The following is a 72089-nucleotide window of genomic DNA, read 5'->3' as shown; positions in this document are numbered from 1 at the left end:
ATATCGTTGTAATCAAAACAACTTGGGGAACATGCATAATAATCATGTTTAACCTAGGGAAAAATGGAGCATTGATAGGCAGACAATGGGAGCCCCCTTTCCTCAAATTTCTGTCAAAATTTTTGTCAAATTTCTTTGATGCCACAGTCATTACTTTTGTTTGTATGTTGTTGATTGCATTTTTTGAGATGACTATAAAATTATTATTAATTGTTCACTAATCGTTTGGAAATCTTTCGGTGTACATATTGGAGGACATTTATTAAGTCCGGCGTTTTCTGCGCCAGACTTAAAAATGTTCCCGCAGCTCCGACACTACGGAGATTTATGTAGTGGCGGACTGCCTCTACATAAATCCTGTGCTTGCCGATGCGCACGGCAGACACCCTACACCAGCTGAGAGCTGGAGTAGGTTTTCTGCGTACCTTTAAGAGAAAACAATAATGAATTGCGCGGACTCTAAGTCCGAGACCCCCCATTTCGCCCCCCACGCCCCCTCCCTGCCCCCCCCCCCCCAGGCGTACCCGGTGGAAAGTGCCCATTTGCGAATATTTTATTCGCAAATCGGCCATTTGCGAATAAAATAATTCCCAAATCGGCACTTTCTACCGAAAGAACACATTTCGCCACTTGATACATGTCCCCCATTGTGCATTCTTAATCACGATCATTCATATGCTCGAGTATTTTAACTATTGTAATTATGATTGTAATTGTGATAGTAACCAAGGACTACGGTTCCGTGTATTATGGTGAACAATTTCAGGTCGTTCCCAAAATCATTTGTTTGCAACCATTTATCGTTAATAGGAGAAAATAAAATATTGCTTCGTCCAATAGGATCCTAAGGGTTTAAACGTCCAAACTCAAAGGTTTCTCTAATTTTGACTGTTACAATAAGATTAACCCAGCTGTCAATTACCATATGGTTTTAATACTTATCAAAGCCTTTACCTATTGCAATCCAGGACATGTAGGTTTATCACTGTCTCCACATTGAAGCCTCCGCTCATCACTATGTCTACAAAGAGCTGTCCTCTCTGTAAACCACTAATAATAACTGAATGCTAGGTGAGATTCTGTTAGAAAAAAATTGTTGTCTTCATGCCACCTTTGTGTGTAAGTACCACACTGATCATTGCACCACCCTACTAGCTAGCTAGCTGCTTAATGCCTTTTTTTTTTTTTTTTTTTTAACTTTCCTCTGACAACTTTCCTTGGAGTTTTCATCTGTAACACTTGCTACCTAGGCACCTACTATATTTATGATAAATGGTAATACACTCAAATTAACATAGAGCGGGACATTTATTAAGTCCGGCGTTTTCTGTGCCAGGCTTAAAAATGTCCCCGTAGTGCGACAGTACGCTAATATATGTAGAGGCGCACTGCCTTTACATAGGTCCCGTGTGCACCAGTGTGTGTGCTGAGCAAACCTACGCCAGCTCAGAGCTGGTGTAGGTTTCCTTATCATTTTTCAGTGAGAAAAAAGATAAATTAAGCGGACCCAGAGTCTGCACCCCCCCCCCCCCGTTCCACCCCTCTGTACCCCCTCCCCGCCCCCCACCGGCGAAGTGAAAAATACACCTTTTTGGGATGATAAATGTCCCCCATAGAGTATATAAACATCACTTTTTATGTACATTTTCACATGAGTACCAGAATACAGGTGTAAAATTTTTTTATGCCATGTAAGCATACAGTTGCTGTATTTAAGTTAATGTTTGGGCATTTTCCCACATGTGACCACCTGTTCATACAGGTAACTTCGGTTGTTATTAGAGATAAGCAAACCAAACTTTGCCAACCCAGATTCGTTTGGAACTTTGCAAAAAATTTGGTTTGCTACTGAAGCAAACTTTCTGCAAAGTTCAGAGGGGTTCGGCAAGATGGCGAACCTCATCTTTTCACCTGTCTGCAGTCTCCCTGGTGTCTCCTAGTGGCTCTCTGCTCCCATCCCGGCATCTTCTGTGGTGAAGGCCCGCTCAGCCAATCACAGGATGACTAGGATGGGGCAGCACCACGACCTGAAATTGGCTGAGCGGGCTCACTCTTGTCTCTAGAGTCACAGCCCACTCAGCCAATCATAGGCTATAGTGCTGTCCCACCGATGGGGGCCAGATAATACCTGTAAACGAGCAGCGATCTGCTAGATCGTTGCTCGTTTACTGGGCCTGTTACACGCCCCAATAATTGTTTAACAAGGGCTGCAAGGACATTGTTACCGATGTCCTTGCAGTCCTTGTTTAAACTACATACATAACCATCCACGCTCCAGGGCTGCTTCTGCGGTCAGCTTCTCCACAGGTCCCACACGCTCTAGCTTCAGAGTGGCCTGTCAGCTGTCATCTGACAGGCCGCTCTGAAGTTACAGCAAGCGGGACCCGGGGAGAAGACCGCAGGAGCAGCCTTGGAACGTGGATAGGTAATGTATATAGTCACTCGCCGGCCGCGCACCACTATTACACATAGCGGTGCGTGGTCGGTACCTGACGAAAATAGGTCAGAACCTATATCAACCAATGATCCTATAAACCTATGATTGTTGTCATCGGCTGATCGTTGTATTTATTACATGGAGCGATAATCAGCCAAATCAGGCCGATTCGGCTGATTATCGGTCCGTTTAATAGTACCATTAGTCAGTCTGTGATTGGCTGAGCGGGCCTTCACCATAGAAGACGCCAGGACAGGACCAGAGAAGAAGGACCCTGAGGGAGTGCAGAAATTAAATGATAAGGAGCGGCCTTTAGAAACCGCATTAAAACAACGGCCCCGTTCCCCCGTCCTGTGGCCGCTTCCTGGTTAGAGCTGCGGCTTGAGACATAACGTCTCAAGGCAGCTCTGCCATTCAGTGGTCATAGTGGAGTCCCGCCTCGGCCGCTGAATGGCAGAGCTGCCTTGAGACGTCACGTCACAAGCCGCAGCTCTAACCAGGAAGTGGCCACCGGACGGGGGTATGGGGCCGCGCGATCCAGGAGCTGCCGTTGGAACCGGGGAGATAAGTCACCGCCGGCTTCTATTTCAACCCCCTTCCCGACCGTACACAGATTATACTGCAGGTCCGGAGTACCCTTTTAAAGTTCGATGAACCTGCCAAACCAAACTTTTAAAAAGTTTGCTCATCTCTAGTTGCTATCACGAAGATTCCTCTGTTTCCCCTAATATACGCATAGGTACATCCATTTGAAAATGTACATTTAAGAAAAAAAAAGTAAAGAAAAATTCAATTCCGTTCTAAAATTAAGATCACATATAGCAAGATCAACAGTAAATATATATATATATATATATATATATATATATATATATATATACAGATGTACAGTTGCGAATACAAAAAAATAACCCCACTTGTTAAAGGTACTTCCCATAAATATTAAATGTTGAAATATAAAACTGGTAAGAGATCTTTCTGTTTCAAACTACATTTTTTTGCCTTCCTACAGTGGCCTTTAACCTGGCCCTTTCCTCCAATCTTTGCGAAGTTGGAGTTGATGGAACATATAATGACTCCTTTCCTGTGTAGTAAAGTCAGCAATAAAGCTTAGTAATTAAGGTGGCTGGGGAGGCCCATCCCAGCATGCCAGTGGTGTGGCAAACACTTTTCAAACTTCAAACAATATCAAAGTCACTAAGAAACGGGCCTAGTTTAGGGCTGGTTTGAATTAAACCTCTCTTCCACACGCACATTTCAAATCCAGGCTCAAACAAGAAAGCCCCAACCTTCTGGTTTTCATTAAAACCAATTATCTTATCTGTTTCATCTCAAGCCTGACCCTTAGGCTTGCAAACAGCCATTCGGTGCATTTTGTGTGCTTGTTTGAGAAAGCCTGCAGCCAGCCAATGGCCCGGGGACTGGCTAATTAAAACATAGTTGCCCCCTGCTTCAAATGATTAAATATTTTTAAATAATTTTTCCGTCCATTGCCCCGAGCTCCGAAGATCCCATAGATGTAGTCATCTATTTGGTTTGTCAGAAACCGGACTCGTAGAAAGAACTTGGGAAGAGGGATACTTTGTGCGGAATAGTTTATAAACAGGCATACCGTTTCTGATGCAATTAAGTACTAATGACCCCGTATTGTTTAATGGGATAAAACCTTCCCTGGGATCACATCATAGAGGCAATAATCATATTTCACTGCATGTCAATACTTCATCTCCATTACCCAAGGTCGGGGGATATAATGAGATCATAGAACTTGTTGATGTGCTAGTAAAGTTTAATAATCACATTTAGCCAAATCACCATTATAATCAAATTCCTCGAATCTTGTTTACATTTGAAGGGGAAACTGCTAAAATATCCGGGCAATTCTTTTTAAAGTTGCATGCCAAGGAACATTACCGAAGGATACTGTGAGTCATTTCTGTAAAGATCAAAACTCTTAGAAATGGAGAATGAAGGGCAATGGGGGAATGTTCGACTTATGTAATATGTATAGGAAATGCTTATATCATATGTTCATGTATTGGATATGATAGCCCACACAGAGACATCAGGAACTTTAGAACCATTATAGTATCTACAGAATAAAATAATAAAATTGTCTTCTTTGTTTGCCTGGTAAGTAAAATTTATATATATATATATATATATATATATATATATATATATATATATTTATATATATATATATATATATATACACTCACCTGTCCAACTGCACGTTACCACTTAATTTCTAATCAGCCAATCACATGGCGGCAGACATGGCGGCAGACAATCTCCTGCAGTTCAAACTGAGCATCAGTATGGGGAAGAAAGGTGATTTGAGTACCTTTGAACGTGGCATGGTTGTTGGTGCCAGAAGGGCTGGTCTGAGTATTTCAGAAACTGCTGATCTACTGGGATTTTCACGCACAACCATCTCTAGGGTTTACAGAGAATGGTCCGAAAAAGAAAAAACATCCAGTGAGCAGTTCTGTGGGCGAAAATGCCTTGTTGATGCCAGAGGTCAGAGGAGAATGGGAAGACTGGTTCGAGCTGATAGAAAGGCAACAGTGACTCAAATAGCCAACTGTTACAACCAAGGTAGGCAGAAGAGCATCTCTGAACGCACAGTACGTCGAACTTTGAGGCAGATGGGCTACAGCAGCAGAAGACCACACCGGGTGCCACTCCTTTCAGCTAAGAACAGGAAACTGAGGCTACAATTTGCACAAGCTCATCGAAATTGGACAGTAGAAGATTGGAAAAACATTGCCTGGTCTGATGAGTCTCGATTTCTGCTTGAACATGACAATGAATTCACTGTACTCAAATGGCCTCCACAGTCACCAGATCTCAATCCAATAGAGCATCTTTGGGATGTAGTGGAACGGGAGATTCGCATCATGGATGTGCAGCCGACAAATCTGCGGCAACTGTGTGATGCCATCATGTCAATATGGACCAAAATCTCTGAGGAATGCTTCCAGCACCTTGTTGTATCTATGCCACGAAGAATTGAGGCAGTTCTGAAGGCAAAAAGGGGTCCAACCCGTTACTAGCATGGTGTACCTAATAAAGTGGCCGGTGAGTGTATATATATATATATATATATATATATATATATATATATATATATATATATGTCCTCTTATCTGTGGGACTACAATTTGGCTCTGTTTATATACTGACTATATATACAAACTTTACACTTTTATATACACTTTACACTTCTGGGGGTACATTTATAGACATTACAGAGATAGGCAATGTTCCCACAACATTTTTTTTCCGTCCGTTTACAATGATGTCCATTATTTAGTGGTTTGGCCGCAATAACGGCTGTTGGTACATTATTCTAGGTCAGGTGGACTGATTGGCCTTTAGGTGTGTCTTTAATTGTGAAAGTCCATTGAGTTTAATAGTAAGTACGGTGAAAGGACAGTGAAAAAAGAAAAACTGTGGGGACAATTAAAAACGTCTGTGTTTTTTTTTTTTAAGTTGACGCCTTTTCTCCTTCTTTTTGTGTAGTGTGAACACATTTAACCATCAAGGAGTGACGGCTCTGCTCACAAGGGCTTACAGCCTATAAGAAAAGAGTGCTAAGGCAGAGGGGCTAAACGGGGTTATTTCTGCAATAGTTCGGCAGTCATTTATAAATTGGATTGGTGTAAGTGAAGGTGGGTAAACCAGTCATCGATTAATTTCTGTATGCATAGGTGTAAGTAAGTGGAGGATAGGGGAATGGTAATTGTAGAGGTAACCAAATTAGGGGACCTGATAAAAGCCTGCTTATAAAGATGTGCTTTCAAGGAACTTTTAAAGCTTTGTGCATTAGGAATAAATCTGAATTTTGAGGTGGAACGTTCCAGAGAACTAGTGCAGCTTGGGTAAAGTCCTGGAGATAATAGAGGTTGTTAGTCATTGGTAGAGTGTAGAGTCCGGATAGGGTGGTAGACAGAGGAGATGTAGGGCGGGGTGAAGCACTTAGGATAGCTTTGTGGAGGAGTGGGAGGAGTGTACATTATATTCTGTATTGAATGGACAACCAGTTTAGTGTAGAGTATAACCATATAAAAGTGGTGAAATAATTGGAACAAAGCAGGTCAAGAGTCCGATTCAGGGAAACCACGGAGAAGACATAAACACCGGGGTCAGTAATCATGGCAGAGAGAATCCTGCAGGATTCTCCATGGATGCCAAGTTCTACTCAGGTGGTACATGGAAGAACAATGGACACAAAGATTTAATAAAGAGATTATCCTAATATGTAAAGCTATCACCTATCCTGCGGCTCCTTTCATTTTTTATGGGCCTTCCAAACATACCATTTGGCAATTTTCAGAAGTGGTTGGAGTGGTGACCTGCACCCTGGTTTTGCTCTTACGCAAGTAATAAAGGGACATCTAGTGGCCTAAATATTACTCATCCTGTCCATAACTAATACATTTTTACCTTGGAATAACCCCTTTAAAAATATATACAGTTTATATAAAACAATAAAGTGCCAGTATTGCCATTTCAGTTATTACTGGAGCAGGTGTAAGGGCTTTTTCTACCTGCATAGTAATCCAAATGATTCTTTCTAGGACCTAAAGTTGAGGTTCTGTAGGTAACATAGAATTATTTCTGCAGTCATACAGCTCACCAGGGGTTAATATTTATCTCATATACTGGTGCTTGGTCATATGGGAGCGAGAGGAGGTTTCCGTGATCTCTAAACTGTGAAATATTTCCTTCCATAAGACTGCAAGTGCTTTGACTTTGGTGAGCAGCAGCATAAGATAAACTACACCACATGTAGATGAAAAGCAAGGGGATTTAACAGTAAGACTGTCTAAATTCATTCCAGACTGTCTCTGTGTTTACAGAGCTCCCTCAACAGCTCCTGCACATCTTGAAGACTGATTTTATATAAAGTTACACTAATCAAGTTAGTCATCATTGTCTCCAGCCTATACAGCAGTATATACTGTAAGGCTCTGCAAAATACACAGAAGATACTTTGATGTGTCACCTTTAAAAAATGTGCTTTTTACAAGATTAAGGTTAAGAATACCATAGGCTGAAATAGTTCCCTGTGTTGTTTTCAGTAGCATTACATTGTGGCATATGGGGGTACGTAACACAGCTGTAATGCAATATGGCCAGGAACATCAGATGTGGACACAACAAGCTGTATCTTCCCCAAAAGGGTTATTCATACAGCAAAACCTTGGGCATGAAGCTCGTGTGGCAGTTCACCAACCCCTGGGTTATCCAGCGCTACAAAAACATGGCCACTTTTGCACCACGCTTGTCTCCAGATTGGGTGGAGTTTGAAACTCAGTTCCATTGAAGTAAATGGAGCTTAATTGCAAACCACACCTGAACTAAAGACAACAGTAGGGGTAAAGTGGCCATGTTTTTGTAGCGCTGGATAACCCCTTTAATCTGAATATACCACCAGTACATCGCTTTTCTGATATTTACATGGATAGAACGGCGCCGATGCAGGGAGGTCGGTCCCTCTGTATTTTTTTGAAGCATGGCCTGGTTCCCACACACGGAGCTGTTCTGTTCCCGGGCACCAGCCAGGGTGGAGCACTGAAGGCGCCCCCCCCCCCCCCGTCCCTCTATTGCTTTAAATGGAGCCGCGTCATAAAGGGCAGGGAGTTCCTTCAACACTGGGGGCGGGCCGGCCGACCTCAAGTGCTTCACCTCCGGCCAGTGCCCGGGAATAGAATGGTGGCATACACGGGAACCAGGCTACGGTTCAAAGAAAGGACCGCGTCAATGGCATCCTGCCCTGGTCCTGCTCAAATCCATGTAAGGCTGGGTTCACACTACGTATATTTCAGTCAGTATTGTGGTCCTCATATTGCAACCAAAACCAGGAGTGGATTGAAAACACAGAAAGGCTATGATCACATAATGTTGAAATTGAGTGGATGGCTGTCATTTAATGGCAAATATTTGCTGTTATTTTAAAACAAAGGCTGTTGTATTGAAGTAATGGCAGTTTTGTACTGTTATATGACGGCCATCCACTTAATTTCAACATTGTGGGAAAAGAGCCTTTCTGTGTTTTCAATCCACTCCTGGTTTTGGTTGCAATGAGGACCTGACATAAGGACCAAATAGTGCCTGAAATATACTAGGTGTGAACTCAGCCTAAATATTAGAAAATGTAAGTACAGAGCAAAAGGTGAGAATACCACCATATGCTCCAAGAGTTTTTTTTCCCCCTAAATCATAAATATATATACAGTATAGTGCTATGTTCACACTGCTTATGATTCCGTCCGTAGTTCGTACGCCGCCGTACATGTGCGGCTGAAACTACGGGCGTGGGAAAAATCGACCTGCGGTCAGCTGGATGCATACGAACCGCGAATATACGCCCGTAGTACAGTTATGCTTCCCTAGCTTGATTCGAAGCGATCTGAAGCAGGTCATTTACTTGGAAATCTTCGCCCAGCCCAATAAAACTCACAGAACCTTTTGGATCGAAAAATCAAGTTAAATTTGGCTGAAATAAGTACTCCGTACAGGACCGCATGGAAATCCATGGCCGTGAGTTGGAACATTTCCGTCCTCAAACAATGGCGCTGTAAACGATCCGGCTGTAAGCTCATACGTAGTGTGCATTGTGCGGGCGTATATCGTACACTTTCTAGCGAACGCATGAACCTCAAAACTACATGCGTATATTCGCGGTTCGCACTACGTACAGAAACTTACGCAGTGTGAACATAGCCTAAAGTTCAAAAGAAGATACCTACTTTAAAGGATATTTTAAAAATAGATTGTTACCTGCCAGATGGATTTTTTCTTTTCCACCTTTCCCAGTACCTTCTATGCCACTTATAATTTTAATTTCTTCTTGGTTGTGGGGGTGGAATCCCAGTAAAAATTACCCTTATGTCGCTGCTATCACTTTCCCCAATACCATTGCTCTTTATGACCAGACAGTTCTATGGCTGTACCACTGGAGGGTTTAGGTTGGAGAAGACTTTGAAGATATTTATATACAAAGAGGAGAATGACATATAGATTTAATTTAACAACAGTCAACAGCCATATGGTTGACTGTGTAAACAAAAAGAAAAGAGAGAAAACACACAAAGGAAACACCCTGGGGGAAATTTTATTAAACCGGCATATTATTATGGTCTAGTAAAAATTCCTGCTAGAAGGCGTAAATCATGATGAAACAGGCATATGAAGAGGCCACGCCTCCACCCCACCTTGCCGCACTCCCTGCCCACCCTTAAGGAGAATGGGGCAGTGCCTTAAATTTTTGCATAAAGCAGGTGCCCTTGAGTATTTTTATTTATTTTTTTGCAAAAAGAAGAAAAAAGCTCTTTAAAGAGGACCCTTCACCTTCTGGGAAACCTCACAAATTATTAGTAGATTATAATATTTTTTTAAATATATTTCATTAGGAACAGTAAAGCATTTTCTCTGTAATCTATAGTCAGGCTAGAGTGAAGCATCACAATCTTGACAGCTCTGAAAGAATCTATTATGTAGGAGGAGAGTGGAAACACAGGGGAGATCTGTGTTGCTTTATTGTAACTCCATTTAAAGGGTCTTCCAGTCCGAGATATTGCTTAATAATAATAATAATAATAATAATAATGCTTTTATTTCTATAGCGCACACAGATTCTGCAGTCCCCATTAGGACTCACAATCTAAATTCACCTATCTGTATGTTTTGAGTGTGGGAGGAAACTAGAGTACCCAGAGGAAACCCACGCAAACACAGAGAGAACATACAAACTCTTTGTAGATGAGCCCTTGGTGGAATTTGAACTCAGGCTACAGTGCTAACCACTTGAGTTACCGTGTTGCTGTCACACCTGTCTGTGATAGAAACGAATCAGGAGCACATAAAGCGTATAAAGATAAATGCAGCGCTGTGTTTAATAGGAAAAGGAGCCATTGGCTCCCTGCACTGTCAATCGCTCAACTGGTCGTAGGCAGCATTACACCTGTGGCCACAAGAGGCCATTATCTCCCCAGCACTCTGGCACACCAGCGGAGATAAGCTGGAGAGCAGTGCTACTGCCGTGCAGCAGGTGGGCATGTGATTTTATTTATTAATTCATTTTTCTCTTTTTGTTTTTGAAGTCAGACTATTTCCTGAAGCTTCCTGAAAGGCTTCCTAATCAGTATTTCCTGACTGCAAAAATGGCCATGGATGTGTGCATGGGGCCGGATGATCTTATGCTGAATTCGGATGCGGGCGCATCGTTGTGTGTGCCTGAATCCGAATTCCCCGCTGCACACAATGAAGTGTGCGGCCGGAGCTGCACGCTCCATTGTCATTTCAGTTTTTTGCGACACCGCTAGGGATCCCGGTCGTAGTGTATACATTCCGGCCGAGGACTCCCTTAGCCTGCAGCACTACGTAAGTTCCATAGTTATTACGGTCGTGATTACTACGGAACTTACGTAGTGTGAACATAGCCTAAAGCTGTGATACTGGGGGAGATCATCTGATCACTATTTCTTATAATAAGTATTTGAGAAGGTTTGATTTAGTCTACTATATCTACTATATATATATATCTACTTTAATCTAATTTCTTAAAACCGATTGATCAGATAATAGGTTTTGTGTTCTGCTAGACCCAGCAGCCATGACATCGTAACAGAACTGCAGTGAGCCCCTGGTCATTCACAAGGTACCCCTTTTTTATGTGGGATTGAACCTTGGTTCATATAATCAAGAGAAGAAAATGTATCAATTCTTTTGTCTACATTCCATGGTTGCAAATAGCCCCTATGAGGACACTGGTCAGTGTAAGTCCAATCATTGTACTCCACAGTCCTGTTAGATCCATCTAAATATCTAGTAAAAAAATATATGATTGTATCTGTAATATATTTAGTGTTTTATTTTTGTTTTATGTAATGTGGCCAAAATATTGTTTGCAGTTGCACGATGGATATCCCTTTTTTTCTGGAAAACAGAATCAAGCCTTAATTGTTTTTCTTATGGTAAAACACTGGAAGTTTTCCAAGCCAAAGGAAACTTTATTACTTTATTTGCATTTCTAAAAAGGGGTAGTGAGGCAATTGTATAGAGGAAAAGAAGCATTTTAATTCTGTTGAAATAAGAAATATATACGCCAATGTAAAATCGTTTTATATTATGCACTGGGCTCCATAACAGAGATTGTTGTGAAAGCTGCTATTAGGTCATCTGCTACAAATGACCTTACAATAAAAATAATGAGGAAAGAAAACAATTATGCAACACACAAAGCAACAGGGTGCAGCTTTGTGTATCTGTTACAATTTGGACAGGCTCCAGGGGAAAAAAGAGCAGACCACATTTTTTACCAAGACACTTTATTCTGTAAAAAGTAATGTCTTCTAAGCCATCACTTTGGTCATAAAATTCTATGACTTTGGGTGACTTTTTTTAATTTTTTAATTCTCAATTCTCAATGACAATTCTCTATGATTGTTTGAGCCTTGCATAATATTTCAGCATTTAAAGACTCTCTTTTTATTTCGTTCAGGGCACAATAATTCCCAAGAACATTAATTTTACTTTACTACGCAAACAACGCCCTTATTCAATGCACTATTGGGGAAATGGGAGCTTTGTGCCTATTTTTAGGTGAATAATTGGATTTTTTTACCCATTTTTGGTCTAGGGGTCCTATTAGACGAAGCTATTTTTAACAATTAGTGATGAACGATAAACAATCGCAAATGAGATTGTTTATCATTAACCTGAAATCGTTCACCATATTCCACAGAATTATATTCGTTGGTCACGATCATTACTACGATTGTTTACTCCATCTGATCCCAGCAAAGGAGTGAACGATGTGTAATTACACTGAACTATTAGTGAAGTACAGTGAACTATTAGCGAACGATTAATGAGGATTTTAGGGTCAGATCTAAATCAACGATCAACAACACAAAAAATGATTTTTCAATGGTTGCCTGCAATTACTCAGGACGATTATCGTTAAAATTCGAACGTTATAACGATTTTCCGCACAATAATCGTCCAGTGTAATAGAGCCCTAAGTTCTATTTATTAACCAGTATTGGACGGGCAAATATTTTTTAGATACAACTTTTTTTAATTTGCTTGTTTTGAGTATACATCCAGAAATTTTCATAATCTGGGATTAGGGCCCAATTTATTATTTGTCATTTTACAATTAACTGGTGCAGGCCTACATCTTGGTAAATTTGGGATTTTTTAGCGACTTTTTACGCATTAACACAACTTTTTCATAAATCACACACAATATAATGGAACAAAACCCACACTAGTATAGCTGCACATATTAGACTCCTTGGTAATTGCCCCCCAAAGTGTATTGGGCAGCCATCATTCTATTTAATAACAAACAGCCTATTCTTACCTTTTTGCGCTCCCTTAGTGCCCTCTTACAGCAGGTTCGGGTCCCAGCACAGACGACCCTGTCTTTACTTCCAAGACAGACTCGTCTCGGGGTGACAGCCTACTTTGCCAATCACTGGCTGAGACAGGATAGCACCATGGCCAATAATTGACTGAGCGTTAAGGCCAGTGTTATTTTCTTGACATGTCAATTCTTTAAGCAGAGAGTGATGCCCAAGTAGGCGTGCAAGCCCTCCCATAGAAAGACAATGTCTCACTGAGGCAGACGGGATTCCGCCACGGAGAGTTCCGACGCAGAATTCTACCACATCTGCTTAGTGTGAACATACCCTAAGAGGACAAAGAAGTAATCCTCCAGTTTCCCGTTCACAGTGCTATAATGATAAAGTCTCAGTTTGCTTCCCCTCTGTTAAGATTTTAGTTCTTTAAAATTTTAATCTTAGAAATTGTTATGATAGATGATGGTCCATTGATTTTTACATTCCATACAATGGTGCGTATCCTTCTGTTACAATAAAACCAGGTGTACTGTCTGCCTTATGTTATAGCAGCATTGAAAACACATTTACCTTTTTTGCCTTTTATTCTGCTAGTTTATCCTTGATTCACCCTTACAATAGAAAACTGTGTTCAAAACATCCTTTCCCTACTTACAGAAAATTACAATGTAGTAACAGATATGCCAACATTCAAATGGGACAACCATTCAACCATTCAGAGTTGGCATTGCCACCATCACATCATTGTTAACATTACCCAGGAAAGCGCTTAAATAATGGCAATCAGTATAATTTTCAACTGTCTATGTTTACTGTGCCAAATTTTACCAAATTAAAAAAAAAAAAAAACTTATGGAAAAACAGCAACGTTATCATGATGGGAATAATAATAGCTCAAAACTTCAGTAAATAAACGTGAACAGTTAGCAGTTAATCTTATTGACACATTTCCCCAGTAACTTACAGAAACGGGGCAATCATGTTGAACATATTTTTAAAGACATTGGGGGAGATTTATGAAACTGGTATAAAATAGAATTGTCTTAGTTGCCCTTAACAACCAATCAGTTTCCACTTTTCATTCCTCATAGATTCTTTGAAAAATCAAAGATGGAATCTGATTGGTTGCTAGGGGCAACTAAGACAATTCTACTTTACACTAATTTGATAAATCTCCCCCATTGTGGTTATGTTTTTCTATTTTCTTTTCTATTTTAATGTCCACGGAAAAGAATACAGTGGAAAAAGACAGCAGTATATAAATAACAAAGGAATTACCCATTATTGACTATATCTGTAAAAATGGCCTCTTCATAGGTCACATAGCATGCTCAGAAACCTCTCCCATTCATAAGAATAGTGTCAGGCCAAGGGTATTGTGCCTATATCTATGGAGCTTCCTGTAAAATTTAAATGTTGGTAACATAACTCAAGACAGATGGCTGCCCCATAATAATGTACAAAAAAAAACTAAAAAGAAATTACAATCAGAAAATAGAAACAGATTAATAAAAAAAGAACATAATTCAGCGTATGGCTCTAAAAAAAAATCTAGGCGATACATTCACTTTAAGACCCTTGTAGGTATTCCATACAAGCTCTTACAGGCCAGAAAGAAAAAGGAGTCTCTTCATATTTTAACAATAGCGAGAGAGACATGATGTATGTATTCTCTTACTTACACTTTTTGTATTGGGAATTTTACTATCATAATTAATTATACAGACTGTTTGTTTCTCATGCAAATTCAATAGTGACTTAAATAATATGTCAGAATGTACCTTATTTTAGATGGTCAGAATAATTAATAATTACAAAATAATTAATAATATAACAATTTATTTTTATTACACTATAATAAATATACAATATTATTTTATTTTGTAAATATAACATTGAAGATTGCAATTGATCTTTCAACCATTGCTTTTACAATGCAAACGATGTTCTATTTAATTTGCAACTTCAGCAATATTCGTATTATAGAAATACAAGACTCTTAGTAATTTTGCCAATTTTACTATCACCGAAGGGGAGAGCTGAGTATTAGATCATGGTGTGGGATGACGTATGCAGGGGACAATGAGAGATGTGTGTGGAAAGAGTGCAAACCAAAAGACAGATGTATTGAGGAAGACCAGGAGACATGTCTCTACCCTTGGGATTAATAAATATACTCTGTGTTTTCTACAACGGTGAGTTAATTTACAGAAATGAAAGTGAACACAAAATATTTTAAAATTTTAATTCTCCCCCCAAAAAAATAAAAATCAATATTTGTAATGTCCATTTTTATTTCACTACTGTATTCCTATAACATTTAAAGCAAAATTCTTCACATTTTATCATGATATTATTTTTGAGGTAAAAATTCTGTGCCCATAAAATCCTTAATATATTTTTATAAATGGCAAAACTCTTTATAAAGATAACTTCAATATAGATTTAAAGGAAACCTAACAGCTGGCATATGTTGTCCTCTCTGAGGGTGAAAACATATGAGCTGTCAGACGCATGTGGCCGACAGCTTATGTGTTTTCACCCTAAGTGCAGCAAAAACTAGCAACAGGCGCTGATTTCAGAGGTAAGCCAGTCATGTATACATGTACTCTAGTATTGTAGAGCTCTCATTGTATCCAGCGGAGTGCAATTCCAGCTGTATTAGATAATGTAGGAGTCTAATGTATTCATGAAATACAGGTTGCCACCCACCCAGGTTCCCACAGCTGGCCGCTTTACGTGGGTGGGTGGGTGAGTGGGTTTAAGCAGTTGGGATCGGAGTTATCTGGGGATTACAAAGAAATAAATCAGAACTTTTTTACCATTTGATTAAAAAGAAAAATAATAAACATTGACAGACCCTGAAATTAATTTTCCTCCTAATTGGTTTCTATTTTCTGATTGTAATTTTTTTTATTTTATGTTTAGTACATTATTTTGTGGGCAGCCGTATTGCGTGAGCAGTTTTTAACAGCATTTAGAGTTATGCTTTACTGCAAAACCCATGGAAAGTAACACTGTTGTCTGGAGAAGACCCTATTTACTAGAATAAGAGTATTTTCTCACCATGTTCAGTGACCTTGGCAGAGATCATTCCAGTGATGGTGGCCATACATCTTTAATAACTATCAGGCAAATGATCATTAAGACAACATTTATCTCTCCTGTCTTTCCCATACATATGAATGTTTGGCATGGACGAACATTTCTTTCTTCTCTACTGGGAGGGGTAAGCTACAGTCAAACAGCTCTGGTGGGGGCTTATCTCTATGGGGAAACAAATGGGTCGGGCAGTGAAATCTGAGCATGCCCAATCCCTATTTACACTGACATCAGTGGCTAAGGTGATTATTTTAAAATATAAATAGTAAAGTTTAAAAAAAAAAAAAAAAAATTCTTAGAAATGTGTTTCACATAAATATTTATTAAGCTAACCTGTCATCTGCATCTTAAAAAAAAACAGCAACAAAAAAAAAACAACAACAACATTCAGACTTGCTTAGATAGTGTCTGTAATCCATCAATGTATCTGCAGTTCTCTGAAACTATGTAGGCGTGTACAGGAAGTGATGTCATGCGCCCTCACAGCCTGCCAAGTAAGGTCAGTAGAGGAGTGCATAAGAGGAGGTTAATGGTAAATAAATAACAGGCTTTGTGGAGATTTTTCTCAAGATGCATTGTATACTTTCTACAGTGATTATGCTGATTTACCACAATAGAAATCTGTAGATTATGCACTTTAGATTAGACAACACTTTGCTAGGCCCCTCCCAGCCATGTTTGGGGGCGTGCAGTGGAGTAAGGCAGGGCGGGGCTGGTCTCTTGTTTTGGATTACTGAAAATACTAAAAAGAATTACAGATAAAGCCAGGAGCTGACTTTAACCCCTTAAGGACAGAGCCTGAAATGGCCTTAAGGACAGAGACAAATTTTATGAATTTGACCAGTGTCACTTTATTCTTTAATAACTTCGGGATGCTTTTACCTATCCGGACGATTCTGAGATTGTTTTCTCGTGACATATGGTACTTTACATTTCTGGAAAAATGGAGTCGATACTCATAACGAATCTTTATGAGAAACACCAAAATAACGTGAAAAATAAAAAAAAAATGCATTTTTCCAACTTTGAAACCTTTCTGCTTATACAGAAAATGGTTATGCCACATAAATTATATATTAAATAGCATTAGCAACATGTCTACGTTATGTTGGCGGCATTTATTAAACTATATTTCATTTTTTTTAGACAATAGAAACCTTAAAACATTAGCAGCAATTTTCCAAATTTTCAGTAACATTTCAAAATCAGATATTTTTAGGGACCTGTTCAGGTCTAAAGTGTATTTCAGGGGACTGTATGTTAGAAAGCCCCACAAAGCACCCCATTTCAGAAACTGCACCCCCCAAACTCTGCAAAAGCACATCCAGAAAGTTTTTGTAACCCTTTAGGGGAGTCACAGAAATAAAAGCTAAGTGTGTAAGAAATTTGAAAATTTTTATTTTCTGTGCAGAGATTTTATTGTAATCCAATATCTTTCATAATGATAAACCTATTAGCAGAGAAATGCACCCCAATATTGATTGCTCCGTTTCTGCAGTTTATAGAAATACCCCATATGTGGCCCTATTGCGCTATTTGACACAACCACAAGCCTCAGATATAAGGGAGCGCCTAGTGAATATCAATGCCTCTGTTATATTTGGTCATTTTTGACCGTACCACTTCAGGTTGGCAGAGGCTCTGGGGTGCCAAAACCTAAAAAACACCTCTAAAGGGACACCATTTAGAAAACTGCACCCCTCAAGGAATGTAACAAGGGGTTCGGTGAGGATCTGGACCCCACAGGTGCTTCACAGATTTTCAAAACAATGTGGTGTCAAAAAGTAAAAAATTCTATTTTTTACACTAAAATGTTGTTCTAGCCTTCATTTTTCATTTTTACAAGGGGATAAAAGAAAAAAAAAACACCAAACGTGTAGCGCAGTTTCTCCTGAGTACAGAAATACCCCACATGTGGACATAAAGTGCCAAGTGGGCGCAGGACGAGCCTCCAAAGGGAAGAATCGCCAATTGGCCTTTGCAAGCTGGATTTTACTGGAATGGATTTCAAGGGTCATGTCGCATTTGCAGAGCCCTCGTGCTGCCAAAACACTGGAAACCCCCCACAAGTGACCCCATTCTGGAAACTACACCCCTCAAGGAATCTAACAAGGGGGGCAGTGAGCATATGGACCCCACTGGTGATGGGCACAAATGTGTAACAATGTGACGTGAAAGGGAAAATTTTCATTTTTTCACTTTCACGGCACAAATGTGGCCGTCATCAAGGGGTCCATATCATCACTGCACCCCTTGATAAATTCCTTGAGGGGTGTAGTTTCCAGAATGGGGTCACTTGTGGGGGGTTTCCAGTGTTTTGGCAGCACGAGGGCTCTGTAAATGCGACATGGCGTTCATCATCCATTCTGGCCAAATCCAGCCTCCAAAATCCAAATGGCGCTCCTTCCCTTTGGAGGCTTTCTCTGCGCCCACATGGCGCTTTTTGTCCACATGTAAGGTATTTACGGACTCGGGGGAAATTGCTCTACACATTTTGTGTGTTTTTTTCTCTTTTAACCTCTTGTGAAAATGAAAAATTTAAGGCTAAACCAACATTATAGTGTAAAAAATGTGTAATATTTCATTTTCACGCCATATTGTTCCACATTTGTGCCCGTCACCAGTGGGGTCCATATGCTCACTACGCCCCTTGTTACATTCCCTGAGGGGTGTAGTTTCCATAATGGGGTCACTTGTAGTTGGTTTCAACTGTCTTGGCAACACAGGGGTCATTTAAATGCAACATGGCCCCTCGAAATCCATTCCATCCAAATCCAAGCTCCAAAATCCAAATGGCGCTCCTTTCCTTTGGAGGCTTACCCTGCACCCGCATGGCGCTTTATGTCCACATGTGGGGTATTCCCATACTGCTTTACACATATAGTGTTTTTTTTATCTTTTAACCCCTTGTGAAAATGAAAAAAATCAAGACAAGATCAATGATTTAGTGCAAAAATTAAACATTTTTTACACTAAATGTTGGTCTAGCCTTGATTTTTTCCTTTTCCACAAGGGGTTAAAAAAGAAAGTGAACACAAAACATGTACGAAAATACCCCACATGTGGAGATAATGTGCTATATGGGCACAGAGCAAGCCACCAAAGGGACAGAGCGCCATTTAGAGGCTGGAATGGAGAGTGGAGGCCATGTCGCAATTAAAAAGCTCCTGTGCTGCCAGGACAGTAGAAACCCCCCACAAGTGACCCCATTTTGGAAACTACACCCCATAAGGAATCCAACAAGGGGTACAGTGAGCATATGGACCCCACTGGTGACGGGCACATATGTGGAACATGTGCCAAGAAAATAAAAAATACAATTTTTTCATTTTCACGGCACAAATGTGGCCATCACCAGGGCGCCATATCCCCGCTGCCCCCCTTGTTAGATTCCTTATGGGGTGTAGTTTCCAGAATGGGGTCAATTGGGGGGGGGGTTTCTACTGTCCTGGCCGCACAGAGGCTTTGTAATTGTATCATGGCAAGTCTCTAATGGGAATGGCGGCCATACCTATTTAGCTGGGGAAAAGGGACAATTCTAATTTATTTGGTGGTATTAGGCCAATTATTAGTTTATAAGGTTGAAAATGACAGGTGTCCATCAAATTCAACCTGTGTTGATCCATAGGAAGGCAAAAAACCCTCGTAAGGCAGACGACAGTAGCTACGCTACCCCCAGACACGTCACTGGATGATGAGGATGATGAGGATGAATGGAGGAAAGAAGGATCCCCTCATTCATCCTCACTGGCTGTTTCGGTGTCAGAGGCAATAATAGCATATGTGTCCGACCCCGAAAACACCCTGGGGGCCATCTTTATACGGGAATTGGTATATGGGGTATGTAAATGTGTAATGTAGTGTAGTGTAAAACTTTATTTCATGTAGTGTGGTGTAGTGTAGTGTTTTTTACGTGTTTTTTTGACAGTAAGAAAAAATATACCTACGCCAAGAAATAAGTTGCTGATAAATGCCGCACTTATGTGCGGCACTTATCAGCAGACAGTGGCGGTAGGATATAGGGGGGAAAAAACGCCCCTACGACAAAAAGGAGAAGTTGCTGATCAGCAGCGCACTTACGTGCGATGCTAATCAGCACTCAGCGGCGTTAGGGCGCAAAAAAAGAAAAAAAAATATTGGAAAAAAATAAAAAAATTAAAATCTTTTTAACCCAAAGCAACTGATCAGTGAATGATATTCACTGATCAGCCGCTAGGGGGCAGTAGAGCGACGCTGCCGGAGATTGCCGAGGCCCGCCGAACCCGAGGACCCGAGTGTTTACGAAGATTTCCGACGCTGGACGACCAAACCCGGAAGTGACGCGAAGAAGATGCGAGGACGGCGCGAACCGCCGATCGTCGCTCCGGATGCCCAGATCAGGTGAGTATGGTACACCTGCACCACACACACCTGTTCTGCACCCCTCCGCTACCTAGCTGAGGGGTGCAGAACCCGTGACACTGTTTTTTTACAGTATGATCGCCGTGATGGGCCGGCCGGTGCTGGCCGGCCTATCACAGCGATCGTGGGGGTGGCACCGCAGCCATCTTTAGTGGGGACATTTATGGCAATTGGTGCTGTCTCGGACAGCACCAATCGCCATTGCTTTCCGGGTCACCGATGACCCGGAAAGCTGTTTTCAGCTGCTATATGCTGATCTGTATTGATCAGCATATAGCAGCGATCGTTGGCACAGGAGGGGTTAATCACCCCCTGTGCTAACGAGCAGAGATGGCCTGCTATACATTATAGCAGGCCATCTTCCCCGACCGCTGTGTGTGAACACACAGCGATCGAGGAAACATCGGGTGCAAGTATACGCCCATTTGCATTAAAGCCCACCCTGCGGGGGCGTATACTTACGCCCGATGACGTTAAGGGGTTAAAAGGAACAGAGACACCTAGTGGTGGTAAACCTAGCTTACTAAATGAAAACGGCCGGATAGAAAAACAGACTAAATTACAAACATGTTTAGGATCACCTGTCCTATTGACTAATGACAAGTAATAAGTAGCAACAGTGCCCATTTAAAAAAAATAGGTCATTTTTAGAGTTGAGCGAGTCCTCATTAGTCTTGTCGAGCATTTTATCTATCTATAAAATATGAATTTTCATAGGTAAAACATCTTAACCTATGGATTAAATAAAAAGTGTTTCCAGAGACAGGGAGAACAGTGCAGTCAAGACTGATGAATAGGTCTTGCACTTAGGATGACACTAGACTCATAAAAGACTTGTGTAACTGCTGATGAATGAATATTAATGTTTTTGTAATTCACATACGGAACATATGAAATGTACATATGGAAATGTTTTTAAAATAGTAGATGGATCAGACTAATAAAGTAAGGCTCTGTTCACACTAAAGAAAAAAAAAAGAAAAAGGCTTTTGAAAAACATTTCTATGCCTTGTCCTCAAGATCACAGACATATCTGTTCCCACTACCCGAGAAGCAGTCCTCCTATTTACGCTCCCTACGGTCTAGTCCCAGTTTAAGAAGTTGTGCCCAGTGGTGGAAGTCCCCGAACTTCTTACCCTAGATGACTGGTATGCGGAGGTCACCCAAATTAACCAGATGGTGATGGTTATTCTCTCCGTGATCGCACCAAACTGCCCATGAGGCACTACTTCATCTTATGCTATTAAAAGCATTTTGCCTGCTGATATTGTTCTTTATGTTTTCCAGTTGTAGAATTGTTTATAGTAACTATTGTATAGGTCACCCATAGGGCATCATTGAGTTGGTTTGTTTTTGATCCTTTTGGCTGTACTTACTTAGGTCTGAATCTCACCATTCTAAATCTCAACCATTCTGCTCTTTGTAAAGAGTATCAGGACATGTAGTCCTCCGTTTCTCTTTCTGTATTTTTGTCATATTGAAGTCTATGAAACGACAGACGTCATTTGCACACAGTGTATTAAATAACGGACGTCTTTTGAGGCAGACGTCAAATAATGTTCATGACGATAGTTTTTGGACTTCTTTTGCAAACAATGAATGTAATTTTTTTGTTGTTTACACAATTTATTTTTTTCACCATCCTTTCACTGTCTTTACTATTAAATTAAATGGACTTTTCAATTAAAGACACACCCAAAAGGCAATCAATCCACCTAAACTAGAATAACCTACCAACAGTCATTATTGTACTGACGGGCAAAACCGCAAAAATGGACGTTATTTTGGACTTAAAATGACTAATGTCTTTTTGAAAAATTACAAATGGACAAGAAAAAACGTTGTGGGAACATGGCCTAAAGAAACTAGCAAATTCACCCAGTTTTGTATAAGTTTATTTAGTTGAAATTTGCGTAATTGGATAAAAACATAATTTTATTATATGAAACAAACATATGTAATGATGTAAACTTTTTACTACTATATATATATATATCTGCGCAACAGATCGATCAGTGGTTTGCAGGTTCAACTTTCAAAATGACAACCCCACAAACCAACTATGAACGCCTCATCATTCAGAAAACAGACATCTGAAATTCCTAATGGATGTTAGGCCCATAAGCTGCATCCATGTTTTCCTGGACACCCCAGGGCTGCATCCAACTTCTTCAGCCACCGGTATTCAAATGCCATATTTGAGCGGCATCGGACTCTTTTGATTTGTGAAAACTGTTGCTTTTTGTGAATAAAAGCTTATGTGAAAGTAAAAATTCTAGTCCTTGCATCAAATCGAAAAATAATACGTGACAAAAAGGAAGTGGAACAATTCAAAAGTAAAAAAGAAAAGAGATGCTTTTACTCTGCATGCTTGTCTTGAGTAGCATTTTTTTCCAATGTCTAAAAGTAAATTTGGAGTCCAGCAGCTAAAGTAATCTTGAAGGATGTTATAATAAAGTGAGAATAGTCAAATAACAGTTCAAGCTTGGGACTTGGATCAGTAGCCATAGTTTGAAATCTAAAGGCCCCCATACTCATTAGTGAAATGTTGACCATCCCGTCCAAACATCCAATGTGGTGGTCTCCTTAAGGTGCGTTTACACAGAGATTTATCTGACAGATTTTTGAAGCCAAAGCCAGGAACAGACTATAAACAGGGTACAGGTCAATAAGGAAAGACTGAGATTTCTCCTCTTTTCAAATCCATTCCTGGCTTTGGCTTTCAAAATCTGTCAGATAAATCTCTCTGTGTAAACGCACCATTACTCTACCTGGGCAGATGTTCTCATCATTGGGAACACATGAACATTTAACTGAGCCGAACATTCATGTTCATGTTGTGTGAATAAGAGAGAAAGCTGTTGGCCAAATGAACATTCAGCTAACAGCTATTGAAGGTGTATGAGGACCTCAGGACAGCTCATTATAGAAATTAAATTCTGACAGGCTTCACCAGTCACATCCATGACATAAAGAGGGAGTAGTAGGCTCAAGGTGTTTGAAAATTTAGATTATGAGCAAAATTCTGAATTATATTTTAACAGCAAAGAGTGATCCAGCAATAATGAGCTAAGCAGGGTGGGGGAAGAGTAAATATTTCTGTAAGAGGTTTACTTGATTTCACCTAGGGGATTCTTAAAAGCTTTGGAATTTTATATAATAATTTGCATCAACGTAGGATCCACTAGACATTTTTGGCCAAAATTATTACATTCTGATTTAATCCTTCTATGTTAATGGATATAAGGGGTTGCTTTTTCAACATCTAGAAACCTATAAATTATTGACCCTAAAAAATTTGTGGTTTTTCTGAAACCTACATGAATAATATAATAAGAGAATGTATCCCATGCTAAAACATTGAAAAATGTTTATTGTTATATAACTTACCACACCCAAAATATAAATAATCGCTTGCAACAATACCACCAAAGTGTGATTTAAAGCCTGGGAAGAAGAAAGGTTCACAGAGTGATAAATCATGCTAGGCGTTCTCAGAAAGAAATATTTCTATAGAAATATGTTCTCTTGAATATCTAAACACTTCTCAAAAATTCTTACTTTTCTCTATCTGTTTAGCACTTTTTTTGAACTGACTGGTTATTAAATAACTTCTGGAAGAAAATATTTTTGATGTATGTAGCTAAGACCGATAACAATGAATGTTAATGGCAGCACGAATGATACAGCGATTGTGCTACCCAGACACGCGAGTTGTCATGCCTTGTGAAGGCAACACAAACAAGCTCCAATCTCGCTGATAGACGCTCGTTTACGCCCATACATGGCCTTATATCAGACCATGTATGACCCTTATTTAACAATTCCCACTCCTGTCTGAATGCAATTTCACTGCCAATCATGGGGTGCTGATAAGTAGTCACAGCAACCAAGAACCTTCTGAAGGTTCCTTGTCTGTAATGTCAGATCTGCTGGTACAGCCTGCAACTCTATATACAGTACTTCAGGGTTCAAACCTTGGAATTCTAGAACAGTGGTTACATTTATTAAAAGATCATTTTGATTGGATGCAGAATCACCAAGAACTCTGGGCTACTGTGCTCCAAATCAATTTTATTTTATTTTTATGGCAACATTTGTACAACTTAGACTGTGAAACCAAATACGAAAGAGAAAACAGAGAAAAATATACTGTAATTAAAAATAAGCTATAAAATGTGCAAAATTTCAATGTTTCTTTACTCTGGAAAAATAGCAAGTGAAATTCCACATCAAAAGATGGCCTGGATGAGAAAGATGGTTACAGGGAGGAGAAAAAAAAGCAATGTAGTATTTACAGAGTAAAACATCCAGAACATACAGCCTTCTGTATAATATAAAATATTTTATAAACTGAATTTTAATTAGTATTTTTAGTTCAATCAACTTTTATGTGTCAATATTTTAGTTACATATAAACAAAGAAGAGAAACTATTCATAGAAACATAGACATTTTTGGCAGAAAAAGACCACTTGGTCCATCTAGTCCGCTGTTTTAGTATTTCCTTTCTTATTATCTTAGGCTATGACACAACGTAAGAGACTGGCCGTTCCTTAACCCTTCCGGGTCACGGCACGGCCAGTCTCTGAAAAGATCATCCGGATGATCTTTGGCGCCACAGAGTTCTGATGTGGGTGCATCCGTGCACGCGCGCGCATCAGAACTCCCCACAGCACACTATGGAGCGAGCAGCCAGAGTGGCCACTCGCTCCATAGTGTGCACTGACATGGTTTGGACATGTCAGTGCATTGACATGGTTTTGACATGTCAGTAGTTTGCGGCGCCGCTAGGGATCCCAGCCGGAGTGTATACTATATGTATACGCTCTGGCCAGGATCCCAAAGACGGCAAGGTATTGTATATTTTTGTAATAATCATGGCCGTTGTACAACGGCTGTGATTTTATGAAAATATACGTTGTGTGAACATAGCCTTAGGATAGATATAGGTTTATCCCAGGCATGTTTAAATTCAGTTGTTGTAGTATGTTCTAAGCATTTACTACTCTTTCAGTAAAGAAATATTTTCTCATATTGCTTCCAATCTTTGCTCCAATAACCTCATATTGGGTCCTTTGTTCTCTTGTTCAGGTTCTTACTAAAAACACTTCCCTCCTGAACCTTATTTAGGTCTTAAACATATAAAAAGGTTTCATTCGGGCCCTTCCCTTCTTTCTTTCAGAATGTACAGATTTAGATCCTTAAAGGATTAGAAAAACATGGCCACTTTCTTTCAGAAACAGCACAAATCTTGTCTCCTGTTTAGGTGTGGTTTGCACTTAAGCTCCATTTCCTTCAATGTAACCTGCACCCAAGCTGGAGACAAGAGTGGTGCTGTTTCTAGAATAAAGCAGCTATATTTTTTCTAAACCTGGATAACCCCTTTAAGTCTTCCCTTTATACTTCAGACCGTTCCCCCATTTTTGTAACCCATCTATAGACTTAATTCAGTTTCATCAGTATCTTTTTGTGGGTGGTCTCCAGAATTGGACACAGTATGCCAGATGTGGTTTTACTAGAGCTCTATACAGCGGGATCACAATATCCCTCCTCCTACTGGTTATTCCTCTAGATATACAGCCCAGCATATGATTAGCTTTCCTTACTACCTGGCTGCACTGGTGCACTGTCAGAAATCATTACCCCTAAATCCTTCTCTTCTGAAGTCTTTGCTAACACAGAACTGCCAATATAATACTCGGATAGAGGATGTTATCTCCTCAAGTACAGTACATTTAGAGTTATTGAACTGCAGTTTCTATTGTTTTGACCACTTTCTTATTTATTATAGTTAGATTGGAAGGGAACGAAAAAAAAGTGTCACAAATTGCCCAGTTTTAGTAAATACTGCTGAAATAATTCAGTTTGATTTGTAATTCTCTAATCTATTTGAACAGCTTTAGGCTATGTTCACACTACGTATTAGACCAGCCGTTCCGTGACCCCGGCCGGGTCACGGAACGGCCGGTCTCTGGCCGGATCAACTCGGCCGGTACTTAAGTACCGGCCGGATGATCTTTCGGCTGCAGGGCTCTGATGCGGGCACGCACTGATCTTTCCATAGCCCACAGTGAAGCAAGCGGCCGCAGAAAACTGACCTGTCAGTTTTTTCCGGCACCACACAGATCCCGGACTGAGCGCATACGATGTGTGTACACTCCGGCCGGGATCCCATTGCACACAAGGCATTGTCCACACCGCAAAACTATGGCCGTAGTTCTGCGGCGAGAACTACAGCCGTAGTTTTACGTAGTGTGAACATAGCCTTAACAGCTTTAGTTGTACCCACCTTGTAAATGGTCAACTCTTCTTCACGTAGAATAAAATGCAGTGATATCTGGAATAAAACCAGCACATATATTGTAGCTTGGTTATTTTTGGATTGACTTATATAGTTAAAATGACTAAAGACTTTATTCCTTTCACAGGTTGGTGAGGTGAGTCTCCTTCATGTAACCAATGACACCTGTATGACTCAATCAGTGATATAGTGGGTTGCAAAGTCTAAGAAAATATACTTTCTCGGTAAATGAGCACCAGTACGCTTTAAGCATTTGATTAACTTATCTGGCATGGCTTCAGAACCATGACGCACTTGAATAAACTACCTGACTAATGCAATTGATTTGTAACCAATTTATTAACTATTTGTTAAGCCGAGAGAGTCTAAATTTAGTGTTTTCTAAATATTGAGTATGGTTGTGTATAAAGACCAGGAGTTGGCATCAATCTTCACTACAATTAATGAGTCATGCATAATCGACTAACACATCATTTTGTATGCCTGTTAATATTCTTTTGACTTTGAGGCAAGAAAGCATAGAGCGAAACCTTGTGACTTTTTGGATGGCATTCAAATGGCAAAACAGTAAGGTATACAGTAAAAAAAATCTACCTACATACATCAATGTTCTTACCAGAAAATGTAACTAACAAATAATCTGGTATTGGTCCTTTCTTCTTGTTTGAGTATATACAATAGAAATCATTGGCGAAAAAAGAGAGGGAAATAAGAATCATTCTGAATACAGAGCCAACGGCTATGGTTTTTTTTTTGTTTCACGTCCGTCATTTTGGCACCAAAATTAGGCTGTTTCATGCAAATGACGGCCACAAAATGATAAAAATAAAGGATGTTGCGTGAACATAGCTTACTAGAGTATTTTGAATTGTCGTAAATCAATAGAGGAAATTATTTTTTAAGACATAGCCAGCTATAAGGTTAATTTTGTCTTTTAGTAAAAAAAAAATAACTTTATTACTACAGTATTGTGCAAATGTTTTAGACAGGTTTGAAAAAAATGGTGGAAATTAAGATGCAGGAAGTGGTGTATTCTTTCCAGTCTGACACAGAGCTCTCTTCCGCCACCTCTGTCCATGACAGGAACTGTCCTGAACAGTAACAATCCCTAAACTTCTTCTGCTCTGGACAGTTCCTGTCACAAACAGAGGTGGCAGCAGAGATCCCTGTGTCAAGCTGGAAAGAATACACCACCTCCTGCAAGGCATACAGCAGCTAATAAGTACTGAAAGACTCAAGATTTTTAAATAGAAGAAAATTACAAAGTTATATAATTTTCAGACACCAGTTGATTTGAAAGAAAAAAAAAATCTGTGAAGTTCCCTTTTAACTCCCATCCACAGGATAGAGGATAAGTGTGTTGGATACAGCTTGATCTCCCATCTGAATGGATCGGCAGTATATTTGGCTTTCTATGACACCTCCATAGACATTGAATTGTGCATCTGTCAAGCACGCACACTGCTCCTCCATCCAGACTGGAGCTTCGGGAGTCCTATTCTTGAACTTGTGGTTAGAGATGATCGAACATCGGAAAATCTTTGGTTCGATCAAACTTGAACCTTGTTGAACCTTCCGCATTTGATTCCCGATGCCTTCCTGTTCTGTGGGGAAGGAGGAGACAGCCTGGGTACTGCTTGGAATTCCAGGATACAGCCTAGGTCAGTGATGGCTAACCTTGACACTCCAGCTGTTGCAAAACTACAATTCCCATCATACCTGGGCAGCCAAACCGATGTCTTTGGTTGTTCAGGCATGATGAGAATTGTAGTTTTGCAACAGCTGGGGTGTCAAGGTTAGCCATCACTGGCCTAGGTAATAGGCTGTATCCCAGAATTCTAGGCGGTACCGGGGCTGTCTTCTCTTTCCCCACGGACCAGGAAGGCATTGGGAATCAAATGCGGAAGGTTTGACAAGGTTTGAGTTCAATCAAACCCAAGATTTCCCGATGTTCGATCATCTCTACTTGTGGTGGTCCTTGTGACCAAATTCTGACTGTTATCCTCTGTCATGTGAAAAGAGGATATGTGTATGGTGGCAACACCCATTGTAATAATATGTTAAGATTCCTCAACTACCTAAAACCCTTGATATTCTATTGTGGAAAGTTACAAGAAGGGGTTAAAAATTCATATACGACTTGATAACATGATTGAGCTGATTCCATTTCAGTATCCTGAGTCATATTTCACTTTTGTCTAACAATGTTACAGATTGTATTGGGGCTGCACCACTTCTACCATGTTCCTCTGAAAAGGCCCTGCCTCGGGGAATGGAATTAGTGGATTTCAGGATGTGTTGAAAAACTCTGCATATGAAATCATATCCAGGTTGTCCATTTTGGGGGCTCCTATTTGAACACTTAGGGCAGATACTTTCAATGGCTTCATCTATGGATTAGTCATTGCCTTCACGTTTCCACTGTACTAAGATCAAAGAAAAATAAACCTGGAAACAAAGTGAAGCCTGAATGGAGTGTGGAGATTTAGGGATCATGGGAAATTTTTTCGAGCTTCTCTGGCAGGCCGTTGCAGATCTGTTCAATTTCAGTAACAAACTTCTCTATTCTGACTTTGTACTTTCTACTTTGTAGTTTTGCTTTTCTGCTCTGGGCACAGACGTTGTATAGATTTCTCACAATAACAGGATATTAAATTCCAGAACCTCCCCATCTTTAAAATAGCAGCACATTATGAATGCAACTCTTTCTTTAATGTGTACCACTAGCAGAAATATTTTCTTACATGTGTTCAGCGTTTTTTTTACTGCCTTCTATTTCTGTCAACAATTTGTGTTCATACTTATTTGTATTTATTGAATACTTTGGGGCCGGAATGCACATTTTGGCAGATAGAGTGAAATTTACTTTGAAATGAAAGGAAAAAAAATGGTCTCTGATTATTTTTTTCCCAGGATCTTTTTAGAATGCGCTATTTTTTTATTTGGATCTCGAATTAATTGAAGTAATGTTTATTAAAAATTCAATGTCATTGATCCTCTGAAGGGTAAACAAGATGTTCTAATCCATGTACACTTGTCTTTTTCCAACAGTGACCAGAGAATATATTCCAGAAGTTTTATATAAATAGAAGATTTAGGGTGGTGGCCATTTCACGGTATGAACATATCTATAGCTGCTTTGGTGTGAAATTTTTTAAGGAATTTTAAAATATCTAAAAAAAATCCAATTCCGTATTACCCAAATTTTAGTTCCTGATATATTAATAGCCAGAATGTTCAAAGGTTAAGTCACCTGATTCTGCAGTCAGGTAAGTGTAGGGAACAGATGGAAGGGAGTATGACTGCAGCATCAGACTACACACCATTAGTTTGTTGTCTGTTACCTTGGAGACACTTATAAGGGGTACCTTGGTGAAAAAGTGAAAAAAAAAAGTATTCAAATCAACTGGTGTCAGAAAGTTCTATTCATTTGTAACTTACTTCTGTTTAAAAATCTCAAGCCTTGTGGTTGTTGCTTTAAAAAGAACCAAAGGGTATATGCCTATAGGATATGGTTGGGGGCTTCTCCGATATAACAAATTATAAGACATATACCCATTGCTTCCTTCTTTCCTTTTCTTTAGTTGGGTTATGTGACTAACCACATAGAAATTACATGTGTTTCTAGGCTTACAGTGGGATCACCATCTCGTGGGATCACCATGATTAAGGTTTGGTAGACAGAAACTCCAATCACAGGGATTGATTATTATAAAGCCCATGGCTTTGAGAACAGCTTAGCCTCCTTGACTGTATACTTAGCTTAAGGCCCCCTTACTCAAAGCGATTATCGGCCGTATTCGGCCAATATTGGCCATTATGAATGATAATCGCTTTGTGATGTCGGCTGATCGTTGTCTTTCAACATGTTGAAATGTCAACAATCACTATAGCAACGATCTGCTGCAGTCGCTCCGTGGAATAGGAGCGGTGGCAGCAGACCACCGCTATCCTATATGGGCTGCCTGGATGATCTAGCGATCACCCGAGCAGCCCCCTGGCAGCTCCCTGCGCCCCCACTGGCTCTTACTTGCTCGCTGCCAACGCGTGTAATAGCAATGACAAAGAGTGGGGAACAAGGAGGAAGCAAGTGCTGACCTGATAGGTCTGCACTCGTTTGCTCCTCTGCATTGCCCCATGTAATATATAGAGAGATAAGGATTATTATACTCCTCACAGGAGGCAGAGATGGTAATGGCTGTAGCTGACTGTGTAATGGTGTTCTCATATATCATAGGATTAAAAGGGTTGATCAGTGGTTTCATGACCCAGATGCAGTAATGTGTATGCAACAGAGCTACAATGAAATAGATAACACAACAGGAGAATGGACCAGGCCTGCAATGTTGACAAGATTTCCAGGATCCAAGATTTCCCAGCAAAACATTGTCCAGAGCTTCGCACTGCCTCCACCAGTCTGACTTCTTCCCAAACAGCAACCAGACGTCTTTCTTTCATAACCGGCAAGACTTTTTTTAAGCATTGTGTGCTAAACTAGATTGTCCATCCACTACTATGCTTCCCTCTCAATGTACATTAGTGAGCCTTGGGCATGACCGGATTGGGAATAAAAAAACAGCCCAGGCGAATAAACCAACCTTCCAGTCCACATAAAATACCCCACTTACCATGAACATAAAAGAGAAGAAGTTACCCGGGTAGGTAATTCCTCCCCCATAGGCAATCTCCCTTGTAGGTAACCCACTGAATAACCCATCCTCATGTAGACATCTCCCTGTAGGTAATCCACACCCCTGTAGGCATGCATGTACTCACCTGGCTCCCGGGCACCAGTCCATTGCCATCTCCACTTTCACCCTAACCATGTGCCAGCCTGCCCCCGGAGACAGGCAGGGACATCACCCAGAATCAGACAAGACTGGCCCCTGGAAAGGACTGGCCCATCTAGCATTTGCCAAAAATGCCAGATGGTCAGTCCGGCTCTGGCCTTGGGCACTCATTAGCCTGTCACTAGTTCACAAATTGTCCTTCGTTGATCACTTTGGTAGGTACTAATCACTCCATATTGGGAACATCCAACAAGACCTGCATTTTTTCTGATTTATAGAAAAATATATGTATCCAAACAGCAGAGATACTATTCATAGACACATAGAGGTTATGCTATCATACATTTTGTGGATAGCAAATTCACATATTCGTAAAGTAATTAATCAACTGACAATGATCATCTCTAACTTTACCCAAAAGAATAAACACTCTAACTAAGAAATGCTTAAGATGCCATTTATTATGAGTATGTGTTTAACATATATTATAGGCCTTAGTCAGAATTAATATTAAATCCATGAAATGACATTCATAAATGCAATATTTATTGTTGGCAATGAAAGGTATAAATTGTGCAATGCGTGCAGTGTCAATTCTTCAGAACAACTTTTCTTGGGAAAGTATATCTTAAAATTGGTTTCAGCTGAATTTTTAGAAGTGCCTCTTTTCCAGAAAACTCTCGAGCTAACGGCTTCATATATCTTGTGCAGATGATCAAAGCACATTCTACAGTTTGTCCTAGAGAGAGTAATATTAACAAGATTGATAGCTATAAGTCACAGTCAAGATAAAAAAAAATAAAAAATTTTAAAATCTTGTGCCTCTTATTTTAGTCCACAGCTTAATGTTTCTGTGTTTACAGGCATGAGATAAAATCCTGGTAATAGACGGGAATTGATGGATCATCCTCATTTTTACATTCATGTTTAACCCATTATTGCTGGTCAGTTTCTCTCTCCTACTCAGAAAAAGAGAAATATACATGCAAGATTGAGCTTTCAGAGAACAATGCATGTAGAATGCAGGAAAATACTATAAGATACTTTGAATGGTAAATTTTAAAACATCATGTATCACGTTCAGATGGAAAGAAGAGTGTGCCAGCCGTCAATAGTAATACTATGAGGAATTTTATAAGTTTTAACATATTGATTGATTATTGCAATAGGTTATTTGTAAATTCAGTTCCTTCGGGATAAAGTAGACAACCATGGATAAAGTAGGGATAGGCTAAGTTGACACAACGTCAAAAAACAGCCGTTTTCATATTTAAAATAACGGCCTTTTTATCAATCATGTGTTTTATTGATTTTTAAACATGCAGTTTAACAAACAAACAGATGTGAGAATTGCAACTCCCCTCGCAGGGGGAATGCAGTCAAAGAGAGTGGTAATAGTAACAGCTGTATAACATTTTTGGGGGATTTTAAATGGTTTTAATTGGGATCTTTTTATCTGTTTTCTTGTACCTGATGAAATAAAGTACTTTGATATATCTAATATCTGGTATGCCGGTGTTGCTATTATAGTAAACGTCTTTTGTACTGTATTCTTTATGCTTAGCTGTATAACAGGGTAACAACTCTAGAGGTTAAACAAACATTATCACAATAACAAGGAAACAATAAGACCACTTTCGGTGGATACCATATCTGAGGAAAAAGGTCTAACGTAGTAATGCTTGGTACCCCCTGGTGGTCATGCCCTGACGGGCTAGAAACTAGTCAACAGGGCCGCACATAGACAAAGGTGGACAAAAAAACGTGGGTCAAGTAGGGGGGGGGGGGAGGGTAAAGGGCAAAAAGATGGGGGGCGAAAGAGGGAGGGAAAGGGGATCATTGAAGATCACATAGAGACACGAGCACATAGAGACTCATATATGTGAAAAGAGTGGCTATCCGGAGACTCCTGATGGTACCAAGGTTGAAGGCATAGTCGGGCTAGGGGGAGGAGTAGGCTGTAGGAGTGTAAGTTGCGTATAATATTTGGATTCCAAACAGGGCTGCCACAGTTTAAGGTATCTGTCATGGGTCCTATTGGCCTAACTCACTAGCTCTTCAAACCTGCATATCTGATTTACTTTCTGATACCATTCTTGCGGTGTCAGTGGTTGCATCTGTCTCCACTTCAGCGGAATAAGTGCCTTAGCTGCGGCTAAGAGGTGAGTGGTCAGGGTATTTCTGGAGGGTGTATAGCCATTAACCGGAAGGCTTAGTGCAATAACAGGCATAGAGAGGCTTACTGTGGATCCCGTCACTTCAGTGATCACCTTTTCCACCTTAGTCCAGTACGGCGTAAGCTCGGGGCAGCTCCACCAAATGTGAGTCAGTGAGCCAGTGTGACGAAGGCATCGCCAACATTTAACTGAGGGGGCTAATTTGTAGGCGAAAAACCACTCAGGTGTCTCGTACCAGCGGGACAGAAGTTTAAAGAGGTTCTCTTTAAGGAGTACGCATCTGGAGAAGCCATGGGAGTGCCAAAGTACACGTTGCATCTCCGTTTCCGTTAGCGTAATATTTAATTCTTTCTCCCAGGGCAACAAGTATCCTGGCTTTGAAGTATAAGAGAGCGAGCCAACCAGCTGGTACAAGAACGAGATAGAGCGTGTCTTCTTTGTGTATTTGAGATAGATTGTTTCAAAATCTGTTAGTGTCCTGATTGGAGGGTCCCTGTCCAACAACTGTTGGAAGCATTTGGAAATGTGGGCAACGTGCAGGAATGTAAGAGTACATGAGGCCATAAAGCCTCAACTAGTTTGTGGTTTGCATCTAGTAAGTCCGCTATTGTGGTGGTGCCAAAGCTCCGCCACATATGGGCATAAATGGGTGCAACCACCAGGGGACCAAGGCTTCCGGCGTGACCAAAGACGGCGCCGGCATTAGCTGGGGGTGTAGACCTTTCCATACCTGGAGGACTCCCTTCATCGTGGGGGGCAGAGAGGGGTCATGGATGGCTTTCTCCGAAGGCAGCCATACCTCGTGGAGTTTTAAGCCGCTTGCAGAGTCGGCATATAGGGGAGAGACAGGCTTAGTTGCTGCGGATGGGGAGGTAAACTCCAGCCATCTGCCTAGCTGGATAGCTTTGTAATAGAGCTGGATATCTGGGAGGCCTATCCCCCCTTTAGTGGGGTGCTGTGTCAATAATCCCTGAGACGTACGTGGCCTCTTCCCTTTCCACAGGAATCTAGAGAACATGCTACAGAAAGAGAGAAAAAAAGTGGTGGGGACCGATATAGGAACCATCTGGAGCACGGATTTTAGGTAAGATATATGTTTTGAGGAGGTTTTTCCTTCCCAGCCATGAGATAAGGGGGAGATCATAATCTTTTAATAATTTCGTAATCTCAGTGACCAAGGGGACATAGTTTAGTTGATATAGGTCCGATAAGCGACTAGAGACTTTAACTCTTAGGTAGGTGATAGAGTGGGTGGCCCATTGGAAAGAAGTAGATAGGCGTAAGGTCTGTTTCATCTCAGGGGGGAGGTGTATTTCCAGCAATTTAGACTTGAAGTGTTAACCTTGAAATTAGAAACTTTATAGAAAGCTAGTAATAGTGCCTCAATACAGGGGAGGGAGTTAAGGGGGTTAGAGACCAGAAAAACGAGATTATCTACAAAGGCAAGGGTTTTGATCTCAGCAGAACCAACTCGTACTCCTTTAATTTCAGGTGTCTGATGCACTTTCTGTAGGAGTGTTTCCACCACCAGGATTACCAAAGTGGGGGAGAGAGGGCAACCCTGGTGGATTCCATTTAGGATTTGGAGAAAAAAAACGGACGTTTTTTGACATTGTGTGAACCTAGCCATATACAGCAACATCTATGGTACAGGGGATGGGTGTAATCTCAGCTAGCCCTCCAAATTTTAAAGAAAAGACCACATTCTTCATTGCAGTGGACTCTAGGTACACTGAATTTATGATTTTGTGATAAGGAAACCTACGCCAGTTTGAGTAGGGTTTTGTAACTAATTTCCATGGAATGAAGTGAATAGAGCTTAATTGCAAACCGCACTTGAACTAGAGATAAGAGTCATGCTGTTTCTGGAAGAAAGTGGCCATGTTTTTGTAGCACTGGATAACCCCTTTGTTAAAGGGAAGCTATCAGCAGGTTCATACACACATACCTACTGATAGGTACCTGTACCAGCAGAGCTGCACTTTCCAGCAGTGGTCTTCTTATTTGTCTCTGTGGTGATATTTTTCTGAAGTTTGGTCCGAAGATAATAGTCCCACAGTACACAGTCCCGCACAACCGCCGCTGCCTCTTACTTACCTCCTATGTCCCCTCCTACTTATGCCTATATGAGTATTCATAATAATAGGGGACGTAGGGGTGGAAAGTGGACGAGACAAATGTTGTTACAAATGTTGCTATGAAGCATACTCACTGGAAGCTTACTGGATTTTAATTTGTTTTAATTTATACCCTTTAACAAAAAAAAATGAAATTGCTATGAAATGCAAGAGTTCTAGCTTTTCCTACATTTCTTTACCAAATTATTGGTGCAGTTGCAAACTGGCCAATCAGGAGATACTCTAATGGACACAAGCTCTGAGCTTAGCCACAACAGTTTCCATCAGAAAAGAATAACCTGTAGTTATTTTACAAATAACCTGTAGTTGTAGTATCTACATGCACACAGGAAACAATAGAATGAAGGGAACCATATTGACATCTATGAAAGAGTTTTTAGACATGTTCTGTGACCCATGCAGCAGTAAATGTACAGGGAGAAGGGAGGGGAAAGTTGTAACCATTCCCTATTGTGAATAGTGGATTCTGATGCTATCCATTTGGCATGTACCTCATAATAGTAGCAGCCAAAATCCCCCTTCGTTTTATATTTTTAAATTATTTTAAAATCCTATCATCTTCATTCTGCCCAATAAGCTGATGACATGTTCCCTTTAAGTAGGGCCCTATACATTCTGTGGCTATGTTAACAGATTTGAAACAATGTCCGGTTGCGGCCCTCTATGGAATCCCGGCCACAATAAGAAACTGACATAGAAACTGACTGAATAGCAGCCACAGAAAACCCTGTCAGTTTACACAATGGAGTGTGCGGCTCCGGCCGCATGCTCCATTGTGAGCAGTGGGGAATACTGATGTGGGTGCGCATGGATGTGCCCGCATTAGAATTCAGCGCCGCTAAAGCGCTTTTTTGATACTGACCGTTCCGTGCTGGTCTCTTACAACATCTGAACATAGCCTGTATATGTAAACTGTGAAACATTTAAGTAATTTTTTCTGATGAATCCAAAGTTTCTTAGCCAGCACAACTAGAGAATGTGTTTTTTGGTAGAGTTACGGGCATCACCATGTGGGTAAAATTTGTTAGACATTGGCCAATGGTAGTGGTGGTTTAAAGGAGTATTTTGGAGAAAAAAAAATATTTTCAAATCAACTGGTGCCAGAGTTATATAAATTAGTAAATTACTTCTATTAGAAAAATATCAATCCTTTAAGTAGCTATCAGGTGAATTTAATTTCTGCAGGGAGTGGTGTATTCTTTTCAGTCCGACACAGGACTCTCTGCTGCCACCTCTGTCTGTGACAGGAACTGTCCAGAGCAGGTCAGGTTTTCTATGGGGATTTGCTACTGATTCAGACATTTCCTGGCACAGAACGAGGCGGCAGCAGAGAACACCATATCAAGCTGAAAAGAAAACACCACTTCCTGCAGGACATACAGCAGCTGATAAATACTTAAAGGATTGAGATTTTGCTTTATAGAAGTAATTTACATACCTGTATAACTTTCTGATAACAGTTGATTTTTTTTTACACCATAGTACCCCTTTAAATGCAGTCTTAAAGAAATATTTGGCTGATACCATTAAATGGAGGATCATTTTTAATGTTTCATTGAGATTCATGGAGAAAAATAAAAACAGAAAATTAAAAAAATATATCGCTCAAACAATAGACCTCATCCATTTTATTGGTAGACCGGGTTGACTGCTACAAAAAGTAGCTTGAATAACGCAGAATTCAGATAACTTCTTTGTTTACCTGCATTGATGACACAATGGGGGGTTTCAGGGCCACAGTATGTATGCAAAAAGTTGTTAAAACTTTGCATGTATTATGAACCGCATGCTGCTATGGGATCTATCCTATACAAAATGCATTAAAGAATGTATCAATTCTATGCGTTTCATCTTTTATTCCCATCAAAGAATCAGCCCAGTTGGAGAACATATTGTTTAGGTGAACTTATACCATCTCCTAGTCGATTGCAAGTTGAAGGAAATGCCAAGGAAACAAAATGTTTGCACAAGCTTTACTTCATAAAACATACCATTCTTCATGATTTCCATCCATTTCCTTGTGCACATTTAAAGGCTTCAGGTGTGTTATGGCTAAATGCTACAATTTATTTATACAGACCCACAGACCACCCAATGGTGTAACAAAAAGAAGTTGGTTAACATACCTTGTGGCTTATTTGTTTTATTCTGCTGCTTTCAAATTGTATATGCTAGTTTTACCTTGTAAAATTACAGTCTTGACAGCTGCTGAAGATACACATTAGTGGTTACATTGCCAAGTGCCACATTTCTGAACACTGGCTTTAAAAATATATTTCTACCAATGGTCTGAAAATGCTGATGTATAGGTGAAAAAAAAACCTGGAATGTGCCATGAGAAAAAGCGTATTCTCGGCTCACTACAGGATGTGATGAGACACTACAGGAGTTTGCTTGTAAAATGAATCACAGACCAGTAATTTTAAGAAAATGGAAAACCAGGAGGAATTTGTGCCTCACTTCAGCTGCGTAATCGATGAGTATGATACTTGTAAAAAGCAGGTTTGAAGAAAATTTTAATATTTTTATTGGAGGGTCTTTTTAACCTTTTTTGGAGTAGACGGTCTAGGTTCGTCCGTGAATAAAAAGTGTATGGTGGTCTTCTTAGACTCCACCAACAAATGATACCATTGGACGTAGGGGTTGAGCGAGATGACATTTCACTGCCCGACCCCTTTGTTCTCAGAGACATGAGTCGCCACCAGAGATCACTGTATCATTTGTGCAGCCAGTCTCCTGCTTGCACAAAAAAATATGAGGCTGATAACGGTGGATTTTATTGACACAAAAAAGATCCAATCAACTAATGAGCAGACGTTTTCCCACTTTTTAAACAATTGCTGACACTTTTACACAGGCCAGTTATCGGCTAAATGAGCATTTCTGTGAATGCTCGTTGCTAATAATCGATGTATTTAAAAGAGACTTAAAGTGTAACTATCAGCAGGTTAGACGAATCTAAGCTGCTGATAATACCCTACTGCAGGATGAGGTTGAAAGTATATCTGTTTACGTTCATCCTCAACACCGTTCCCGTGCTGTTTCTTGGGATATCTGTTGCCCGGTAAGTAAGTAAGGGGCACTGGGGCATGGCTACTGCCCCCGCACCCGGCAGGCCCGTCTCTTGTAATTATTATCAATGAAGCGGCGCCAGCCAGGAATAGGGCAAATAGGTGTTTTGAGTGCTGTAGCCCACCCCCTCCCCTCCACCAGTGCTACTAACAGACTTGCTGGGCAGCAGATTTTACAACAAACAGCTCAGGAACAGCACAGGCAGCAGACATACTTTTATCCTCAGTACCCATGGGCACAAGAGAGATTTGTCTAACCTGCCGATAGTTCCCCGTTAACTCTTAGTATAAATAACAGTGCAATCTGCATACACTAGGTGCATATATGCCTATATATACCTAATAGGACGGCTAGTTATTGTCACTAGTTATTGTAACTAGCCCATGTTTAAAGGGAATATGTCATCAGAAAATGATTGCTTATTGCTTAAATAATGTTTTAATGTTCAACTTTTTTTTAAGAATGTTTGGTGACTTTTTTCTAATTTTCCATTTTAAAAACAGCCAATAGTGGGGAATACCTGAGGCAGAGATTTACTTCATGTACGCATGACATCCAACTTTAAGTCACCAGGATAAGTAACACGGGGCTTGGCTCCTGCTAACATACGATGATCACACACGTCATGAGACTTAGATATTTGTCTACAGATACTCTCTGCATATGTCATCAGTAGAGATGAGCAAACCGGTTTGGACGGTATGGGATCCGGTTCAGATTTTCCCAAAACTCTGAGTCCGATCGGATTTGGATTTTTGGAAATCCGCTCTGATTTTTTTTTCTTGCTTTCTAAAATGGCAGCCGCCATTCTAGAAAGCAGGAAGTGTTCCGGGTGGTAAAAGCACTTTCCCATGATGCCCGGAACACATCCAATCAGCAGGGATCTTGCACTAGCCCACCCCCTGTGTGACGTCGTTATTGCTTTAAAATGTGACCCCACCACGCAGTGTGTAGAGAGAGAGAGAGAGGAAGCAAGCTGCTGTTGTGTACTACAGACTACTGAGAAGATATTGTGGGAAAGGAAAGATTAGGAAAGCAGAGAGGAGAAACATCTAGTGATTGAGAGAGAAATATAGAGAGGTCGAAAGATAGATAGATTAGGCATAGGACAGCAAAGGGTGCACAGAACCAAAACGTGCAGTACAGATATACAAGTCCTATACTTCTGATAGTGTGTATATCACATCCGTCTTATCCTGAGAGACTAAAATACCTGGTGCAGGTGTAAGCATTATATCTTAAAAAAGTGCTATATATATATATATATATATATATATATATATATATATATATGCACAATTTCTATACTTGGACCCTTCTGATTGATAGTGTGTGTATCACATCCATCTTATCCTGAGAGACAAAAATACCTGGTCCAGGTTGACTACTGCTGTGCCTGCCCTTGCCTCCATGTTAACTACTGCTGGGACTTAACTGGCATTCATGTTGACTACTGCTGCTCCTGCCTGGCCTCCATGTTGGCTACTGCTGCTCCTGCCTGGCCTCCATGATGGCTACTGCTGCTCCTGCCTGGCCTCTATGTTGGCTACTGCTGTTCCTGCCTGCCCTCCATGTTGACCACTGTTGCTCCTGCCTGGCCTCCATGTTGGCTCCTGCTGCTCCTGCCTGGCCTGCATGTTGGCTCCTGCTGCTCCTGCCTGGCCTCCATGTTGGCTACTTTTGCTCCTGCCTGTACTCCATGATGTCTACTGCTGATCCTGCCTGGCCTCCATGTTGGCTACTGCTGATCCGGCCTGCCCTCCATGTTGACTACTGTTGCTCCTGCCTGGCCTCCATGTTGGCTACTGCTGATCCTGCCTGGCCTTCATGTTGGCTACTGCTGATCCTGCCTGCCCTCCATGTTGACTACTGCTGCTCCTGCCTGGCCTCCATGTTGGCTACTGCTGCTCCTGCCTGGCCTCCATGTTGGCTACTGTTGCTCCTGCCTGTTCTCCATGTTGGCTACTGCTGCTCCTGCCTGGCCTCCCTGTTGACTACTGCTGCTCCTGTACTGGCCTCAAATGACTATTGCTGGACCTCCACTGGCCTCCAATGACTACTGCTGCTCCGTCACTGCATTTGTGACCTTTTTCCTGCATAGACCCTGTAATGGTGAATTTCCTGCATAGACCCTGTAATGGTGAATTTCCTTCATAGACCCTATAATGATGAATATTGAAGTCTAAAAAAAAAAATAACTTTGAGATATCGAAAAGATAATGATGTTACTGACATGTGGAGCCCTAAATTCAACCAAATACACTAACCCTGTATCATATAGATACTTTAAACGATGAAATCCGAAGAAATCCGAAATTTGGTGGAACCGAACCTTCCGAAAAAATCCGAAAGTCTGGTCGGACCGAACTTTTGAAAAGTTTGCTCATCTCTAGTCATCGGTCTTAGTCCCGGCGTAGCAGGGGTAAATCATGATAGATCGGTGCTGGAGGAGGCCACATCTCCTCTCCAAATTGCCAGAAACTTTAGTGGTCACATGGTGAGTTGCCAGCCTCTTCTTTTTTGGTTATCATATCAAACAGATTTTTAGGCATTTTTTCATGATATAGCAGACTACTTTTAACACAGTTTCTTTAGAATTTTTTTAACCTTTTATTTTTTTCAGGCTGGGTTTACATCATATTTAATGCCTCCAAGCCACAGATCCCTCCCCATAGAGAACAAAGATACAATCATTCAAATGTTCCAGTGTATGGGGAGGATGGACGGTGGAGAAATAACTAATGGCCGAACTATCGATTGGCTGTCAGTTATTGAAGTTGTATGGCCAGTGTTAAAGGTATGGTACAATCGGGCTTCTTATCCTCGTTCTTATGGAAATTACCTTCTCTTGTTTCATTTCATATACAAATTAGATTTTAAAACAAAGTTTGACACCTTAACTGAATAGTAACAAAGACAAGCCTCCATTACTGTGCATGCGCCAGCTATCCTTTACAGTGCACGTGTGTATAATTTCATGTGAGTGTAAGAGCTGAAAGTACAACCTACTGTCCTACTATCTATTAACTATAATTTGTTTCAGTCTTCCTCTTTGACCTACTGTATATATCTTTTTATGTATTGTAGTTTGTTGGGTGATAAAAAAAATAGAGTCTAATTCTCCAGCCTATCAGTATATGACTTCATTAATATTATTTCGGAATCTGGGGAAATATACATATTGAAAAATAACTAAAGGACTGGTGTAACTGGTAAACTGGGAATCCGGTCCCTTTAAGAGCGTAAGCAAGTCCACATCCCTGAAAACATCTAATCGTATTTATGCAGAGGGATAAGCATTGGCTAATGATGACAAATAAAATGGACATTTCTAGGCAGAAGATATCTTCTTTCTGTATAATTTTTCATCCCATTATAAGCCTTGTTTATAAAACACGAGTAGGGTCGAAAATTGCTGAATGAACTTGTAATGTCACATTCCCATTCAGCTGTTGGAGTTTGTTTTTTTAGAAGGCTTCAAGCTGAAGGCAGCACAGCTGGTTTTGATGTCATGAGTTATCCAGAAAGCTGTTTCTTTGCTCTTGGCTTATATTCAGCCAGATAACCAGATAAGTTATGTCTCAGTGACACTTTGCATTTGACATACCCCAAACTATGTACTAAGAGCTTGGATATAAAATATGTACTGTACATCTAACAACCTGAGAAGTGCGAATATTTTATTATCAGCCAGCCTGCAAATAAAATAACTTGTTACAGTGATATTATATCATTAAACACGGCTCTAAATCGAGTCAAACAGTGCCTGGGTTTAAGATTAACAGGGAGCTTAGGGACGGATTTCCAGAGTTTCATCCATTGGTTTAGTGCCAAAAAAGACCAACAAGTCTAAGAAAATATAATAGAATGCTTCTCCAATGTTTCCTATTCAAATAGATTAATTATACAGGGATAAACTACAATTCATAAATAAGTGAATGAATAAATGAATAAGAAATAATAAGAAATAAATAAATAAATTAATAAATTAATTTATATATACAGTAGCCATTTTATATACTGAGCATACCTCAATAAATGTTTTCTTCTATAAAAAGTATACATTGCTCCAATAGTGTAACCTAAAGAGTACCTATCATTAAAACAAACTTCTGGCATGTCATAGCGATGTGTCATAGGTTTGTATCGGTGGGGATCCAGGTCCTGAGACCCCCGCCGATCGCTAGAACAAAGGGGCAGTAGTACTTTGCAGCGACACCACTGCCCCTTTATCTACGTTCCCACAGCTAAAGTGGCGGTGGATGGAATTATAGTGAAGTCTATGGAACTATCGGCAATGGAGTCTACCGGAAGTTCCATAGGCTCCATTATATATGCCCACGGCTACTTTAGCAGTAAGGGCCGAGATGAAGGTGCAGAGCGTGCTCTACTGAGCGTGTTTACTCCGTTCGTTCTAGTGATCGCCAGGGTCTCAGCACCCAGACCCTACTGATACAAATCTCTGACATTGTGGCTATGACATGTCAGAAGTTTGTTGTTATGATGCTTTAAGCGGGGCAGATGTAGCAGTTGCTTTGGAGCCTGGGTGCCTTCAGAGGTGAAAGGCCCCTGTGCCAAATAGGAACACATGCTGCCAGGTACTGAGCACTTTGAGAACTGAACTGCTAACTTTTGACATGTCTATTTGTGCATGTGCATATGTGACGTGTTAAAAGTTTCATTTTTTTATGCTACAGAAAAATGCAATGCAGCATTTATAGATACCTGATCCTCAAAATATAAGAAAGGTCCGGTTGGTTTAGCCTAATTTATTTTATTTTTTTTACAAATACAATGGTACCTTGGTTTAACAGTAACTTGGATTGAGAACATTTTGCAAGTAGAGCTCACAGTTTTTAAAAATTGTGACTTGGTGTAAGAGCATTGCTTTGGTTTAAGAGCTCCTTGTACTGGGTGGAAGTGGGGGAGGGGCATGGTCTGCATAGTGGGGTCTACAGCCCTGTACTCTGACCCAGGAAGTCTCCCTCACCTTCCAAATCATGGCAGATCCACTTCAGGCTGGGTCATTCATCAGGGGACAGGACTGTGGAGGTAATCTCTTAAGAGCTGTAACCCCACTCTTCCCAGACACAGAGAGCTGCATTTATGTGCCCACATATGCCCTCCTTATTCATTCATGCTCCCTGTAGTCTCTGTCAGTCCTTGTATTTACCATCCTCTCCATTCCTGCTATAATGTTCCTGCACTCACACTCAGCTACACACACTGCTGCTGTAATGTGACTGCACTCACACTCAGCTATAAACACTGCTGCTATAATGTGCCTGCACTTACACTCAGCTATACACACTGCTGCTATAATGTGACTGCACTTACACTCAGCTATACACACTGCAGCTATAATGTGCCTGCACTCACACTCAGCTATACACACTGCTGCTATAATGTGCCTGCACACACACTCGACATGCTGATTGCTATACTGTACAGTAACTTATAATATGACATATTCAGCTGTTTCTCATTATTTGTTTCTTCTGTTTTACATGTTATCAAGAATAAAAAATAATTATTTTGGGGTGTGGAACCAATTGTCTGCATATCAGTGATTTCTTATGGGACAATTTGCTTTGGTTTAAGAGTAAATTTGGATTACAGACACAGTCCCAGAACGAATTATGCTTGTAATCCAAGGCGCCACTGTACTCTATTATCAGCACGCACATTACCATTATACTGTTATTGACCGATTAAGAAAAATGTTACCAATAATACTAACATACATGGGCCAGAAAAATACCACCATGCCCTGTAATACCATCATTACCAGTAACTGGATAATACCATCATACTCTTACTGAGTACAAACCCCTACACACAGACCACTATTATCAATAATACTAGTATATTATATCTAAGGGCCAAGTAATAGTGATGCACAAGGAATCCATATTACCAACAAAAAGTATTTTAGCTGAAAGTAAGAATTTTTACCATTTCAAAAAAGTTGCATATATTGAATACTACTGTAAGGTAAAGAATTTCAGATTTTTTTTCCACTTAAAATCATTTCAGGTATTTGAGAAATTTTTACCTGTTTGTTATTCCAAGTTTCACTATTGTTTCTTTTAAAGGCATTTTATTCAGCCAGCCAACATTCTATCCAATTCACTGGAATTCAGCACCAACCTGTAAGCTGTAAGATATTCTAGATCTCCCATAGGATCATCCAGGCCACCTGTCCAAGCAATATTTACATTTCATCCTACACCAAGGCCAATTCCAGCCAAAAAAAGAGGAAAAGCACTACATAAAAAAAAAAATCTAACAAGAAAACATACAAAATAGATGCTCTTCAGAAGATCAAACAACACATCGTGTCAGTTTAGGTTTATTTGACAACTCAACTTTACAACGACCTAAGGTCCCATTGGACAATTTTGTAATCTCATGCAATTTAAAGATCCAGAGAAGGACGAGAAAATTAGGGGTAATCATGCCATGCAATTAGACCTGAATGTTACATATAAGAGGCTGACTTTACGATACAACGCCTACATCTTCTCAGGGGCACCAAAACCAAAGACAATGCCGCCATGAGACTGATGGGGAAAATATAAAAATTGTTGGGGTCACAGAACGATTGTTGGGTAGCATTTCAATGGTGATCATGCTACAGGTAATGAAGACTATACAATATAAAGTATTATTAAAAAAATTTACAACGGGGTCCTGATACTTGATCCTATGATCCTTACTGCTTGTGTTGACCTTTAGTAAACCTTTTTCCTTGATTATACTCCTCTGCAGAGTCTGTATTTCTTTTGTCTTCTCACTCAGTCCATTGCTTCCTGAACTTTAATGCAAATCACTATTTAATGCACTTTTTTTTATTTTTTTCAAATGGCTTCCTAAAGTCAGGAAACCCAAGCAAGAGTACCCTGGAGACTCCAGATGAGCAGCTATTGAGAAATCCCAGTCCTTTTATACAATTAGATATTTTGTACACCACTTCTTTGTACTTCTTGTCACTGAGATGGAATCTAGCATTCTGTTTTATAGAGGAATTTTATGACTTATTAACTGCTAACAGTTCATAACCTCTTAGGCTTAATTAACTAGCCTTGTTGGCCCCCGAAGAAAGACCAACGTATAAGCTGCAGACGAGTATTAAAGTACGGTAAAAAATAAAAAATAAAAAAAAAATCTAGAGCTAAAAGCCACAGAGCATTTTCCTGATTCTTGACAGAATACTAAACATAAATGTGTGCATTGATTTGCCAAGTTCCACTACTAAGGTCAAAGGCTTTGCAACCAGCTGAGTAAATTGGCGTTCTTAAAGCATTCAGTTCAGTTAGCAGTCCCTCAGCAGCGAGTCTGACATCAAAAGGCCTGCCAGATGCTAAAAGAGCTTCATACTTCATTTTTGCTAAATCATGACGGCAAAAAGTTGAAGACATTTAAGTACAGTATGATCTCATTGGGATGGCAACTCTGCCCCCAGATCACAGGCATTTCCATGATTTCCACAATCAAAGGCAGAAGGCTGAATTTGAGACACATGGCCAAGTTGCATTATTTAAAGGCTTGTAATACAACCACCGAAATGTGAGATTGATTGAAAAGAAAATCTAATAAAATACTTAATTCGTGGCAATATCTCAAAACTGGCTACTTCTCAAGCGAGGTTTGTCGTATTTTCGCACAGTATGAAATTATTTAGTGAGCATGAAACTGTATATTGTGCGTGTTTTGCTGCTTTTTTGTGTTTTTATCTCTTTTTTTGCTGTTTTATATGGATACGCTCATTTCATAACAATATAATTTTTTTTTTAAATAAAATTCAGTAACTGGCCACAGTTCACGTAACTTATCTAAATTTTATATTTTTTTAAGCGATCTTGTGGTCAGTCCAAAAAAAATTGTTATATAAATTTTTGGGGTGCCAATAAAGTAAAAATATTGTTGGAATCAGGGCATCCAATGCTACAAGGTGATATAAAAAAATTCCTAGATTTCTTAAATTATTATTGTCTTCTTTAACCGCTTCCCGACTGCAGTATAAAAATCAACATAACCAGTAGGAAGAGGGTTGTATGGAGCAGGCTAAGTTCCATATATAGTAAGTGTGGATGATAGCTATCATCTGCAGTAGACCCCTGCGGCTGCTAACCGCAATCAATGATAATGCTGATGTCGATTATTTAATCCTTCAATTGCCACGATCAAAAGCAAATTATGCACTTCAATGGGTAAGTGACAGCTGACGCACCTTTCAGGTGTTTGATTGCTGGGCATTGCTAAGTATTGATTGGTTACTATGGCATCCTGAGGCCTTTACTAGGCCTCTCTGCCTGCCATGGTAACTCTGCTAATAGAGTCTGTTTCCAGTAGAGAGCCCACCTAACTGACCCATTTCATGAATCAATACAAGCAATCTAATGAATGCTTATAAAAGTCCCCTATGAGGGCTTAAAAAGTGTTTAAAAAAAAGAAAGAAAGAAAAAAGCAAATGTAGTCTGGACAGCTGTCTATACCAGTATCCTAGCTGTTTAACCCAGAAGTCTGACAGTGTAGTCTGGTCCACCCTTAAAACAGTAGTGTGTTAGTCTGGACTACCTTTTTTTAACAGCCGTTTAGCTGTGTAGTATAAGCCAACCCCTGTCACACCCCTGATACAGTTGGGGTAGGCCAGATTATACTTATATTATTACTGATCATGGGGGCCATACTGTACTGTCTATGGGGCCATACTGTACTGTCTGTGGGGTCATACTGTACTTCCCTAAGAAGTGCTTCTAGGATAGCATATCTCTATGAAATCATGACATAGGGAGTCTGTGTCCCCCCTTATACAAACTCTGCCCATATTGGTCTACTAGGGATGAGCGAACTTTTGAAAAGTTCAGTTCGGTTCGATCCCCCGAACTTTCCTAAAGTTCAGGTTCTGATGAACCAAACCGAAAACGAACCTTGCAATAACGTCTGAATAATTGCGGCTACAATAGTGGGAGTGTGATAGGGTATAGTTTCGTGTAGTTGCAGTTTCTATTACAATGAAAAAAGTGGAAAAAATCAAAGTGCAAAAATAGTGAAAAAAAAAAATAGCCGGCAAATCGGCAATAATGCCGACTCCTCTAATGGTTAATATATTTATTAATAGAACACATTTTCGTTGTAATAAAGTCACTTTCGTTGTTCAATAATTTAATTAAGACGATTCTATCATTGTGTAATTAAATATACTGTTAAAATATATATATATATATAAATAAATGTATATTTATATATATATATATATATATATATATATATATATAAATATTTTTTTTTTTACAGTATATTTAATTGCACAAGTATGGATTCATTTAAATTAAATTAATGAACAACGAAACTAATTTTATTACAACGAAAATGTGTTTTATTAATTAAATATTAATTATTACAGGAAACTCTATTAAAGCCGTTAATTCATATTGCCGGCAATAGAGTTTTCTGTCATAATTAATACTTTACTTTAATTAAAACATCAAATGTTTCTTCTAATTATGCTATTACAATAGCATTATTAGAAGAAACATTTTGAATCATATGTGCGCTCAGCTGATCAGCTGATCTGCTGAGCGCACATATAATTAGCGGGTCAGCAGCACAGTGACTTCATTGTGTTGTGTACCAGCGAAGAGGACACATGGGGGTGAGTATACAGCTCTCTCCATCCCCTCCCCAGAACTGCACCCATCCCAGCAAGGAAGGGGGGTCACTTAACCCCTTCCTTGCTGGGATGGGTGCAGTCTGACATCAGTCTGGCCCCCAAGGGGTTAAGGGGGATGCAATGCATCCTCCCTTAACCCCTTGGGGGCAAGACTGTATGCAGCGATCTGTAAAGATGCTGCATTCTGTAAGGTGCACAACACCGCTCATAATGATGGGTGTTGTGCTCCTGTTTGTGTGTTTTTTGTAGGTTTCTCCCTTTTTGTTTTTCAGATATCGGTATCCAGTGGATTACGTCGGATTCGGTAGACTACGACGATGACCAGCGGTTGTTTGGATTTTTAAAAATTAAATGGTCAATGAGGGGTGTGGGGGTGTTTTTATTTGAATAAAAAAAAATTCACTTGTGTCTTGTCTTTATTTCTTTACTTTATAGACTTAGTAGTGGAAGCCATCTATTAGACGGAATCCATTACTAAGTTGGGGCCTAGTGTTAGCAGGTATAAAATGGCTAACACTAACCCCCCCATTATTACCTCAGTACTCAATGCCACCAGGGGTACTGGGAAGAGCCGTGTGCCAGTGGTCCCGGAGTGTCAAAATTGGCGCTCCTGGACTGGGGCGGCAGCAGGCTGGGGAGGGCCTATTTAGGCTAGGGAGGGCCTAAACCAATGGCTCTTCCCACCCTGGTGTTACCAGTCTGCTGTTGCTTGGTTTTTAACCCGGCTGGTTATGACAATAGGGGGGAAGCTATGTGTTTTTTTTTATTATTTATTTTTTTAAAAAAAAACAAGTAGGGTTCCCCCTATTTTCATAACCAGTCGGGTTAAAAACCAAGCGACAGCAGCCTGGTAACACCAGGGTGGGAAGAGCCATTGGTTTAGGCCCTCCCCAGTCTAAATCTTACCAGCCTGCTGCTGCCCCAGTCCAGAAGCGCCAATTTTGACGCTCCAGGACCACTGGCACCCTGCTCTTCCCAGTACCCCTGGTGGCATTGGGTACTGGGGTAATAATGGGGGGTTAGTGTTAGCCATTTTATACCGGCTAACACTAGGCCCCGACTTAGTAATGGATTCCATCTATTAGACGGCTTCCACTACTAAGTCTATAAAGTAAAGAAATAAAGACAAGACACAAGTGAAATTATTTTTTATTCAAATAAAAACACCCCCACACCCCTCATTGACCATTTTATTGAAAAAAAAAAATCCAAACAACCACTGGTCATCGTCGTAGTCCACCGAATCCGATGTAATCCACAGGATACCGATATCTGAAAAACAAAAAGGGAGAAACACACAAAAAACACACAAACAGGAGCACAACACCCATCATTGTGAGCGGTGTTGTGCTCCTTACAGTATGCAGCATCTTTACAGATCGCTGTTTACAGTCTTGCCCCCAAGGGGTTAAGGGAGGATGCATTGCATCCCCCTTAACCCCTCGTTGGCCAGACTGATGTCAGACTGCACCCATCCCAGCAAGGAAGGGGTTAAGTGACCCCCCCTTCCTTGCTGGGATGGGTGCAGTGCTGGGGAGGGATGGGGAGAGCTGTATACTCACCCCCATGTGTCCTCTTTGCTGGTCCGCAGCACAATGAAGTCACTGTGCTGCGGACCCGCTAATTATATGTGGGCTCAGCCGATCACCTGATCAGCTGAGCGCACATATGATTCAAAATATTTCTTCTAATAATGCTATTGTGATAGCATAATTAGAAGAAAAATTTGATGTTTTAATTAAAGTATTAACTATTACAGTGAGCTCTTTTTACCTTTAGCTTTAAAAGAGCTTCCTGTAATAATAAATATTTAATTAATAAAACACATTTTCGTTATAATAAAATTAATTTCGTTGTTCAATAATTTAATTTAAACGAATCCATACTTGTGCAATTAAATATACTGTAAAAAAAAAAATATAAATAAATATACATTTATTTATATATATATATATATATATATATATTTATTTTAACAGTATATTTAATTGCTCAATGATGGAATCGTTTTAATTAAATTATTGAACAACGAAAGTGACTTTATTACAACGAAAATGTGTTTTATTAATTAAATATATTAACTATGAGAGGCATCGGCATTACTGCAGAAGATCGCTAACCCTGTAATGCCGATTCCTCTAATACTGTTTCCCTGCTTTCCCAGATGCATTCCAGAGGTGTTTGCATCACTTTTTAAAGATGTCTTTGGTTTTATTTGTTATTGTTATTTTAACCAGATTCGTTAAGAACTTTCTCAAATTTAGGTTCGGTGACGAACCGAACTTTTTGCAAAGTTCGTAACGTATCTGGTTCGTTACTGTTTGGTTCGCTCATCCCTAGGGTCTACCATATACTTGAGAATTAAGTCATTTTTTATTTTATCTTTAACCTAATTACAAGATACTGTAGCTATTTTTTTAAAAGGAAGGTACATATTTACTATTATGTGTTTTTTTTTTTCTTGCTATCCCTTAGTGATTGATCTGTCGTTTTCCAATTAACTGCACTACAAGTCTGAACTTTCTAGAGCACTTCCTAAGAAGCTTAGTGCTCAATGAATAAAAACACATTTTAACTACAAGTCTTGTCATAGAAAATCATTAGAATTTTTTTTTTGTTCTTTCAATCTTTTATCACCTGGCTGTGGGTATTAATTAGGAGCAGATGTAGCAGGTTAGGCTGTGATGCCAGGGTTCATTTCCTGCCTTTGCTTTGTCAGACAACCTATTACACCTTTCATGAACTGGAGGCAAAACAAAAATGGTCCTCATAAATCAACATTTTGCTTTCCCCGGGCTGTGGATTGTATTGACCCTTTTAAATTAAGGCAAGACTTTCATTCATTATTCATGAAATACATATAGACAACACGCCAACTGGTATTAGAATTCATATAAAGCACTTGGATGACAAATTGCGAGAATGCCTTGCATTAAAAGAACACAGGAAAAATCAACAACTACGGGATGTTATTTTCCAGAAAGTTTATGTGAGACAGAGGGGAACACTGTAACTTGTCATATTTTACCCATATTACATATGACATGGTACATACTTTTTTTTACTTGGTGTTTTACATCCAACATAGATATAAATTTTATTAGGCAAATTTGGCGATTAAACAATTACTAAACATTTGTTTGTATCTTACTATGTACATAGATAGGAGGAAGCCTATCAGACTTATTGGAGACTGTTCCTTATTATCGCAGGATGTTTGGGCTAGGGAACAACATGTCAACAGTAAAAAGTTTCTTATCCTAATGGATTGCCCATAGTATGAGTAAGGGGCCTATTCCACGTAGCAATAATCGGCTGAATCGGCCTGATTCAGCCGATTATTGCTCCGTGGAATAGAGAGAGCGATCAGCCGATGATCGTGTCATTGGCTGAACGTTCATTTAGGTTCAAACCTAAAATCATCGCCACTTGCGCATCGCTACGTGGAATAGCGGGTGCGACGGGCGACTGGAGATTTCACAAACATCATACATTACTTGTCCAGGCGCAAGGCTTCTCCTTTTACCGGTCCTGCGCGGCAGCATCAGCTTCGGAGCGGCCTGTCTGAGCTGATAGAGCGCTCACCCAATCACTGGCCAGGACCGCCGCGGCCAGTGATTGGCTGAGCGGTCTCTCAGATCAGACAGGCCGCTCTGAATCTGATGCTGCCGCGTGGGATCGGGAAAAGAAGAAGACCTGCGCCTGGACAAGTAATGTATGAAACAAGGGCTGCAAGGACATCGGTAAGGATGTCCCTGAAGCCCTCGATAACGATTGTCGGGCTGTGGAATAGGCCCAGTAAACAAACGACAATCTAGCAGATCGGCACTTGTTTAAATCGTTGATTGGGCCCTGCTTGGCCTGTGGAATAGGACCCTAAGGAAAGTAATGGGAGAGTGAATTAGAAATCTTTTTGTTTCTGGATGCCATTAAACTTTATATGAAATTACAGTTGCACCCTCACTGGTCATTGCATAGAATTTCTGCTCTTCATGGATATGCTTGTGAGGGGATACAGGAATGATACTCCTAGTTATCATTTGGGGTACCTTTGGTAGAACTCCCAGAAGTCTGATAATGGAACCTCTCTTTGGATAAGTGATAAGAATTGTTAGTTGGAATACCCTTTAAACAACTCAAGATCATCTAATTGTTCTTGTTGATTATAAAAAAAAAATCCTGCTAAAATAGAAAAAATAGCTAAGGGTAAAACATCTTAAACTCTTGCTTATACTTCCTAAAGCAGTAAGTTTTAAATTAAATCTGTCAGTTAAGGCAACTTCAGGATAAGTAGTCTTGTGTACCATTTCTGGCCATTATACTTGCATGTGGCACTATCATCAGTTTTTCATTCCTTCTTTACGCTCTCTCAGCAATTTTTGAGTTTCCTCTGAAATAATGAGTGAAGACTAGCTGTTACAATTGCACATCCTTAGAAGCAGCAGCAGCATGGAGGACATTGTAGAGCAAAGTAAGCTGAGAATTAAGCTTTGGGTGCACTTACTAGAGTTTTCAGCCATGCCTCTGTATCTCTCTACAACCCCCTACAAAAAATAAAAATAAATCATCATTTATTGACAGATTAATAATGTACCTTTCTTACCCTCATCCACTGGTACATTTTTGTGTAATCCTAATTTTTTTAATATGCTAATTACTGTATTCAGTTTACTGAGGTGGCACTTTACCCCTGGGTGCACCAATCTGCCCATCCACTGTCTCCTCATAAATGTGTATTTAGCACTCTGCAGAAATAAATAGCCTGGAGTCTAATGCTGATGTGGAATCTAGCATTACATGTTTAAATTGAATATACAAAAATGTTAATGAAATAATGCAACAAGTTTCGCCAGAGTTCTAAAGTGTCTTGCAAAAACCTATTGCATTTTTTCATTCTAATTTTAGTATATTTTGTTTAAAGAGGTTATCCTGTGAAAATATTTTTCTTTCAAATCAACTGGTTTCAGAAAGTTTGTAATTACCTTCTATTTAAAAGTCTCGAGTCTTCCCATACTTATCAGCTGCTGTATGTCCTGCAGGAAATATTGTTTTCTTTTCAGTCTGAAACCGTGCTCTCTGCTGACATCCCTGTCCAAGGCAAATTCCCATAGAAACAGAGATGTCAGCAGACAACGCTATGTCAGACTTAAAAGAAAACATTTCCTGCAGACTTAAAAGAAAACATTTCCTGCATAACATACAGCAGCTGATAAGTATGGGAAGACTTAAGTTTTGTTTTTTTTGTTTTTTAATATAATTAAATTACAAATCTATATAAATTTCTAAAACCAATTGATTTAAAAGAAAAAGATTTTCGCTGGATAACCCCTTTATGGTGCGTTCACACCTACAGGATCTGCAGCTGATTTTCTGCAGCAGATTTCATTTAAATAACTGAACACAGCATCAAATCTGCTGCAGATCTGCTGCAGATCCTGTAGGTGTGAACGCACCCTTAAACATCTATTCAGGAAACAAAATATACAAAAATTAGAACAAGAAAATGCAATAGGTTCCTGAAGTGGGCAGGAAATATCACTAGAGGCTGTCAGTTATTAAAGATTCATGGCCACCTGTACCTAAGCACCACGAGGCGCTTGGCCGAGCATCTAGCATGCTCACTCAACAATATTGGAGTCACATCAGTGCAGAGCGCTAGATGAATACTCATGAGGAGGCGGCTGTATTTCTGCATTTGAGGGGGTAAAGTACCACCATCAGTGCAATAACTGCCAGCATTAGCATATGAATAAAAAGGAAGATTACATAAAAATGGTGGCAGCCTACCCCTCCCCAAAGGATATACATGAATGTACAGCCTGCTGGGATAGATAACTGCTAAGAGAAATAACTGTTCCCATATAATTCCCAAAGCAATGGCAATAGTGCCAGCCTCATAGTCAAATACCACATGGTTATTTTTTCACTTTCCCATATTGCCCTTTAAGCAGATGTCATATCTCACTTCTTCCTGTGTTAATCTCCAGAGAACGGTGAGTCTTAAAGCAAGGTTAAGTTTACTGGTAGACAATACTCTATAGACACTTTAATGGTAGACAATATATAAGATACAATACAGCAGTTTTGTAGTAAGGAGGCAGTGCAGTATGGGGTAAGGTGTTCTTTTATTGTAGTTTGTGTACCCTGGAGCTCACTGTTTTCTGAATCTACATGTTTCCCGTTCTTTTACTCCCTAAATGATTCCATAGGATAGGACACACTGTAAAACTATCCTAGGTTAATTTTAGCTTCCATGAAGTTACTTATAACCAGGGAGTACAAATACGCATTGGAAGGATTTATCAACTATCTAATGTGTATGGGTGGCATTGTGATTCTTCACCAATTATGTTGGAGGAGATGGGACATTTGGATTTTAACTTCTTTATCCTTTTGCTCTTACCAAGAAAAGCCACTGCCAGAGGAATCTAGCAGGGCTTTCTGCCTTCTATCCACTAAGAACACATGCATGCTCAGCTGAATGTGCATGTGTATGGAGGGATTGGAATGGATGGCCAGTAGAAATAAGTAAACCGAGCCACCCGAACCCAGATTTGTTCCGAACATTGCAAAAAATTTGATTCGCTACCAAACCAAACTTTATGCAAAGTTCAGAGGAGTTTGGGAAGATGGTGCTGCTCATGTAAAAGAATAAAAAGAAATAAACATATTGTCACGTGTCTGTGGTTCCCCGGTGGCTCCTAGTTGCTCTCTGGTCCCATCCCGGCATCTTCTAAGATTAAGACCCATTCAGCCAATCACATGCTGACTGGAACTAGACAGCACCACAGCCTGTGATTGGATGAGGCGGCTGTCACTCATGTCTATAGAGTGACAGCCCACTCAGCCAATCACAGGCTGTGGTACTGTCCAGTTCCAGTGAGCATGTGATTGGCTGAATGGGTCTTAATCTTAGAAGATGCCGGGATGGGATCATAGAAGAATGACCCAGAAGAAGTGAGGACATGAAAGTATAAGGAGCGGCCTTTAGAAACCGCATTAAAATAGCTAAACACCTGCAGGCACATAGCTGTTTTAATGTGGTCCATTAAAGTTCGGTTCAGCACAAACCCCAACTTTACATTGAAGTTCGACGAACCTGCCAAACTAAACTTTTGAAAGGTTCGCTCATCTCTAATGGCCAGCTTTAGGATATGTTAGTCTACACCTTTATATAAGGATTTGCCTTATGCCGATTCACCATCATCTCTGTAGATAATTTACAGCATGTAATGAAACACAAAACACTTTTTTTTTTTACATGAACTTACATGATTCAAAAACAGATTCCATAAATTGTATTACCCAGTGTATTTACCAGATCTACAATCAAAACGTTTTCTATATTTACATTTTTTGAGGATTTGACATTATTGGCAATGGAATTATAAAGAGAATCAACGGTGCCACAGAGAAGAACATCAAGTAGGACAGCAAAGAAGTCAGGAGAATGGTCATAAATAACAGAAATGGTCATTTTAATGCTTTGTGATCTCCAGAGTTATAAATCTGCTGTGGGGAATACCTAAAAAGGCTTTGCAGTCATCTGTAAGTATTTAGAGATGTGCTTGAGGGACATATAGTGCACAGGTGATCGCCAGTAACCCTACTTCAGGATGGTTAATATTCTTAGACACTTATACGATTTCACAATATTTAGCATGGCAACCGAGGGACCTCAGAATAACATAAGCATTCAGTATTATAATAGGAAAGATGAGTCAGTTCAATAATTTAATTTAAACATTTCAAACATGGATATTATATTTCAAATGATTTGCTATCCTTCCAATTAATCCCATAAACCAGTTCACAGTGGCCACATGTCTATTTTATATATGCTTGCATTTTTGAAAATTTAAAATACTAGGAAAAATGACAAACGTGGTCGACACATTTAGGGTGCCTTCACACGTACCGTATGGCTGCGTTTTTATCGCTGCGTTTTTAGTGCAATTTTTACATGTACATTTTGATTTTCACATGATTTTCATGTGGAAATCAAAACTCGCATGTAAAAATCGCACCAAAAACACAGCGATAAAAATGCAGCGTTAAAAACGCAGCGATACGGGACGTGTGAAGCTACCCTTAAATGCAGTGAAAAAAGAGAATTTATTGGTAGAAGTAAATGATATTGATAATGTTTGTTTCACAACATATTGGCTTCCTTAGCTTAGAGAAATTAGATAAAGATAAGGTGCTTAGACAGGTATGGTCTAGGCTTATGGTCCTAGTCATGCCCTACCTGTCTAGAGAAAGCTATCCCCTCCACTTCGTCAGATCCTAGTCATCAGTCCGAAAGGAAGAGGGTGTAGAAAGTTCATAATTTGTTTAGCGATAGAGGTATCTTGTCCTTTCTTGGAAAAAAAAAAATTGGTTTTAAACAATTATTGTTTAAATGCGAGTGTGTCCACTTTTTTTTCTTTTAAATCTTTATTTATTTATTTTCATATATAATAACATAAATATAAATCTACCCAATACTTCCCCTATCTCCCCAGATACCCCTCCTCCCCCCTCCCCCGAGCAAATGCCATTACAATACATAGATTAAGTATTACACTCAACGCAAACAATTTCATCTATATCTCTTTTCTATTGCCTATTTAACTAGATCTATCTATTTACCTTCTCTTCCTTTTTCATAACTTCCATATAACCTGCATGCTTCCCTCCAGCTTGCCACACTCGGATATTGGGGGATATCCAATTTTAACCACTTGCAATCTTGCTATAGAAAGTGATTTATTTAATCATATTCTATCTTTCTTGTTTTTTTACTTGGGAATCCTCCCCTAACAGCACTAGACCTGGTGTAAAGGGTACCTCAAATTGGACGTCTTTTACTATTTCCTCTATCACTGCACTCCAATACTCTCTTATTTTTGGACAATCCCACATTAAGTGCATCCAGTCTCCCCGACTTCCCTCACATCTTACACATTTCGGGAAATCTCTCTTTTTTTATTTTAGCTAAGAAAGAGGGGTATAATACAGTCTATTTACAATATTGAACTGTACCATTTGGTGGTTACTATTTACAGAGACAAACTTAATATTTTGCATGACTCTATGCCATTCTTCCTCCGAGAATTTCCCCAGTTCACGTTCCCATTTTTTCCAAATTTTTATTGGCATATCTTTATATACATAATCTCTCATCTTAGAGAAAATTCTTGATAGTCCCTTTTTCTTATTTTCCATTCCCAATAAATTTAATACTTCAGGAGATTCTTGCACCAAGAATAGACCCTTCTCTTTTGATGACATATATGCGTGTTGTAATCTCCAATACTCAAGCCAACTTGTGCCTTTTAAGCTATATTCTCTTTGCAGCTCTGGCCAGAGTTTTCCTCCTATGAAGGCATCTTGTATTTTTTTTATACCCCCCTTTCTTAGTTCTTGCACATCCTTAATTTTATAAACTTCTTCCAGATTAGGATTATCCCACAACAGAGTTTTATTTAGTGACTCCGTTAATCTAAATATCTTCTTCAAGGATCTCCAACATTTGATCCACAATCGGACTGTGGGAAAACAGTCCCATTCTTTATTCTCTAACTGACCCGACTCCAAACTCTCAAATATATCACTCCCCTCTCCTTTTACACTCTTTAACACCCACTGTAGGAATGGAACATTCTCTCCCTCCCACCATAAAAGCAATTGGTCAGAATAAAAGTACAATTTGAGGTCTGGTACCCCAAATCCTCCATTATTCTGAGAGATACAAAAGTTTCTAAGGCAAATTCGTACTCTTTTCCTTCCCCAGATTAGTCTATTTAGTAATTGTTCCATCTTCTTAAAGGAAACATCATCAATCCAAACTGGGGAGGAATTAAAAAGGTATAGTAATTTAGGTAATACTACCGATTATATTAACATTATTCTATCGGCTTTAGACCTGATCAATTTGGTCCATATTGCAACCTTCTCTTTTAGGGATTTCATTACTGGGACTATGTTATTATCTTCAAACTTTTCCACCTTCCCTGTCACATGTACCCCCAAATATCTGAAACCCTCCCCTTTCTTCAAGATTTTAATTTTTAGGTGTTGAGTGTGTCCACTTGCTTCTCTGACACGTTTCACCCACCCCTTTTGTTCTGGGATCCTCAGGGAGTTAGGCATGGAGGTGGCAATTTATATTATTTTTGTTTAAACCTGTCATTCTTTATTTAGATCAGCCAGTACTAGATTAGAGACAGCCATAAATTTCACGTTGATGGTTGAGTTTTTTTGTTTGGAGGCTCGTCATATCCGTGGGTAAGTTGGTGATGTTTTTTTCTTGGTGAGGTGTTCCAAGTTACAGGTTTTGGACATCCTACGATAAGATCCTATTTGATTTTGATAGATGCTTCAGAAGGTAGATACATCCCTCATTGTTTGGTGGGGCACGGATGAGTGTGCCTGTAGATGAGGTCGTCCGGTCCAGGATGGATGCTCCTGCGTCTTGTGAGAGGCACCACGGCACTGTCTCGGTGATCGGCTGAGCTCCCTGTGACTTCACACACTGCCATGAGCAGGCCGAAGCTAGCAGAACATCAGGGAGCGTGGAGAAATATGTAGGGGTTTATTTTTTTTACAAGGGCTGCACGGACATTGCTAACGATATTGGGCAGTATATGGGCTCAGTAAGCGAGCGCCAATCTAGGGGATCATTGGGCCGGGTAATAGAGTTTTCCACAGTTACAGTGGAGAAAATGTTAAAAATGTATGTGTGTGAATGTAAGTTGGTTTAACTCTTCGGTTACCATCTGCCAATACATGGTTAAGTACAACAAAGTCAGGTGATATTTCAAACTTCAATCAAATATTCTTGTACTAGAACACTGCAGTATTTAAAGATGAAAAATTGATCTGCCTGGTTCTCTTATTCCCCTAATTTGTATTTTTTGGTTTCACCAGTTTCTTTATTACAATTAAAGAGTTGATTATCTCACGAATTGTAGAATCTAAAAAATTTATTAGACTTTTTTTTTTATGCTCCTTAAGGCTATGTTTACACAAGGTAACTTATCAATTAATCATGGCCGTTGTCGCAATGTCTATGGGAAAGTTCTGCATTAGAGATCCTTTGCCAAAGACTGATCATGGATTTTGGATTCATTAATGAGGATTGTCATTGTGGGTTAATCATATGTTTGCTGTTTTCTTGTAATTTAAAACGCCGGCTGGAGTGTATGCAAACAGTATATGCTCCTGCCGGGATTCCAAATGGCCGTAACTAAAACTGACATGTCAGTTTTGTGCGGCTGTACATCCCTGACAGTTCCCATAATGGAGAGTGCAATGTGCCATGGTGAATTGGGATGCTGGTGCACACGGATGCTCCCACATCCCAATTTAATAAAAATGAAGTTTATCCAGCCAATGCTGCAGTACCGGCCGCGATAAACCTTACTCACACTGTCATACACTGAGCCGGTGTCATACACTGAGTGAACCTGGCCTAAGGGTATGTTTACATGTACAGGATCTGTGACCGCATCCTAAATGTAGCAGCTATAGTAGCTATGATGAAAATGCACATGAACACAAGCTAAATCTAAAATGCACCAAACCCCCATTGTGTTCAGGTCGCCAGCCTCATCTAAATTGCATGATTAATTTTCATGTCTATAATATCTCTAAATGTAACTCATTTGTTTCATGATCGGTTTGTATTTCATATATGACTCCAATCTGCATTCACATTTAACCCATAAAGGAAACCAATCAGATATGGCGTCTTAAATTACCAGAAAACAGCAAACATATGATTAACCCACAATGACAATCCTCATCAACGAATCCAAAATCCATGATCAGTCTTTGGCAAAGGATCTCTAAGGCAGAACTTTCCCATGGACATTGCGAGATAGGAAACTCAGTGCCTAGTATGTCTGACTCATACTCAGTGTGCTATTTTGTTCAGAAGTCATCATCTCATATAATAGTGATGTATCACGCAACCTCTACTGTGGAAGGATGCCAAAGTTTACACAGGGGTACATTTTTCTATTTACACAAAGAGAATATATTTCACAATCTCCATAGTTAAATAAATTAGAAGATTTTAATATAATGAAAAAATATTCCATATGAAATAAAAAACACAAGAAATACATAGGATACACAGCCAGCCATCAGTTTTCTGCAGTATTTCAAAGGAAGAACTAAAAAAAAGTCATATAATTTTGTGTTATGGGCTTATGTTTTATACAAACTTTGGCACATAATTAAAGTGAAAACATGGCTTTTTTTTACAACTAGAAATGCGAAACCTGGCCAAAGGTTATTTGGGATTGCAGCTCAGCCCTATTTATTGTAATAGAACTTTGGGACAATACTAGTCACAACCCAATGACAAATGTGGCTCTGTCATTGAAATATAGCAGCTACGTTTAAGGGTGGGTAAAAAACGGAAATTTAAGTCTCTCTTTCTAAAAATCTTAACTCCATAAGGACTAGTAATACAGGCAGACTGTTCTACTCATCTCCTTAAGGGTAGCTTCACACGTACCATATCCGCAGCGGATTTCACGCTGCGAGTTCGCAGCGAAATCCTCTGCGGATCCTGGTAGTGTCAAGGTCTGTGGGGTTACATATACATTCCACTGCGGATATGTAACGCGGCTCCTTTAACTCCCCGCCACCTGCAGCCCCCGGCCCGGAGCATACATTACCTGCTCGGCGCCGCGGCTGTGTGTAAGGCTCCCCTCGCTCCCCATCAGCCAATCAGTGCTGCCATGCACTGATTGGCTGATGGGGAGCAGGGGAACTGGGAGCCTCACACAAAGCCGCGGCGCCGAGCAGGTAATGTATGCTCTGGGCCGGGGACTGCGGGCTGTGTCAGATTAAAGAGGATGTATCTGGTGGAACATCCTCTTTCAGTTCTCAAACACTTTTTTTTGTCTAAAAGTACAGTAATTCATACTGTTTGGTATTCAAACAAAAATTTACCAAGAAGTAACATTTGGAATTTACACTTTGCTCTGTATCTGAACTTTTTTGCGAGCGTGGATTGTTGGTTGTAAGTGGTGAGTTTAGCACTGGTGAGGCTTCACATATAGTACAGTACTGTATAAGACTGCTGGAGAGCATATACATATACACGTCACCAGACACCCTCCCCTCTGCCAAATAAGAGGACCATGAAAAACTGCTTGAATCTCCCATTGACTTTAATGAGGTTTGTTACTCAAATCGAGCATTATAAAGTACTTGAGTGACAAGCAATGTAGCATTATAGTACTCGCTAATCTCTAGTCTGGGTCTTTCTCAACAGCATGTTGGCTTTGTATAAAGATCCAGATGCAGCCATCAGGCATAAGGCAATGTCTACCTATTTGGTCAATAATTGAGTGTAATACCAACCTAAGTTTAAACCAGATATTAGTTGGCTTTAACTATACCACAATAATGCGCTAGCATTTTGATGCATTTTTGGCACACAGTGGCCCTTTTCAATTTTACTGGCCATGCCTATTTCCACAAAACCACACCCATTTTTCAGCATGCCAGTAAAGTATATACTAACTGTAATTGTGGCATATGATTTTGTGTGTGTGTGTGTGTGTGTGTGTGTGTTAAAATTAACAAAAATTGGCAGCACCCCTATGCCTCTGTTTACACTGTAGGTTGCACGCTGCATGTAGCTTAAGTACAGAGACTTAAGAGAGGCCATTGCTAGTGTGAGACTGCTAGTGTAGAACCATGACTGTGAGGACACCTTAACGTGGTAACATGGTACACTCTGATCAAATAGTTTGCTATCCTCATTGTTTAATATCTATAGAGCAGGTTTTTATCGTGTGTACATCAGGTAAAGTATGTACGGTAAGCACTTGCACCTGTAGGTTGCTGTTGCACTTTGTGTTTTTCTGTGTGTGGAAATTATGTCATAAATTTGACGAATTTGTAGTAATAAATCTGGGCCTTAATCTTTACTACAGGAGACGGTAAGACCTTTTAAGTTTCTAGACATATATAGTAAATTGATCAGCAAGGTTTCAATATGGTTTTTGCCTTACTTCCCAATAGGAACAAGGACCGATGTGACTCTCTGTACAGTGCTATGAAATATTTAGGTACTATATAAATAAAAATAAATCTTATTAAACCCCAAAGTCAAAGATTTCATATTAATTTAATGAGATAATAAATCAGTGAGCACAAATAACCAAACAACCAGAACTCAGTATAAACATCTTGTAATAGTTTATTTATTAACAGCTAAGTCTGACATCACCGCATTGACTGTAGACATCTAAATGAGCACGCTCATCCACTTAGACATCATTCCCGCAATAAGGCATCCTTTATCTGTTTTCTATAATTTTACGTGCAACACAACCATTATTCAGAATGTTTAACCTAAGTGAAAAAAACATTGGAAATCTTAGTTTATTTTGTTTCATGACTTTATTTCATACTGTAAGAGAAGATTTCATATTGTCATGAGATATCCTGTATTGTGGTTAGGGTGTAATTTGTGCGACTATTTATGTAACAACCGCAGTAGATAATCAGCCAAGTAGAAAAAATGTACAGACTATTGGCAAAGAGCTGACTTTTTTTTTTTGCTCAGCTGTTTTATACTACATATGTGCTTCAAGGGGGATTCTCTATTCCTATATTTATGTACATGACAATTACAGTGTAAGCAAGCAGAGCTCCTGCGCCAAATGGTTGTAATTAGAGAATAAGTCAGTATGACCTATTTCCTAGTGGCATGCAGCTTAATGTCAGTCCTGCTGGCATATATTGCTCACACTTTTGCAAAGATGTCAGCATTACGAAGGGTAAAAAATAAAATAAAATAAAAAAAATCTGTATATATTTCTCTAAAATCCCAAAGACATTTGTATCTTTAATGAGCGGCAAGCAGGGAAGGCATACCATTCTACCCCATATGATTTTCATTAGAGGTTATGAAAGCAAAAGTGTGAAGATAGGATCCTGACTGCTGGATGGTCACAGAAGCTGCTCCACAGCTGCACATGTTACTCACCGAGGGACCATCCCAGGATGGAGGATGATGACAGCAGTGCAGAGAGATCTTTGATAGCTTTGCATTTTTTAGGGGCTTTGATGAGCAAACATGTGGCTTTGTAACCAAACAGAGCAATAGAAAGCACATTTGGAATAAGGTCCTGGAGGAAGGTGATCTCTAGTGGCAAATAGAATATCGCCAAAAAGTACAGATCTAGCATGTAAAGTCTATGATCTTCATGTTGTTCATGCTGTTGTTAACACATGAAGGATGGAAACTTAGTTTTATTCTTCTCTATAAGAAACTATTACACAAAATGTTTATGTTACTTAGGCTAGGTTCACACTGCGTTTTTGCAACCCGTTTTTTTCATCCGTTTTTTGCAAAAAAAACGGATGAAAAAACGGATGCATTTGTGTGCATCCGTTTTGATCTGTTTTTCCATTGACTTCCAATGTAAAAAAAAAAAACGGATCAAAACGGATCAGTTTTTTTTTACGGACACAAAAGTAGTGTCAGCTACGTTTTTGTGTCCGCAAAAAAAACCAAAACTATCCGTTTTGATCCATTTTTTTTTTTTTTTTACAATGGAAGTCAATGGAAAAACGAATCAAAATGGTTGCACACAAATGCAACCTTTTTTTTCATCCGTTTTTGCAAAAAACGGATGGAAAAAACAGATTGCAAAAATGCTGTGTGAACCTAGCCTTAGAAGGAAGGTGGAATGGCCAATATCTGCAGCTGAACGAAAATTCCGCTGCGGGTATTTGACCCCATAGGCCTTCACTATACCAGGATCTGCAACGTGAAATCCGATGCGGATCCCGTACGTGTGAAAGCACCCTTAAAATGACTAATCATTGCTGAGTACATGGTTAGCTATGATGTAGGAAGTCAAAATATACTTGCTGACCTCCACTCCAGAACGACAGGTGCAACAGGCGCAGCCAACTCCAATAGGATTGCAAGAGCTTATAAAAACTTTAATTTAAAAAGTATATTAAAACAATAAAACAAGGATATAGCTCAACGCATTTCAAGGCCGAACTGGCCTCTTCATCAGGTGCATACTTAGAGATGTTCAATGTGATATTTGCTGTCAATGATGGGTCAGTAAAAAAAAAAATCGCTTTCTTGCTTCTTATCAAATTTAATGAAATTAAATAAAATAAATTAGTAAATTCACATATTTGTAAAAAAAGATGAAAGTGGGGCATTTACCTGTCAATAACCATTTCTAAAGAGCCGACGCGAGACAGGAAGCTCCCGTCATGCATTGCGGCAGCAGGGCCAGGCGCCGCCATCTTGATTATGTCACTTGCGTTCCAACGGTGGAACGCTAGGCCGTAATCAAGAAGGCGGCGCCGACCTTGCTGCAGGGAACAAGAGGATCAGGTAAAGTATAAGATACAGACTGCAAAGGCAGTCTGTATCTTCATAAATACACAAAATGAAGATACAGACTGCACCCAATTCTCTTTTTCGACGCTGGAAGGCCGGGCGCTGCCACTTGAATATGTCACTTGCGTTCCAGCGGTGAAACGCAAGTGACGTCATCAATATGGCGGCGCCCAACCATTCCAGCTTTAAAAAAGAGAATTGGGTAAAGTGTAAGATACAGACTGTATCTTCATAGATAGACTTAGGGAGAGATGTACTTTGATAATAGGGACAGTGAGTTTTAGGTAATAGGTTCTCTTTAGAGATGAGCGAACCGGGTTCGGGTTCGAGTCGATCCGAACCCGAACGTTCGGTATTTGATTAGCAGTGGCTGCAGAACTTGGATAAGGCTCTAAGGTTGTCTGGAAAACATGGATACAGCCAATGACTATATTCATGTTTTCCAGATAGCCTTAGGGCTTTATCCAAGTTCTGCAGCCACCGCTAATCAAATGCCGAAAGTTCGGGTTCGGATCGACTCGAGGTTCGCTCATCTCTAGTTCTCTTTAAAGGGGAACTATCAACAAGTTAGACAAATTGAACCTGCTGATAGTCCATTATAGTGCCAGGGACGCTGAGGAGGAAGGTACAGTATATGTCTTACCTTCCTCCTTTGGGCCGGTCCTACACAGTTAGTTAGGGTGAACTCCGCTCCGGAGCACCCTTAGGAGCACTGCTACATCATCTGGCCTGCCCCCTCCATTGATTATCATTAGGAGGGACGGGCCAGATAATGCGGCAGTGCTCTTCACGGTGCTCCGGAGCAGAGTTTATCCAGCCTAACAGCGCAGAACCGACACCAAGGAGGAAGGTAAGACACAACGTCCTCCTCAGTGTCCTCAACGCTATGGGGGCTATCAGCAAGTTAAATTTGTCTAACCTGCTCATAGTTCCCCTTTAGGCATCAATTACAGCTTGACATCGACGCCTCATACTGTTCAATAGTTGACTTATTGTCTGTTGAGGTATGGCATCCCACTCGTCTTGAAGGGCGGGTTCTCGGGTCATTGTTTTTCTGGGATACAGAGTTGTGAAACTTTATATGGAGACTCAGCTGATCCATTAGGTTTGGCTTGGCCAAATTGCCAATGGGTGCAAACAAGGACTCTATCAATCATGGATTCCCCGCTCCTATACAGTAAACATATATAGTATGCTTCCCTATTCACTTGGCTTGCATGCTTGGCTCAGAGAATGTATGCCATCCAGAGGTAAGTGGCAGAGGATGCTGTGGAAACTACATACAGAAGCATGGACTCCTGTTAAATAGCAAGAGTCTCAGCTATTGTACACTGAGGAGTAAGGCCTCCAGAGGTAAGCAGCAAAATTGGGTGCATCGCTGCTTACATTGACAACATGCTTTAGCCTGGGTACTCTTCAATCAAATGTTAACTGTGCAGCGAGGCAGATAGGGGGAGATTTATCAAACTGGTGTAAAGTAGAATTGTCTTAGTTGCCCCTAGCAACTAGATTCCACTTTTCCTTCCTCAGTCTTTGAAAAATGAAAAGTGGAATCTGATTGGTTGCTAGGGGCAACTAACAAGTAGACAATTTTACTTTACACCAGTTTGATAAATCTCCCCCATAGTGTACATAGTACAGTACTTTTAGAGAAGTTCCATTTGCTCTTTAATTCCAAATTGGCAGTTTAAATACAAATCAAATTCAACATCCCAGAATGTAACAGAACCTATTTCATTGCGATTGGTTTAAGACCTATTTTTCCCCGCAGGGCACTTTAAGGAAATCAGTCATTCGCCTCCAGGTTCAGTTACTTGTTCGGACCCTGTTAACAGTTTATCCTCAAGAGACCCTTCTTATAAAAAGGGATTGTCAACAATCCTGGACAAAAGTGGGGGTCTACATGAATTTCTTTTTAAGATCTTCCCTATAGCTTTCTACTTCAATATACATATGATTCACTTTCTGCAGAAACAAGTCAAATGTTCTTCAAAACAAAGCCTTTCTAAAAGCATTTTCACGCACTTTATATGACTTCATGCATTGTAGAAAACATAAATACGGCTTGTTATTGTTGGATCCAAGCTGGCAAAAATAAAAGGGAAGGTTGAGATTGCCAAATACTCAGACATACGCACATATTAAACAAAGCATGAAATAAACGCGGCCCTTATTCCTGTTATGTTTCTCCTCTGTATACAGATATGAAACGCTCAATGAAGGATAACAAAGGAACTTTTTATTTTCCACATGGAGTGATAAAGAGGTAAAAATTGTACGTAGGATGGAAATGAAAACCGTCTGGATTGATAGAAATCTCTCTGGTCAAATAAGATATATGTTACAATGTCATTCAATCTATGATAGAACTTGATGGAAGGATGGTAGGAACACTGCTGTACTACAAAACAGGATTCTTGTGCTCCAAACTAGGGATGGTCCAAAACTGCTGAGCGTTCGGGTTCATACGAACCCGAACCTCGGCAGTTTGGGACCATCCCTAGTTTGGAGCACAAGGAGGACCAGGAGGACCGCCTGGAAAACTGGCATACAACCTATGGCTATGGCTGTATCCCAGTTTTCCAGGCGGTCCTCCTGCTGTATCCACCCTCTCCACGGAGCGGGCAGACAGCGGGAATCATTACCGAGAGTTCGGGTTCGTACGAACCCGAACCGAACTCGGTTCGGACCATCCCTACTCCAAACATATGCTTCAAAGCCAATGATGTCCTCTTCAGCAATGACAGGTGAAGTGATAAATAAGTGTTGCTCAGAGCCCAACCTCTGGGACTTGGATCTCCTATGGCAGCTGGATATAGGGGGGCTAGCAGCACATGCTTATGTGCCTTGCCTTTGAACCCTATGGCTCTAATTTTAAATCACAACTATCACACACAGGAGAAATGCCCACTAAGCACATTCTCTTCCCGACTCTATGGACACAACATAGATGGTCTCTAAATCTATGGAAATGTCTGATCTTGCACACACAGAGAACGGGCACAGAAGTATTTACCTGCATGATTCTAACCTTCTCTGCGGTGTACGTATGCTGTAACCCCTGCTCGCCTAATGGCCAGGAAGGGGAGGGCGCGGCCAGGCAGGAAAGAAAAGTGGCCTCGTCCCATGCCTGATTTATCATGATTTACGCCTGCTCATGGGTGTAAATTAGGGATGGTCCGAACCTGCCGAGGTTTGGGTTTGTACGAACCCGGACTCTCGGCAATGATTCCCGCTGTGTTAAACCTCTGTGCAGAGGGTGGATACAGCGGGAAGACCGCCTGGAAAGCTGGGATACAGCCTATGGCTGTGGCTGTATGCCGGTTTTCCAGGCGGTCCTGCAGGTTCAGACCATCCCTAGTGTAAATCATGGTAGAAATCTAAACCTCCTAAGTAGCAGTTGTATATCTTTGCACCCACTGCCTAGCAGGCGCATACCCCACCAGATTTATCTAAGAGGCGGTCGTCTCTTAGTGAATCCGGCAGTGTAATTGGGGACAACCTGATTTAAGACTGGCATACTCGGACCCCTTAAAAATGTCCCCCATAGTTTGTATGTGTGTTTGTGTATGGGAAGGTAGCTTTATGTGGGTTCAATATAGGGTATTCAGTAGTAGGAGCGTCACTCTGGTTCTGGTATTATAAAAGACACATTTAGGCTATGTTCACACATCATGAAAATGACAGCCGTTTTTAATGGATGGCCGCAATTTAATAACAAATAATAGCGTTTATTTTAAAACAATGGTCGTTATTCCTATAACATCCATTGTCATAAAGCATCAGTCATTATTTATCATTAATTGACAGCTGCCCAATAAAAACAGCCGACATTTTGACGGTGTGTACATAGCCTTAAAGTGGGGGCCATGTACAAAGTTGGCACTGGAGTTCGGGAGTTTCACTTTAAGCCATGTGAACTGTATCTGGTTGATGTAGTTGTATGAGCATTACAGGTCTACTTTATGCATCAAAGGGGGGGGGGGGGGGGGGACACCTTTCTATCCATGGATATTATTTATTTGACAGGTGTTTTACAGTAATATCGTACAAATTTGTCATCACTGACTGGAAAGGTTTCCCAGTCATGGCAACCCCCTTATTAACCCCCTCATCAACCTACTGCTACTGGGTATCAATGACTACCATAGAAGGGTGTAATGATATTAGTACATCTCAGCCGCCGTCTCCTACACGCATCCACCGAATGTTTCACATTTGGGAGGATGTCTGTAATGTTTAGGCAACAGGAGAGACATTAAATGATTAGAAGATTACAGGAAACCTCCTATTCATGTTTTACACAAACGAGTCCTGTGATCGTGAGAACACAATAACGTCCCGCTAGAAATTACTGAAGAAAATTAGCAAATATTATCTTAAGTGTGATAGTAGCTTATTATGGTAATAGCCATCCGCGATTACATTGGCCATTCCTCAGATGCAAAGTACCATGTTCCTTCTGGTTCCTTCTGTCATCATATGCCTCATTAACTATATATTAGTGCTCAGTATTTGTGACGTATGCAGGGTAACATACTTCTGAAGTAATGTGGCGTATGGTTAATGTTTGGAGCAACTTCAAGTAATTACGAACTTCCCTCAGTCTTATTTCTACTTAACCTCATAACTCCGAAAAGCATACATTTTTCATAATTTTAGTTGATTACTGCAAAAAAAAACAAAAACAAAAAAAGTATATATATACTGTCTATATTTAAAAATATTTCTAAAATGTTACAATTTTCAAAGTTTTTATAGCAGTCATTTTTTAAGAGAGAAAATCCTTCTTGATTCTCTGTACCCCCTGCTCAATATAAAGGTATGCATGTGTTTTGTACAGTACTTACTGTTCTGGATGGAATTGTGGCCTAAACCCTAAAACTGCAAGACATCATTCTTCATTCTTATACCCCTGTGCAGCATTTGTCTCTATTTGTTGGTGTAGTCATGGTGGTTTTACTGGTATTTATCCTTTATACCTACAAGTTTAACATTTCAGGGTGATGTCAGATTTGTACAGGTGTGTGTCACGGCAAAGAATGATCTCATTTACGGATCCAGCTGTGCTCGTGTATTGTGTGGTATCCTGTAGATTTACACTGTTTGCACTTTGGGTCTACAACATGGTCCTGATCCAGATGACATCTTCTCAATGTTAAGCTTCTTTATATACCATTTTGAAAATTGTTCAAGTGTAGCAAAAGAATGGAAAGTTCTAAGCCATAGCAATGATAGGAAAGCAAAAAAAATTAATTCAAAAAGGCAGCCATTGGCATATACCATACAATAATATTTTTTTAAATGAATCTGAGGAGAGATAAGCTGTCAAGATGTAAACCTCGCAGCAGGTTGTAAAGCTGTTCATACACTGGAAGAAGCTATGATTATTTTTGGTTGAAATAGAACTTCAAATATTAAAACCCCGATTCAGTAGATGATCTGTCCGAATGGTATATCTAGGTCTTGCTAACATACCAAATAAAATGTCAAATTTCTGTCAAGCCTAAAGCTTATATAAACTGTTTAGACTGAGTGTACTCTGGTCAGATACATTAACCTTCACAGATCATGTGGGGAAGATAAAACCAGGAGGACAGAGGAGCATTAGTCCACAGTGAGCTGTTTAGGAAAATTACACTTTGGGTCATTACTCTTGTAGTCAACAATATCTGCTTTCTCAACCTCTACACATGTTGCAATTACGCTTGGAATGCTTGGGTGGCATTCAGGAATTATTTGCATAACTGCAGACAACTAAACATAATACCATATGATCTTTACATTCTGTGGACTATTCCTAAATTTAAGCAGTTCCTATTCTCCAAACTTTCTCTTTTTTTTCACTGTACTTACAAACTATACTTTTGTTCTCTTCATTGACACACCTTAAAGTCCATCTTCCCACACCATGACCCCTAGTAGACCTTCAAGCCCAAGAATAACAGTATCTTACTTTTTGCTTTTTTTCCACTTTTTCCCACACACAATGCAACCCAGACCTCACCTTCTGCTCTCTCGAGGCCACTTTGGAAACCAGTTCGATGACACAGCCAACGGCCATGCGTGCAGTGCTGGACGAAAGCAGCTCCTTCCAAATGGTGTCACTGTCCACCTGAGCAAACAGTCAGTAAAGAAAGGGAAAAAAAAGAAAAAGGAAAAGAAAAAGAACACATTAGAGAAAACAAGTCTGTGAGGGAGGGCTGGCAGGGTGACAGCCAATGTACAATAACATTAGTCTTCCGTCTTGGCCAGCTGAAAGACCCTTCTGGACATGTCTTTGCTGAAACTTTTTTTTTCTGACACAGACTTCTCCAATGGAAACACATTCCTGTCATGCCTCGCTGCTATTGCCTGTTTAGATTTCACATTACAAACAGCATTACATAGGCCAGAACTGGCATACGTACAGGCCCATCAGATGTAAACCCACAGTAGTAGAGGTAATGTTCAGCATGACTAGCAACTGAAATCTGAACATCAGAACCCCACAAACAAAATGCAGAAATGATCATAACAAATAGAAAGAAATCAATGTAATGTTGTTAGAAAAGGGAAAAATAGTGCTAATTGCCATTTGTTTTCATTAGTATTGAAGCAATGTAAAAAAAAAAAAAAAAAAAATCAACTGCTATAACCTTTATTGTAAAATGCAAAAAGCAAGAAAGGTTTTATTTGACTTATTTTTCTACGTACAATTTTTTTTTATTATTATTGGTCTCAAATTACGCACACTGGGGTTTATTTGTATAGCTGTGGAGTCCCTTATTCCCTTGTGACAAGAGCTATGCAACTGACGTACTTAGAAAAGGTATGGGGAAGGATTTATCATTAGTAAAAAAAAATTCACACTTTTCTTCAAGCTTACACTTCCTTTCTACTTTATTGTTAGTTTCATTTGCAAAACACTTGTCGATGAAGAATGAATCTACACATGGGATTTTTGCATCAACCACTGAGTGGAATAAACAAAATGATCTAATGTGTAAACAGAACCATGGCAATTAATCCGAGCTCTCTTTTAAGGTCAAAAACTAAAAATGAAAAGAATGATGGAAAGTCGCAAACAAATGGCACATGGACTTTGATAAAAGGGAATTTGCCAGCTCTAAGACCCGACGTGAAATCCTGATAATTTAATACAGATGACAGTGCCCTAGTAGACATAGCACCTTTTGTATATCTGATCGTGGAGGAGGTTCAGCACAATCTTTATTTTCTTACAGTCAAGAG

The sequence above is a fragment of the Dendropsophus ebraccatus genome, chromosome 2 (genome assembly GCF_027789765.1).
Source record: "Dendropsophus ebraccatus isolate aDenEbr1 chromosome 2, aDenEbr1.pat, whole genome shotgun sequence".
Taxonomy (NCBI): domain Eukaryota; kingdom Metazoa; phylum Chordata; class Amphibia; order Anura; family Hylidae; genus Dendropsophus; species Dendropsophus ebraccatus.
Note: the sequence above shows the minus strand (reverse complement) of the source record.